A 72,089-nucleotide genomic window follows, 5' to 3' on the forward strand; every position below is an offset into this window, starting at 1 on the left:
GCAGAAAACACTGTGAGTAATTACCTTCTCTTCCTTTTCTGTTCTAAAATCCTGCATAGAGGTAATGTACATGTGAACAATTGAAACAAGTATTGGAGACTAATCTTATTAATAGGAAAGTGATTTCTCTCTCTTTAGGGGAGGAAGCAAGGTCCAGTGGCTTGTGTACTAGCCTAACACTTGGAAAATCCACATTCAATTCCCTGGTCCACCACAGACTTCCTGGGTCATCTGGGGCAAGTCATTTTGTTCCTTATTGTTCATCTGCAAAATGGAGGTGATAGCACTTCTCTATCACACAGAAATGTTGTGAGGAAAATACATTAAAGACTGAGGTGCTCAGATACTACAGTAATAGATGCCTTATAAGTACCTAAGATAGATATAATTTGTGAAGGCTAGTAAAGTTTGTAAAGCACTGAGAATTATTTAGATGAAAGACCCTTTAAGATGCAATATCATTATCAAAATTTTCAACAAGTTTCATATACCTGTAGCTAGTATATGGTTGTGTATAAAATTATGCATTAGCTGGTTGTGATATAATACATTTAGCTAAACAGTTATTAATGAGAGGAAAGAATACTTGCTAAAAGGTATTACCACAGAGGAGAGAATACATTTATGTGAACAGTTCATGGATGTGATGTTCTATGCTTTCATAATTTGGGACAAAGGGGTTGTTTCTTCCCTCAGTTGATAGATGGTTCCAGGCTCCAACATTTGGCACCTCCAAGATAGCTATTACTAACCAGGGAATTTCTCTCTCTAGTTCTTTTTCTTAGTGCATTTTAGCAGTAACCTCTGCCTTTTGTGTTCACCTGTTAATCTCCCATCAGGTCATTTGTAGGTTTTGAAAATATTCTGGATTATGGCAAAAGCATAAAAAAAACAGGATGAAGACAGAATTGTAAAGAGTTCTTCTCATCTCTGAAACCGGTTATTGCCACATTGGCTAGCATGAATTACTCTTAGGCTTCAGCTCATCCAGAAGGGTTGTGACCTGGGAAGTCAGACCCTGAGGCCTCCTTCTCTGGTTTACAGGCTTAAAGATGACAGTAGCCCAGAGGAAACTGTCACATCCAAAGGTGAAACTGCTTCCATTACAAGAACTGGGAGAAAAGGAGTTTACAAAAAAGGCTCCTTAGCCACATGTCTAGATCACACAATAAAAGTTTTCAATTAAAAATATAGGAGCAAATCCTGTAGTTGTATATGTAGTCGTGCATAACTACCTACCAGTCAGAGTAGCTAAATTTACCAGAATATACATTAATGTGCTCCCACATGTCAGAGAACAGTTTTACACCTTCAGTGTTTAATAAAAATGAAGCTAAACTTCATAAGCAATTTTATGGTATTGTAGTGCTGGCAAGTGTGCTTATCTTGAAAGTAATAATTTTCATAATAAAAATCTAGTTATAGTACTGGATTAAGTTCAATTGTCAGGAAAAAAAAACTATGCAGTAGCTATAAAATGTCTTGTACCTGTTTCTGTAAAAACACTTGTAAAGTTTCTTGTTAAATATAGTAAGTGCAGGAAATATTTGTCTGAAATATTTAGGCCTTGATTCTTTGTACTTCATGTAGTCATTTATAGTATACCAGTGCAATGTGAGTGCTGAACACTACTAGATCAGGAGGATAACATTTTATACCACTTAGCACATGTGCAAATGACTATATAACAGCAAGGCAACGAAGAATCTGGTCCAGTGAGCATTAACATGCAGAAATGTTTTGGAATGCAAGTACCCAAATGGATACTGGTTGGTTGGTTTTAAAGCTTTAATAGCCTGCCTTTAGAAAACAAATTTAAAAAAGCATTTTTTTAAATAGCTGTTTATTTAGTTGCATTGAATGTAGATAGGCATATTTTGCTTTGCTTGATCAGTTATGTTGCATTATACAAGTATATGATGGAAAATAATTAGTCTGGGAGCGATTATCAAAGTAAGAGATTTCTGCTTAATATAACAATCATGCCACATGTTGGTCTAGGAAAGGTTTATTTTGGACAAAAAAAATGAAGTTCATTGCACTGCAGCAATGCAAAGTGGCAAAAAGGATACTTTATTGCAATAAGCAGAGTGAAATCTTGTTATTGATTGAGTTAAAAGTCCACTGAGGTTGATAGGTGTGAGCTCACCCTTCAATTAACATAACTGTAAGCATAAGCCCCCACCAAAGACAAAAAGGTGTCTGACAACTTGCCCAGGAGCTGAATATTATTTTGGGTAGAGAGATGGGTATGTGTGCAGTGACAGGCAAGCAGGATCCTGTAAGCAGAAGTAGATTAAGGTCTCCTGGGGCCCTGGGCCAGAGCAAGTGGGCAGGCCCACCCCTTCTGCCTGTGATCCTTCCCCCATTCCAGCCCTTCTGCCTGCAGCCATGGCCACAGCCCCACCCAATTCCACCCCTTCCTCCATGGCTATGCCTCATTCCACCCCTTCCCCTGTGGCCCCACCCCATTCTGCCCATGGCCCCACCTCTTTCCACTTCTTCTTCTGCTGACCCATCCCTGCTCACTCCTTTTTGTCCCCATCTGCCTGCTGCAGCCCTGAGACCCAGAGAAGCTGGGGCTGCAGCAGGGAACAAGAGCTCTTTCAGCCACGGGGTAAGGACAGTGCCATGCAGTAATCCGCCACTGCCTGTAAGGACAGTTTGACACTGAGAAAGCTAGACAGTGAAAGCTTTTGGGTTTGTTGTTGGCTGAAGAGGCTTGGGTTGAAGAGGCTGTAAATTAAGAAACTGCTGCTTTTGTTCTTGATGCCATCTGCATTCAGAGACACAGGACTTTGTGCAATGCTTGTAACACAGAAGATTCCATCAGAGAAAATACAGACCCCATCAGTTTCTGCTTCCAACTGAAACATCATCAGGGCCTCAAACTTTGACCAGCTGCTTGGATGGAAGAGGGCAACAGCAATGTATCAGCAGATTGTAAAGCAAATGGAGTGATTTTGATACCTCACTTGCTAGTGGACATTTGGGGTACTGTGCTCCGTACTCATCTTATCCCAAGAAAGATATTAATTCCTTGGGCAGAGTGGAAAATAGTAGCAGGTAGCAGATGATAGCAGGACTAGTTATAAATGATTTCAAGGAGCAGGGAATTGAGGAATAAGGTGAACAATGAAGGTGGGATCCAAGCACCTCTGTCCTCTTCCTCCCACCCTTGCAACATGCACAAGGACAAAGATGGGATAAAGGCTACTAAAACAACAGCTGTTACACTGGGTTGAATTGCATTAACCCAGACTCTGTACGGATATCCGCCCTGCAGTTAGGGTGACCAGATGTCCCATTTTATAGGGACAGTCCCGATATTTGGGGCTTTTTTTTATATGGGCTCCTATTACCCCCCACCCCCATCCTGATTTTTCACACTTGCTGTCTGGTCACCCTACCTGCAGTAGGAAGGAGCTATTATCTCTCTCAAAAATCTGGATGGCCTTTTCCATTCCTGATATTTCTTACATTATCATATAACGTTATTTATCATTTATTTTATCCTCAGAGGTTTGAGGGGAGCAATAGGACGGGAAGCAGCTATACTGGGGTGCTTGCTCCTCTCCCATGCAGATCAGTCTCTACCAAACCACAGAGCCTAGTCCTGACGTGTGTCTATAAGAGTGTTTCTGGAACACTGCAGGGAAGGCACTGAGCATGCTGCAGCCCTGCTTCTCTGAATCCCAACTCTGTCTTATTCTCTTTCAACAGTAAAGCTGGAAGAGTATTGGAGCCTTACTGAACATGGTACATAGTTCACATGTAGGAGGATAATTCAGTCTAATGCTGACCTGTGCTACATAATATAGTTTAATTTGTGTTTAATGGGGTATAGTAGACATAATGGGTGAAATCCTGGCTCCACTGAAGTCAATGGCAAAACTCCAATTGGGTTTGATAGGGCTAGGATTTCATCTAATATGGAATATGTGCATTATGAGGTAGAGCTGATATTTTGGTTTGGTAGCAGGACTGAAAAATCCAAAAAAGACCTGCTCATTTTGAACTGAAGCTGAATTTAGTTTCTTGCTGAAATGGTAACACCCTGTCCCCCTCTTCTCTCAGATCAGGCCAAATGAAACACGTTGAATGTGTTCAAATGTCATTTCAAAACAAAAAAGTTAGTTTTGAAATCAAATGTTGATTAAAAAATTTCATGGTGTTTCTAAAAATGTAAAAACGATTCATTTAGAAAATGTTGCAATTAACCGCTTTGACTTTTCCAAACTTTCACCCTTTTTACCCAGCTCTAATTATGGGGCATATTAGATATAAGTGTACTTTCCTTCAAAACACAGCATCTTATTTAATGCTTGAATTTCAAGTGGTATATGTGATTATGTCAGAATGCTGCTCACTGTTGCTGTTGTCCTCTGGTTCTGAAGATTCCACTTTTGGTGCCACTGAGAAGTCACCTCCATGAAAAGATTGGAGGGGAGTGTGTACGTGTTGTGACAAAGTTCCTCCTCTACCTTGGTGGGTCCTGCGCTTCTTGGCAGATTTGCTCACCTCAGGGATCTTCCCCACAGTCTGGGTCAACTCCTCCTGTGTCTGATCAGGAGTTGGGAGGTTTGGGGGGAAACCGGGCCCGCCCTCTACTCCGGGTTCCAGCCGAGTGGCCCTGTGGATTTGTAGCTGTCTCCTGTAACAGCTGCATGACAGCTACAACTCCCTGGGCTACTTCCCCATGGCCTCCTCCAAACACCTTCTTTATCCTCACCACAGGATCTTCCTCCTGATGTCTGATATTGCTTTCTCCTAAATCCTCCAGCAGTACACTCTCTCACTCTCAGCTCCTTGCCTTCTTGCTCCAGCTCCTCACACACACTTCCTCTCCTCTGGCTCCCCCTGCCTGACTGGGGTAGCTCCTTTTTAACCCAGTCCCTGATTAGCCTGCCCTGATTGCTGCAGGTGTTCTAATTAAAGTAGCTATCTCCACTCTCCCAGAAGGGTCTAATTTGGCTCCAGGGCCTTGATATAAGCCTGGAGCAACTGCCATTTGGTTACCATCGTCCTAGGGATTTGTTTAGCCTGGGGCCAACATACCTTTTTCTCAGTACTTTACTGTAGCCATCTGGCCTGGCCCCATCACAGTGTACACTAAAGTTTACCTTTCACTGAAAGTTACATACCAGCAACGAAGTAGGGAGGTCTGTATGGAGAAAATAGTAAGAATAAATTACCCCATCTCTCTGGACCCTGGACTTCAGAAAAGCAGACTTTGACTCCCTCGGAACTGATGGGCAGGATCCCTTGGGAGACTAATATGAGGGGGGGAAAGGAGTCCTGGAGAGCTGGCTGTATTTTAAAGAAGCCTTATTGAGGGTGCAGGAACAAACCACCCCGATGTGCAGAAAAAATAGCAAATATGGCAGGCAACCAGCTTGGCTTAAGAGAGAAATTTTCGGTGAGCTTAAACACAAAAATGAAGCTTACAAGAAGTGGAAACTTGGACAGATGACTAGGGAGGAGTCTAAAAATATTGCTAGAGCATGCAGGGTTATAATCAGGAAGGCCAAAGCACACCTGGTGTTGCGGCTAGCAAGGGGTATGAAGGGTAACAAGAAGGGTTTCTACAGGTATGTTAGCAACGAGAAGAAGGTCAGGGAAAGAGTGGGACCCTTACTGAATGGGGGAGGCAATCTAGTGAAAGAAGATATGGAAAAAGCTGAAGTACTCAATGTTTTTTTTGCCTTGGTCTTCACAAACAAGGTCAGCTCCCAGACTGCTGCACTGGGCAGTCTGCACTGCACTGGGCAGTCTGCACTGAGCAGGGGGTTGGACTAGATGACCTCCTGAGGTCTCTTCATGATTCATCTTCTATGATTCTATGATTCCCCCTCCCATCACTCTCACATCAAAAAAAGGGTGCCCCCTATATTCGTTATTATGTTTCTTTTCTCCAGTGTCCCTTAACATGCTTCGGGACAGCCATAAAAGATTTAGATCTAAAGGTGTGTCTGTTATTTGATTTTCCTTTAAGGCAGAATTATCAAAGAACAGCTAGAACTGTGCAGTGTCCTTCCAAAAGAATTACTTAAATCCTCAATAGACAAAATTGTTTTGACTCATATTGACATATTAAGATACAAAATCACCTAAGAGTTAAGGGCCAAATTTTGCCCTAAAATGTGTTTCCCACTATCTTCATTCAGAGCCCTATTTTTTAAAACTCCAGGAACAGAATGTAAACATAGTAAGCGCAAAGACAATTTTGAGGCAGAAATCTTTTTTTCTCAGACATTGTGGCACATATTAATTGCTATTTACTCCTTACTTTGTTACATTTTATTTTATGCTGATTAGCAAAGCTGCTTCTAAAATAGTACAGAGAGCCATTATATCAAGATAGCTACAGGATCTAGCAATATGAATGACACATGTACCAACACAAAAGGGAGGGCATTCCAGAGACAACAATATTGCTTTATTCATTCTGCCGTGGAGCTAGATCCCCCTACCTGATGGTTTAGGATATAGAGTGACTCAGACTGTAATTACCATAGAAAATGAATGTCAATAAGACACAAGTATCTAGCCCTTTCTCCTTTCTCCTCCCCTTGCCCACACTTTATGTAGCACCTTATTCTATGAGATGCCCCATTGAAACCAATGGAATTACTCTGGGGAAAGGAACTGCTCTGTGTAACTGAATGGAAACAATCTGGCCCTCAGAACTAAGACAATGAAAAATGAATGTAATTTCACTGATGGAGCCTGCTTCTGGTGGATACACATTTCTGCTTAACAAACAGCTCTTGGGATTGTTTTCAGATAATAATGTACCTGGGCAATAAGTGTTTGTGTTGGATGTATTCTATACAGTAAAATGTAAAAGCATTATCTGATTTTGTAAAAAACACATGATTCACATCTGCATTTGTAAACTCTGGATTGAATACTTAGAACAGAGGATGAATGATTCCATAGTCTCAGTGAACATTTATTTTCCCCATTATCAGATTCAGTCTAATCAACAGGTGAGATTCAGCTCTTTGGTGGGGGCCTGGCCTGGCCTGTTTGTACCACTCCTGAGGTACAAAGAGACCATCAAGGAGTATTATTGATCCAGCTAAGGATCAGCTCAGTGTGAGGCAATCACTGGTGATATACAGCTGTTGCAGCCAGTTCTACATAACGTAAGAGTGCCCATGCTGGGTCAGACCAATGGTCTATCTAACCCAGTATCCTGTCTTCTGACATTGGCCAATGCCAGATGCTTCAGAGGGAATCAGCAGAACACGGTAATTATGGAGTGACTTGTTCCCTGTCATCAAGTCCTAGCATCTGGCAGTCAGAGGCTTAGCTATCTTGGCCAATAGCCATTAATGGGCCTATCCTCCATGAACTTAACTAATTCTTGTTTGAACTCCATTATACTTATGGCCTTCATAACATCACTTGTCAATGAGTTCCACAGGTTGACTATGCATTGTGTGAAGAAGTACTTCTTTTTGTTTGATTTTAACCTGCTGCCTATTAATTTCATTGGATGACCCTGCTTCTTGTGCTATGTGAAGGAGTAAATAACACTTCTTTATTCACTTCCTCTACACCAGTTATTATTTTGTAGACATCTATGATATTGCCCTTATGCCACCCTTTCACAGCCCTGAGCACCAGAAAAGGGCTGGTGAAAAGGGGGAAAGATCCATAGCACTACACTCTGCTGATCCCTCTTGCTACAACATGGATTGGAGCTGCTCGGTCCAAATTAGAGCAGCCCAGAATTCCATAGAGTTATACCAGTGAAACATTAGTGAGAGAAGACCCGTGCCACGGTTACAGCCCTGAGGGGATTACAAGCTAACATCACAACCATGCAGAGTGATCCCTGTGCTCACACAGTCCTGCAATGGAACTTGAAGTCTAACTTAGAACTGAATTTTGAGGAGTGATATAAAGTACCAAGGTAGTTTCTACATCACTACGAATATTCAGAGACGCCAAAATTAATCTGCCTTTGGCAGGGGCATGTGCAAGAATTTTAATTTGACCACTTTTGGAGGGGCATGTTCTGTGCCCTTGCGGTGGCCCCAGGGCCAAAGGAGCTCTCTGCCCTGGCCGATTATTGGAGGATCCATGACCCTGCTTGCCCCTCATTATGCACACCCCTGGTCCTTGGGTTAGAATGCCTCCTGAATATGAGGTCAGATGCAAACAACACAGCTAATTCCTTTTCCTGACCTTGTGCAGTTTTATTATGAACTGAGTAACCTGACAAAATTGTGCCAGTTCAAAGCTTGATGATTCACCCAGCACTATCTCAGTAATGCTTGCAAGGGGTTAGGCACTACATGCACACTCAGTGATAGATTTATTACAGAGGAAACATACATTCAATAGTATGAGCTGAATGTTTGGGGCAAGAGTTCAGGCAGAGGCAAAAGGACAGTGATCTGTCCATGGTAACTTTTTTAAAAATATGAACTTTTAGTTTTTGATAGGCTGCCTCAGATAAAGAATGTCATCTAATTTATATTATTTGAATAAAATAAACCCTAAAAACTTATATAAGAGGTGCTGATTCACCACTATATTACTCCAGTTTTACACCAGAGTAACTAAACTGAAATCAAGTAGCATAGTGGTAAATATTGTAGCTCACCAGTGAAAAAGCTTGAAAAAAAGAAAAAAAACCACTGAAAAAAGCCCCACCAACCCACAGCAAGATATTCTCCTCCCCTAGTCCATTCCATACCCAATGAGCTTCAGTGTCCTCACCCACTTATCAAGGGAAAACCTGGAAAAGGATCCTTGCAGTCTGAACCAAAAGGCAGCAAATCTGGGCTCTATATTTGCATTTCCAAACAGAGATTGATTAATTAATTGAATCATGTATATTAATTCAGCTATAAAATGGAATGTTATAGGCAAACACAGAAAGAAGAATTCATTTACACAAATGGAAATCCAGAATAATGCCACCAAAATTGATGGGGTTACTCCAGTTTAACACTGCTAAAACTGACTGCAGAATTTCTTGGCTTGAAGACACTACCCAGGTGGGATATCAGAGCACCAATTTTAAGCAAGTGTCACATCACAACACTATTCCTTAGAATTGTGTAGACTGTACAGTCATTTCCTAGGAAAAATGTACAGTGATTCTTCTAGGAGAAGAATTAACTTTGGAAAAAAATAATGATCTTTATAATAAAAGGAGGACTGTATAAATCTGAGGGGTGCAGATTAGAGAGATGAAGCAACCAGAAGAAATTAGGCCAGAATATTAATATTGTCTAGTTAAGCTTCTGCTGTTAGATCCTTGTTCATTTCATTTTAATGGGTACATATACACCTCTACCCCAATATAATGCTGTCCTCCGGAGCCAAAAATCTTACTGCATTATAGGTGAAACCGTTATATTGAACTTGCTTCGATCCGCCGGAGTGCACAGCCCCACACATTCCCCCCCCCCCCGCCCCCGAGCGCTGCTTTACTGTGTTATATCCGAATTTATGTTGTATCGGGTTACGTTATATTGGGGTAGAGGTGTATCTTTATTAGCAAACAGTATCCACTCTACTAAAAGGGCTGTGTGAAGCTTAATTAATGTTTGCCTTGAGTCTTTATATGTGCTCAGCATTGATGAGTACTTGTAAATACTGTGTACTTGGCACCTCTCAAAATTAGGACCAATGTGAATTATGCCGGAATGAGGTCTCAGTAAGAACTTCAGAATTTGGCTCATGGAATTATATTTTTAATTCTGAAGTGGTCTGATTAGAAGCCATTATATATAAGGTTGTCCTAATCATGTTTCAGAGAAACATAAGCCTATGAAAACTATTATAAGACTCTCAACTGTATTTCAGCTACTATGTTACTTTTAGTTTTGTAACTGTATCGAATTAAACACTGCAGAGACTTGGTCTGGCTCTGTACAATTTAAATTAATTGCACAAATTCTATTCAAGTCATTACAGAAATAGAAAAGGTTTAAGAGTCCAGGTGAATTCCCTCCCTCCAACCTTTCCAAAATATATGTATGTGGCATGCTATTATTTTACCAGCTAAACATGCCTCAACGGTTTATTTGCATAAAGCTCAGGTAGGTTTATTCATATGAATAAGTACTTCACAGTAGCATCAATCATTTCTACTGATCCCACTGAACATCAAAAGCAAAGCTTGCTGCTATTCACCACTAGGTTCAGTGCCATGACAACAGATGGAATTCATGGCTGGGGAGGGTGGAGTGCAAGAGGCTTCCAGCCCACTGTCACTTTTCGTAAGAATCCCTAAAGAGAAAATTATGCAAACTAGTAGAAACCAAATGCAGAATGGAAAGGGCTGTGAACCTGTGCTGTCTGCATTTACACAGAATAACTTATTTGTGAAACAATGTATGTGGTATAACTAGATATGGAAGTTATTTACATTCTTGGAGGGGAGTGGGGGAAGGAAATGGGCTCAATCTTGCTTCCACTGAAGTCAATGGGAACAGATTCGAAACTGTCATGGGGTCACACGCAGATTAAATACAACCACTATTTCTCTGTCATTCAAAAATAAAAAGATTCACTTTTCTGATGAAAATGCTTTAAGACATTTGGACTCGAGGTATTTGCATGCATTATTGTACAGTATTTTGTATTCTTTAGAGTTTCAATATTTTGGACATTTTCATACTGTTATGAAAGAAAACTGCAAATAAAAGTCTATTCTGTGGAAGAAGCTACCCATGTATTAATATCTTTCTTAGAAATAGTTACTGAAGTTGATAGGATTCACCAGTGTAAATGATAAAAGAGTTTAGCCTGATTTTGTCTGGTCAAGCACCCACGAAAGTAGGGCCATGAGTCAGATCTTACTCACCTATTAAGAACCAAAGTTACTTTGAGTAACTGGATAGCTTATCTTATATGGGCCTAGAAAAAACATGGAACGGAGATGTCTGGTGCACAAAAAAATGCCCCCAAAGCCACCTCTCCCCTAATGGCTTTCATTAGACTACATGACCTCAGCAGAATTTAGCATTAGTACAGCTACAGGGAGGAGAAAAAGAAGCATGAGATGGTGGGGAAGTAAAAGTAAAGTGATAAAGAAAAACAGGCTGCCTTTATAGGGCTGGATCCTGCGTCTTTTCAGTCAAAGGAATTTTTGCCATCCATTTTGGTGGGTGCATGATCAGGCCACATGTAAGGAATACAATATGACTTGCATCTCTATAAAGGTACCCTCCAGTGGTTTATATTGCAATGAAATGGAAGTATGATGCACCAAAAACAGATTCAGTAATGACTTAACACCCCCATTCCCATTCCTAACAGAAATAGACATAGCTCTGCAAGAGACTGACCATCAGAGGAATCTCTAGTATCGATCAAAAGCATTAACTGTTTTTTGTAGTATGGCAGTTGGACTTAACTGTGTGGTTCCTCATTAGATTTATTTTGTTAATGTTTATCTATAGCCTGGTGACATTGGACAGTACAATGGTGGGGACTGGAAAATGCCAGAACATTCCCTGGTCTGAATTACAAAGCCATCTACACTGAAATTGCAATTAACACCCTGTACATCATGAATCATGACCTTATCATAAGAGCTAGACCACTGGAAAATTCTACATCCTATTTAACTTTGAGGACATTCAGATCTGAATCTTCTGGATTTGTGGAGCAGATTCAATGCTACTTAATATAGAGTAAAAGTCTGCCCATTTTCTATTCCCTGGTTTCACATATTGTGAAAAGAAGGAAGCCATCTTTTACCATAAAGCTACAAAGCTATTATTTTGTGTATTTTTCCACATATTGTCCTGTTTATTCTCACTAGAAAGGAATTGAATGACACCATTAACACCTATATTGAGCCCTCTCAGCATTTGGGACTGATCAGGTCTAGGGTTTTGGTTTGACCCATTACATAATGGGACAACAGATGAGAAATATATATTCACACAAACTGGGCAATTGGAAGCTTAATTATTGCATGCATAAGTTGTACACTCAGATGTTGTGGACACAAAATGAGAGACTTTTTTTGGAAATTTGGCCCACCTGTCTGCTGTTGCTCACATTCCTGGTTTATATATTAAATGCACATATTTAGCCATTATGCTGCATGACATGTGTAACGAGGTGGTGTGGCTCCCCTCTTCACCAGGGAGGGTCGAGCCCCGTCAATCACCTATAGGGGCAGGGCCACTGAGCGGAAGTCCCGCCCCTCAGAGGGTCAAGCGGTGACTCGGAAGGATAAAAGTCAGCCCTCAGCCCTCAGTTGGAGCCCAGCCGCCGTCAGGAGGAGACCTGCCAGCAGGTGCTCATGACTGGGAAGCTGCTGAAGTCGGGGCCGGTGCCTGGACTGGCCGAAGCTTCCCCGCGCTCGCTATGATGAGGAGCTGCCAGAGCTTCCCCGCGCCCGCTACGACGAGGAGCTGCCAGAGCCTCCCCGTCCCTGCTATGGCCCCGAGGAAACCCCAGAGCAGGCCTGGCCGGACATCCTGGAGGAGCTGCCGGACCTGCTGCCCAGCCCTAGCTGCGAGGAACCTATGTTGTGGGACTTCCCAGAAGCTGACACCACGGAGCAGATAGGCAGGGAGGGGGATAGTGGAAGTAGCCTGGGGGCAGCCAACCTTAGTCAGGCTGCAGACTTACCGTTACCAATGGCAGTGTGTTGCGGTCAGGATCCCCACTGACCACCTTCAGCGGTGATAACCGCTACTAGGGCCCCGGGCTGGAATGCAATGGAGTGGGTGGGCCTGCGTTCTCCCTGCCACCCGTCCCCGGGTGGCAGAGTCCCCCTCTCCCCAGCCTAAGGAGGCCATTTAAACGGAGCTGCTATAGCTGTGTGTTTGGTGCCCCGCCCGAACCAAGGGCTGGGTCCCCTTTGACTGTGCCACTGCTCAGTCCTGTCCCAAAGGGCCCGAGCGACCTGAACTATTGACAGCTCCCCCCTGAATCAAGAGGGCCGGAGCTGAGATAACTGTGTGTTTGGTGCCCCGCCCGAACCAAGGGTTGGGCCCCCTTTAACTGTGCCACTGCTCGGTCCTGTCCCAAAGGGCCCGAGTGACCTGAACTATTGACAGCCCCCCCCGAATCAAGAGGGCTGGAGCTGAGATAACTGGGTGTTTGGTGCCCCGCCCGAACCAAGGGCTGGGCCCCCTTTGACTGTGCTGTTGCTCAGTCCTATCCACAGAGACCGAGCTATCCGGATGGTGGACTACAATTCCGAGGACCGAGGCCCTCAGACGACAGGTTGAGGCCGGTGTGGCTCCCCTCCTCACCAGGGAGGGTCAAGCCCCGGCGACACCCTCGTTTACACACTTTACATTAAAGTCTACCACATGTTTTCTTTTAGTAATTCCAATATTACTTCAGAATCAATGAAGGAGTGCCTAGAATTAATCACTTCAGCAGAACAGACCAAGTGAAGTAAATTTAAGTATAACACAGAATGTAATGTGCTTATCAATTAAAATGTTCACTCACAAGTTTAACATTCTCATACAATAGACAAATTCATAGTGCCAGTGAACACAAGGAGGCCTCTAATTTAGAAGGGGTCACTGAACTTCACAGGGCACTTTCCTCCATCCTAGAGTGACTACGCTCTTAGGGAAATCTCATCTTTTGACTAAAGGGGGTGGGAGGTGGTAGCAAGACCTATTGAGATGCCTATGAGATCAAAAAAGCAAGAGTGATTATTCAAATCACGCAGTGAAATTAAAGCAGAGAGTAAGATGTATTGACCCTAAAAAGTAGCAGACAGGGTGAGGAACGGCCAAAGGGGAATGAGAAGCAGAAACTGAATGGAGAGGCCAAGGCCTGAATGAGAAGCAGAGAAAGACTGGTAAGAGAAGATGAAAAGGGAGGGAGGAGGGGAAAGCCTAGGGCTTGAATGAGGGAGAAGAGAGCAGTGAGAGGCACAGTGGAGTAAATGAAGCAGAGATGGAAAGTTGATCTCTGTCAAACTATAATGGTTCTCTGGGGTATTTTATGATGAATTTTCTGATGCTAAAACTCAGCTAAATAATTCTCTTTCATAGGGCTCTAATTTAATAAAAGTAACCATTTCTGCATCTGCTATAAGGAGTTCGCCATACTGTTGAATGGCAGGCAAAGTTTCAGAAGGCCATGACACACCACATCTAGTTCTAGTACAATTCATTCAAGCAACAAATCATAGGAGCTCCTCACTTCACATTTTGCACTCCCCAGTGTTCTGTGTGCCATGTTATGGGCAATAACACAAAAAGAGTCCAGTCTTGTAAAACTAAACTGGCTCCTTATTGACACAGCTATTTATGGAGATGCTGCAACTGCAGCCAGCATTCAAGCCATGTGCACACAGACTAACTTCCTGGTGCTTCCGCTAAATGTTATTCATCCTTTCTGCGACTTGTACTCCTCTGTAAAAGGGCATGCCTGGCCTGTAGCACTTTCTGCTGGCCAAGCATGGCTCTGCAGCAACTTGCCTCTGTTTACTTTCCTGCTGGGTGTCAGAGGACCAGGTCATATGTGGTCATGCCTAGTGGCCAGAATCCAAATCCCACAGCCCAAGGTCAAAGAAGAGTCAGAACCAGAAACTAGAGCCAAGGGTCAGAACTGGATTACTTGGAGTCACTGAAGGCAGGAACAAGGTTAGTAAAGGACTAGAATAAGCTTGGGTGCAGAGCATGGCATAGGCTGGAGTGAGGCTGGATGCAGGGCAGGATCTCGGCTGGAGTACCTGGGGAGCAAAGCAGGAGCAGGGGCTGGGGTGAGGCAAGCTCAAGGAGACAGAGAATCCACAGAACAGTGCACTGAATAGCCACTGAGCTATTGCTGCTGCTGGGCTTAAGAACTGGCCTACTAGCTTCCTCAGCCAATCAGGCAGCCTCATTGACTCATTAAGCTATCAGGAGACTGGACAGGGACAACTGCAAGGCCTTACTTTTGACACAGGGCCCCTTAAGAAATCCACATAGTCATAGAGTTGAAGGCCAGAAGGAACCATCAAGTCTGACCTCCAGCATATCACAGGCCACCAAGCCCACCCAGCACCCACACCCTAAACATAAATGAGACCAAAGTAAATGTGACTCACAGAAGACTAGACTATTTGCCACAGGCAGAGAATAGGAAGGAATAGGAGGTGCATCAGTGCTCAAGGCCCCTATAATGGCAGGGAAATGATTAGATGGGCTATACACCGAGAATCCTGGCAAATGACCTGCATCCACACATAGCTGAGGAAGGCAAAAAAATACCTAAGGTCACTGCTAATATGACCCGGGCAAAAATTCCTTTCCAGCCCCACAGATAGTGATCAGTTAGACCCTGAGCGTGTGAGCAAGAACCAGCCAGCCAAGCACCTGAGAGAGGTAAAGATAAAGACAAAATTCCTCGGCTGGAGCTCTACTTTATTAAGTCAAAATAAACTTGAAATAAAGGCTCTCTGACCTGTAGTTAATCCCTTTGGATTCAAGGGGTTGCCTGTGCAGCAGTGCAAGTAGGGTGGTATGGTCAGATACCCTGTACCAGCAAGATATTTATAGCTGGTAGGCATACCGGAAAGACATAGGAGGAGCAGAACATGAGGCCAGTGGGTGGCCCCATGCCAGCAACTCCTCTGGCGCAGCTGTACTGCCCCCAGCCCTTCCACACAAGGTCTTCTCCAGCTATACAGCATCCCTGCCAGAGGTCAGGGATGGGGATGGTACAGCCACGCCAGAGGAGCTGCTGGTGTGGGGCTCCCTGGTGGCCCCATGTTCTGCTCCTTTCCCTGCTGCAGTTTCTGGGTGAGCCTTGCAGTTTAGGACTCTCCTAGGAACCACAGCAGGGAAAGGAGCAGAACCCCCTGTTCTGTCCCCTGCCCTTCCATGGAACTGCGTCTCCTACAGCTCCATCTGTACAGCAGCTGCCCCAGCTGAGGGAGTGGGACTGGTACAGCCACCGGAGGAGCTGTTGGCATTCTGTTCCTTTCCCCGCTGTGGTTCCCGGGATGACCCTGAACTACAGGTCTTTCCTAGGAACCTCAGCAGGGAAAGGAGCAGAAGATGGGGCCACCAGGCAGCCCCATGCAGGCAGCTCCTCTGATGCAGTTGTACCACCTCCAGCCCTGACTCCACTCCTGTCCTCTGATGGGGCTGCTATACAGACGGAGGAGACACTGCATGGAAGGGCTGGGGTGGTACAGCCACACCAAAGCAGCTCTCTATGTAATTCTTTCCCTTTCCATCATGGACTGAGAGAGCCACACTCAGCGATCCTTACCCTGCAACTGTCCCTCCTGCTCTGAGGGAAGAGAAAGAATATATACAGCCTTATTCCCGGAGCTTGTGCCATTTGGTTGGTAGAATGGTAGAGCTCTTTCTAGGGCCCCTGATCCCAGGCCTTTAGAGCAACAGAAGCTTGGATTTTCTCCAAGCCTTGACTGTTCCTCTGGGACTATCTTCCTATCTCCCAGTACCTAGATCTGCCTCTGCTAGGACTTCATCTGCTCTCAACCTACAGGGACATACCATGGAACAGGTGCTGGCTGACCACTAGTCCTTTCTATCCTGAAGGGGACAGTCTTTCTATTACATCCTCCCTCCAAGTTTTGTGCAGGTTACTACATCCTGATCTGCATGCTCTGCTGGTCTTTCATCATAAATTAGAGCAGACTTCAAATTGCTGTAATACATGCCAGGTGTTAACTGATCCTAAAAGCCAAAATGGCAGCTGGGGCTTGGCATGGCATAGGGAAGCCATTCCTTCTATGTCCTGGCCATGACCTGTGTGCTGCTACCAGGGAGGAGGGGTGGTGCCGGAACATGGAATTTATATAATTGCAGAAACGTCTTACACTGAGATGAGATTTGATGAGATGAGATCCCAGGCCAGATTATGCAATCAGATTCCAATGGAAGAGTTGCACAAAGAGACAAACAGCATTGTAAGAATCTAGTCCAGAGACTGCATGTGTGCAGTAATGTAGTTAGAGGGAAGGAAGCACGAATAAGATGTGAATTACTCAGAAAGTATTTCACCTCAGCTCCAAGAAAAGATGCCATGGAATCTAAAAAAGTAGGATTGATAGATGGATATTAAATAAATTTATTATTATTTTTAATTGGTCACTGAAAGGGCCATAAATTTATAGGATGGAAAAATAAGGCCCAGTGCCCCATTAAGCAGTGGTGAAATTATTTGCTGAATTGCCCTATAAGCAGTTCCTCATTCACGCAAAGCATTTCGGTATGTACTTAAAAAGATGAGAGTGTGTTTCAATGGAGTCCAAACAAGTCAAGTATGGCAAGATGAAGGATTGTATGGCCATGAGTAACTGTTTGGTTTACTTAACTCTTCATTTCCAGACATGTTATTGGTTAGGTTTTATCACCTCCTGTTGTTTAAAAAAAAATTACAAAAAGGAAAGTTACTATAATTTACTTTTATTTATTTTTTTAAAAATTACCTGTTATATGAAACTAGGCACTAGGAAGGTTAAAGAAGCATGAAAATTACATGGAGTAATCTAAGTTTTGGAAATAATAAGATAAAATGAAATCTATGGTTAAATGTGGAGTGTATGATATCTGTTACCACCCAGTAACCTCGGAAAATTACACACCACTCCTGGGCACCTCTAAGAGGCAATACTTCTCCTCTCACAAGCACTGAGTCTGTGTATGGAAAAGAAATCTTCTAATAAAAGGTGAAAGGAACCTGAAATTATATTGGGAAAACACCACAAGCATGATTCAAAAACATATGACCACGAGCAAAATATCCACTCCAGAGTACGTTGGGCAGGGTCCTTTTGCTCAGTCTCTCACCTTGTGGTGTGAAAGTCTGACAAACAATTGTCCCTTTAACACACCACTCCCAACTCCCTCCACAACACCTCGCTCACAGTTGTTGCTCTTGGTCAGTGCCAGCCCAGAGCTGCATTCACATGAGTTTACCTTCCACCTCGGGGGGAGGAAGATGTTGAGCAATGCCTCAGCTGCTGCCGCTGCATCATTTACTCTGCATCGTGGTCCATCCGCTGTCATTCACTCCACCGTGGGCTGCTCTCTCTTCATTCACTCCACCACTGCCCTATCTACTGTAGCCTCTGGGATGTCTTGAGGTCCTGCCACTTGACACAGCTCTAAGTGATTTCAGCTGTTAGTGGGGGCATAGGCACCAACTCTGTGGATACTCTGGCGCTGAGACCCATGGGGAAAAAAATGGTGGGTGCTGAGCACCCACTGGCAGCCCCCTATAAGCTCCTCCCATCCCCCCAGCACCTCCTGCCCACCAGCAGGCCCCATGGATCAGCACCTCCCCCTCTGTCCCCACACCTCCCGCCTGCAATGAACTGCTGTTTTGTGGCATGCAGGAGGCTGGGAGGGAGCGGGGAGGAGTGAGGACACAGCATGCTCTGGGGAGGGGGCAGAATTGGGTGGGAAGAAGTGGGCTGGGGGTGGAGCTGGGCCATGAAAAGGCGGAGTGAGGCCTTGGGGGAATGGGTGGAGTGGGGACGGAGGCTGGGGTGGAGCCAGAAGTCGAGCACCCCCTGGCACAATTAAAAGTCAGTGCCTGTGAGTGGAGGAGCCTCACTGCTAATGCAGGCTGGGCAGTTTCTTTCCCCAGAGACACTGTCCCATCACAGGTCTAATGCTTAGATCTGGTTATCAGTGATATCTACTCTAGCAAGCCACAATAAAAGACTCTCATCTGAGTCTTTCTCTGCTCTTTCATTACACAGAGGAGAGGGTCAAATGTGTCTAGGACCCTTAAGCAAAGCCCACACCACCAGGCACAAATATCTCCTCCATCTCTCCCACCTCCACAATCTCCACTGGGCCTTGGCAACCCTACCCCCTGCTTAGCAAGTGCAGTTCAGTTGAGGGTGAACCTCTGAATCAGGGCATGCCTCTGCCTTAGGGAACAACCTGCTTTGTCTCTCTGTGTTTTTGAGTTCTTGTGTGTTATCATTCTGATTTCTAGGACCTACAGCAGTGTGATGTTTCAACATTCCAGCAAGAGTATTTATGTTTTCACCTAACTTCTCTGTGTGTAAGCTGTGAACATAACAGGAACCTTATTTCCCAGCTCAGTTAAATAGGACAATAGTACAGTTTTACTCTCAGAGGCTTCCCATATTTCAAGCCCTCAGCAGTGGGCTACCACACATTTGAATTTGAACTACACAGTTGCAAAAACCTGAGCACCTACTAACACTTGTGTGAATCATTTTAAGAGTCTTCTGTGAACACTGTTAGACTATTCAGAAGACGCACATCAGTTGTAACATGGAGACAGATGTTTTCAAAATATAGATAAGTTTGTGTATGCCCTTGTCAGGACCAGAGAGAGGCCTAGCTGAAAAGTATATGCAAAGATCAGGAAAGTATGAACGTATTGACATATAACAGCATGGAAGTTTGAGACACCAAAGGGGAAAAAATCATGAATGAAAGAGTTGGGGGTGTGGAGGGGGAAGGGGGAAGAGAAAATTAGACAGAAGAAGAAAAAGACAGAAGTATTTGAAGAAAAAGGAGGAACGTACCTCATGAATAAAGAGATGTTTTACTCCTTTTTATAAAATATGCAAGTGCACTGACCTAGGATTAAAAAATATATATTAAGGGCCTTGTTGAAGCATTGTTCCCTTGGTAATATTCCGTTGGATACAGAATACATAGAAATTTTGCTGTTGGTCTCTCTTGTGCAACTTCCATGAAATCCATATTCAGCAACTCTAGTTTCTAGCAACAATGAAACATTCAGCTTATATGTGAGGAGTGAGGGCATGCAAGTGAAAAGAGAGAGCACAGAATGGGAAAGAGTATCAATACTGGCACAAAAGAGGCAAAGAATGCCAATTCAGAAGGCGGGTGTGAAAGTGAAATCTGCTTCCATGCCTGCTACAATATATATTACACAACTGGCACTTACTTGGCAAATCACCCATTACAGGCACTGACCTTGGCAGCATTACAGGGACAACCACTATGTGTGTGTGGTAGGGGGTTGTTCTTTAACAATGTCTCCAATATGTATGGCACCAAAATACTTTTTAAAAATCAAGCATTTCCCCCCATCTTTAGCCCAGTTGAAAAACAGAATTTTCTTTCAACTGCAAGGGAAAATGATTGGGTTTCCTTATAGTCTTCATATTGTGCTCCAGATTATTATAGATTGCATGTAACTAAGGCTATGAGTTAGTCATGTTAGTCACAGATTCTGTGGTTTTACGAGACCTCCGCGACTTCAGCCCCACGTGGCGGGGCTCAGGCTGTCAGTCCGGGGTGGCAAGCTCCAGCTTCACTCCCGGGTGGCAGGGCTCCTGTTTTAACCCCATGCAGTGGGGCTTAGGCTCCCACGATTTATTGTTTATTGCCCACATCCCGTCCATGAGTTTTACTAAAAATGCCCACGACAAAATCTTAGCCTTACATGTAATATAAATACTATTCCACAACCATGCCATTTTTGTATCACTTTACTTCAAAATTCCAGTGTCAGAGAGCAATAGTTGTGTTCAGAGACCTTCTGTGCCAGAAATGCTATCTGATGTTATTATTCTATAAGTGGTGACATAATACGTGGTGTTGTAGGAAGGTCTATCAAAGTAAACAACTTGATTGTTCCAAATAGCAGAATATAGAAATTGAGATGTGTCTCTTTCTCTGTCATCTTTTCCTGTGCTCGAATATCAGTTAGAGCTATGGAGGCTGCAGATGTTGTGGCTTTAGCATCAGGAATATGAGATGATTAGATTGAGGTAGGTTTTTTTTTTACCACTAGTAAACTTGCTACCAGCATTTATGAACTGCCAAAGATTATATTTCTACATTGCATATTGTACTTTCTAAGGTCTTGATCCTACAAACATTTATGCCTATGAATGAGTGAATTTAATGGGAATATTTATGTGAGTAAAGTAAAGTTACACATGTAAAGTTTTGCAGAATCAAGTCTTTAGGCTGTTCCTTTTTTTTTTTACTATTTGTTTAGGAAGTATTAAGGCGTTTATAAATCCTTGCTGTGTATCACTACAAGAGTGAGCTTTTGTTTAGAGAGACATTATATTGTAGTATAGTTAATCAGATCTCTCTAGTTAACAGAGTGTTACCATGTTACAGAGTGAACCTCATTCTAATGCCTATGACCTATCGTTTCTAGTGATTTTTATTGAACTGAGTGAAATCTCTGATATTTAACGGACCAGGTATGTCTCTTAAATGTTAATATTCAAGCAAATTGGACAGGTGTGCTTTTTTGTTGTTGTTGTTGTTGTTGTTGTTATGATTTTTTGTTTTGTTTTTGCAGGTGAATGTACTTGTCTGAATATTGAATAAAAGGTAATTAGTCAGTTACTTGTCACATATAATGATTCCGAATTACTTGATGCATGCCTGGAGGGGGAAAGTCTCGTACAATGGGGGACCGGATAAGGCCGCCTTGCCCCGAAATCTACTGAAAAGGCTTTTTGAGTACCTCCAATATCGATTCATGGAGATTTCTTGGGAGGATTTTCATCATCCCCAGACATGTTGAACGACTTTTCCTGTAACTTTACAGCTGCGAATGAATGGACAACCCCTGATTGACACCCGCTTGCAAATTATGCATTAAAACCGCTTGTTTTAACACTTGTTTTAAATTTAGACAATGTACCACTCACAGAGAGGTCCTTCCATGGCTTCACTGTCCTGGGATGGTGGCTTGGGTGGGCTGGGAGGTTAATTCATGGGTCACAAAAAAGCTCCTGGCTCTGCTGTGGTATTGAGAGCTGTGGTGATAGTCAGTCAATACCATTCCTCGTTTTCTCTTGAACCTTCTCCAATCTCGCCAAATCAGCAGAATCCTAGCCACGGTTGATATCGGCAACCATACGGCATCTGAATCAACGGCAACGGTTGGGGTACTGGTTGCACACCCCCCAAATGCATCAGCTCAGCATAAAGCGGCATGTTTTTGGACCGTGCTTCCAGAACCTTACGTTGCCTCTCTGGTTTCTGATATGGCCTGCTCAGCTTTCACTTATATATCTTGCATGTTACTGAGTCTCTCCTGTGTCCTTTTGCAATGCGATAGACCTTTGAAATTCTTCAAATATTTTCTCATTTCGTTTTGGACAAATGGAGTTCTGGTGAGCACTGTGAAGTCTTCCCCAGATAGCGATGAGAGTCCAGTACCTCTTGTGTGGTCGAGGCTGGTGCTCTTTTCCTATTCTCAGGAGACTGCATTGTTTACTGTTCTGAATGAGCCCTGCGATGGTCCACTGTCGTGTCAGACTCCACGCGGCCAAACAGGAAATTGAATTCAAAAGTCCGCGGGGCTTTTTCCTGTTTGAGCTGGGCTGATGAGTTCTGACTGCTGTGTCCAGAGCGGTCAGTAGTCTACTGTGGGATAACTCCGCGAGGCCAGTAAACTTCGATTTCCTCCACAGTACCAAATCAATTAGTGATCGATTTCAGGGTTACTCCTGTGGTTTTGATGGAGTACAGAAATCGATTTAAAGAGCCCTTTAAATCGATTTACAGGGCGGTGTAGTGTGGACGGGTGCAGCGTTAAATCGATTTAAAGCTGTTTAAATCGATTTAACGGCGTAGTGTAGACCAGGCCTTACATTCACAAGCACATAAGACTGGCCAGAGCACACGTGTAAGGAATGCAATCCCAGCAGTCTGGGAAATATAGATCTCAGGTCCTGGTTGCATTTGTATATAAAATCCTGAAATCACTGGCATTATAATTGCTGATCCTGGATTTTAAGGGAAGATATTTTGCCAAAAGTATTAGCCTGTAAATTTGTAACAAATGCAAAAGCAGACAGAGCAAGGTATGGCTCTTGAGAGCGAGATAAGACCAAGTGCCATTGCTTGTACTTGGTCTCTGGAGAATGATTGAAAGCCTTTCAGTATAATTAGAAACTCAGATGTGTCTCTTGCTCTAAACAGTGAACTATGAAAGCAAAAAAAATTTTTTACCAGGAAGAGGAATGGCAGCCACAAGTAAATATATGGTGTATAGGCCAACTCCCGTTGACTTTAAATGGATTTCCATGAGCAGTAGAGCAGCTATAGCAACAGCTCCTATGAAATAACATTATTTTATTTGGAAATAATTTTTAAAGAGAAAATTGCAGCCAGTCTGTACACTGTATTTTTAATATCTAAAGATGCTGGGAGACGGACTCTGGCATCCTTGGCAAATAGGTTGAGCAGCCCCCAAAATAATACTCTTGTGTATGTGACATATATAATGCCTGATGATGTGGTATAATGTTCTTATTTGCAAGACACTGGGATGGCTGCATTAATCCTGCATCTCACTTCTCTCTCTGGCGCCTGACACCTTCACTCACTTTCTTTGACCTGTGGAGTGGCCAGGCCTGGCGAATCATCAAATTCATCCTCAGACCTGGAGTGGGTGTGAGGGGGTGGGGTGGGTGAGGGAGACTCCTCATGCCCAGTTCGGGCAGGGGCATCATAGGAGACTTTTCACCAACTCATACACCTTAAGCAGGAAGGAGGGCACCATCCGAGGTTTGGCTGGACAGGATGCTATAGCCAACTCTTCACTGCCCTGCCAACTTAGAAGTAGGTGGGAAGAGTGTCCAGCCTGAGGTAGGAGCTCTGGTCTCATTTCCACTGATTCTCCCTGTCCTGAGACTGAAGTGCCAGAGTGATTGGAGATCATCTCAAAGCTCCACTTTTCACCACCAGTCCTGCTCTGTAAGCCTTTAAGGAGGCAGCTAACTGGGCAAACATCCGATTCCCCAATCACCCAGCCAGAACCTGGCTGCAGGTCTCCTAGAGGACTTCACAAATATGAAAGCCAAACAGTGTTCATTTTAAGACATTTTTCACAGAATGAATAAATATCATCAACTTTTCAAGAATCATAAGTCCAAAGGTTTTTTAAAAGGATGGGAAAAGGGGTGAGAAGGGCAGAGGATTACAGACTACAGAAGAGAGAAGGTAATCTAATGGGCTATATAAAAGAAATCCTACTTTGTAATTCTGTGTCTGATGCTGACTCCCTTTTTGGCTTTGGGAAAGGCATCCGACATTACTGCCTCTGTTTCCTATCTGTGAACTGAGAATAATCATACTTATTTACTTACCTCACAAGAATGAGGATCAAACACACCTCTATCTTGATATAATGCTGTCCTCAGGAGCCAAAAAATCTTACCGCGTTATAGATGAAACTGCATTATATCGAACTTGCTTTGATCCACCAGAGTGCGCAGCCCCCCCCCCCCAGCGCTGCTTTACCGCATTATATCCAAATTCGTGTTATATCGGGTCGCGTTATGTAGGGGTAGAGGTGTAGATATAAACTACGTATATATGTCTGTGTTCTTATATGGTCCACTCCATCCCCATAGCATCAGGCAATGGGCCTAATTCAGTAACAATGGTTCAGGGAGAATTGGTTCAGTAACATTGGTGCAAATTACACTTTACTATCTGACAGAGTGTAAGCATGCTTGAATCTACTCCAATGTATGTATCCCACTATGTAGATGCAGAGTAATATTGTCTGCAAAAGTAGTATTACCATTTTCTGAATAAATGAGAGATCACTCACTGACAGCTACTCCATCATGGGTTGCACATCTCCTGATTTACATAAAGCTGTTGGAGCAGGATCTTTCCCCGCCATACCCAGAATAACTACACTCAATTCCTTGGATTACATATGAAAAGATTGTTGCTTCATAATCTAACATCTATAGCAAACAAAACATGAAAATCAGTGGTCTTCTGATGAACTGACATCAGTAAGGAGCTGGTGATCCATGAACATTAATGCTTATAATTTTGATCTGCTATTTTAAGCATTGAGGCTACTTTATTTATAGGCATTTCCATGGCACTCATCACCATAGCATCTGAGTGTTTCACAACATCCCTGCAAATTAGGGAAAGTACCATCCCCATTTTACAGAGGGGAAACTGAAACACAGAGAAGGTAGTGTATTGTGTATGTGTGACCGCTGAGCCCTCTGTTCCACCCACCTGAGCTCCCTCTTACACTGTGATGCTGTTGCTAAGCCACAAACCTCTGTCAGGTCCTGCGCTTACACAGACATCCACAGGCAGGGACACACCCAGCTGAGTCACATGAATGTTCTCCCAGCCACTCATGAACCAACAATAGAGAGGTTGCAGCCAATTCCCCCCCAACTCCCCAGCCTTCCACCTAGGGTGACCAGGCGTCCCGATTTTATAGGGACAGTCCCAATATTTGGGGCTTTTTCTTATGTAGGTGCCTATTACCCCCCACCCTCTGTCCTCATTTTTCACACTTTCTATCCAGTCATCCTACTTGCACCCCAGAACTGTATCATCTTGCACTAGACAGAAGCCTGGCCAGTGTCAGGTCATTAAGACCTTATTTACAATAGAGAGTAAGTCAATGTAAGTTACGTAACTTACGTAACTTAAGTCAACGCAGTTTACATCGACTTAACACAGTGTCTACATCATGCTATGTCGGTAGAAGACACTGTCCTGTTGACATAGCTTCCGCCTCTCATTGAGGTCGAGTACTGAAGTTGATGGGTGAGCTCTCTGCCATCAACTTATCATGTCTTCACCAGACCCACTAAATCAACACTACCGCATCGGTTGCAGCAGCACTGATTTAGCCAACAGTGAAGACAAGCTCTAAGTTCGTCACTTCTACAAAGGAAAGTGGATGTGCCCCAGTCTTTGTCACGTAAGCGGATTTCCCAAGCACTTCAACCAGAGCTCACTGTTTTAGGTAAAATATAAAACAGATTTATTAACTATAGAAAGAGATTTTAAGTGATTATAAGTAGTAAACATAGAGATCAAAGTTGGTTACCTACGAAATAAAATAAATTCTCAGTCTAAGTTCTATAAACTAAACAGATTTTGAATGCAGCAGTATTCTCACCCTGATAGATAGTATAAGCAGGTTACAGATCTTCAATACACAGCTGGAACTCTCCTTCAGCCCAGGACCACCCTCCCCAGTTCAAAATCTTTGTTCTCCAGATGTGTTTCCAGGTGAGGAGTTGTGGAATGGGGCCAAGTGATGATATCAGTTCCCCTCTTTTATAGTTTCTTGCTGGAAAGATCTTTGCTTGTGAGATTGGGATCCACCGCCATTGGTCAAGCATTCTCCATTGCTCCATGCTATCTCTGAGAAGTCTTCATTGTATACTGAGACAGTGAATTCTATTTAATGGGCCATCAGCACATCTGGATGCTTCATTGTTGTACCTGAAAGGCTGGTTCTGAGTATTCCCAACCTCATATCGTATTTCAGTAACACACAGATAGCAAAACTTTGCATACAAGGATAGCATATACAATCCATCACGATATTAACGTTCAACAGATCAATACTTTTTAAATGATACCTCACAAGGCATACTTTGTCCAAAATATATCATAATTATATGTCAGTGGTGAATATGGGAGTTCAAGGTGCTGTTTCGAGGCACAGAGTGCCACAGTATGGTCACACATTACATTTGTGGAAGAGGATCTTCTGACTCCCTGGCTTGTGTTTTAACCACAGATCCATCCCTCCTCCCCTTTATTAGCTCCGTATCATTCCTTCCCTTTATTAGATCTAGACCAAATAAATATGTGACTTATATCCCAAGGTCTTACTTCAGTTTTTTTCATTACAAAGTATTTGGCGCAAGATGACAAATCCATGAGCCTCAGTTAGTGTACATGGCACAGTGCCAGCTGAAACTACTATTAAGCTGATGTTGGAAAGTGAGCAAATCATAGCCTATCACTGAATAAAAAGCTTTATTACAATTACTAGTGTGGAAGCAGAAAGGGATTTTTCTGCAGCTTGCACCTTGTCTACCATGCTGTGCTCAAGAATAAGTGCTGAATGACTTCACTGTTTATATTTCCTATGTGCATTTTATGGCAGTTCACTGGGCACCATGAGCCTGACTAATGATTATGTGCAGTGTGTAAAAGCAATGAGAAATGAGAAATTAAGAGAAATGAATGACGATTAAAGAATAAGCTATAATTACCATCTCCCTTTTCACGTGTTTTGTTGGCAACTTCACAAATCATGCTCGTTAACTGATTCAGGTTCAAATTCCCTGTTTTATAACAGATATGATTATCTAATAATTAACATACCAACGCAAAATAAAGCCTTAATACTAAACATTAAGTTCTAAAATTAATTTGCTCCATTGAAATCAGGTACCTGGCACCTCTCAGTATTTTTTTCCATTAAGGGCCCATGGTTACCCAAAAGACAACATCAAGATCAATGCTGCCACATGGAAGCCTTTCCCCATAGACACTATGTACAAAATAAAATGGGGATATTAGCTTTTTCAGTGTGAATGAGGTACATATAGATATGGAAGAGAAACAGCTACATTACAGCCTCCTTCCCCTTCCCTTAATGGCCAGCAAAGCTGGCTCTCTTCCTTGCTTACAGGTTGATCTCCTATAAATGCTCCCGTTCCCAGAAACTATTTCTCTTAAGGATAGTCCCAGAGACTATTCATTTTGGCTAAAGAGCTAAACTGGCCTAAATGCCTGTCTATTAGAAGGGATAGGACAGGACAGAGCTACTAGGATGGGACAAACAAATCAATAAGGAGGTTTACTGAGTATTAATGTTACTGAAGTGTGTACTACTTTAAGGTTGGTGACTTACTGGAAATCAATGGATAATTAAAAGCTGTGTAGAGTGATTGCTGTTAAAAGGCAATTATTTACCAATGGTTACCACATCATGGTGAATGTCATTGGCAACTAGAACAATTTACCCAGTATTGTGGTGAATCACTGGCAATTTTGAAATCAAGATTGGATGTTTTTTTTCTAAAAGACATACTCTAATTCAAACAGGACTAAATTCAGGAATGTGCCCTGGATTATACTATGCAGGTGGTCAGCCTAGAGGATCACAATTTTCCCTTCTGGCCTTATAATCTATGATATTGGAGATACTGCAGCTTTTTCTATATTTATAATACAGAAACCCAGAATCTGTGGGGCAGTAGGTGCTGGTAAAAGATTACTCTTAAATCTGTAGGCATGTCTCATTTTCTCTTACACAAATTCATATTGCATGGAAACTGAGTGCACTTTCAGGCTTGGAAGTCAAATTTATAGTTGCTCTATGGCTCCTTTGTGCCAACTTGGCTGTATGCTAAGTCTAACCCCCTTCTCTCCAGTCAGGAATACACCCAGGGCATGTTGTTCATTTCATTTATTAATCATGAATCCAAATATTGGTATTTTTATACAGAAACTAAAGACTTACCTAATGTGATGACAGGATGGTCTGGGATTGAATTCTCTAATTTGCACTATTTTTCTGCACTATTTGGGAAATTTTTGTCTCTTCTCTTTCCACATCCATCCTTATTTGCTCTACTAAAGGTATGGCTACATTTGGAATTTCAAAGCGCTGCCACGGCAGCGCTTTGAAGTGTGAGTGTGGTCGGAGCGGCAGCGCTGGGAGAGAGCTCTCCCACCGCTGCACGTAAACCACATCCTTTACTGGTGTAGCGTGCAGCGCTGGGAGCTGCCGCCCTGATTACGCTGACGCTTTACAGCGCTGTATCTTGCAGTGCTCAGGGGGGTGTTTTTTCACACCCCTGAGCGCGAAAGTTGCAGCGCTGTAAAGTGTGAGTGTAGCCAAGGCCTAAGTTCAGCTCGGCTGACACAATGAAATGGCCTTTTGCAGAGATGACATCTCCCAACACATACTTTAAAAAAAAACATGCACCAGAGAAATATCAGAACTGATTTATTCAGAATTGGGGAAACAAGACAGCTGGTGTTTATTTCTCTTCCTATACAACAAGATAACATTTCATCATTAAAGTACAGCATGGTACTAGGTTGGTTTTTCAAAATCCATTGGTACATGTTTTCCTCTTGTTTGAAATTTGAGATGTCTAGACTTCAGGGGCAGATGGACTGGTCTACCTGTATCTAAATCATTGAAATTTTCATTCAGCTCTACAGCCACCATCAGAGAACTGAGCCAAAATAAGTAAATAAAAAGGAATGGAAGTTTGTCGAGTGGAGCAGATTGGGAATTTTTTGACAAATGGTTTTTTCATCAGAAACTGCTGATTCATCTAAACAAATGTTTCATAGGAAAGGGTTGGTTTCAATGAATTTCTTGACTCAGTCTTTTTTGAAAACATTTCGTAATTGTCTGTTTTATTTCAACATTTTTTAAATGAAAAATCCGAGTTTTCTGATTGGATACAACTTTTTGTTTATAAATTTAAACTAATTATAGTAAAAATAAAATAACATAAAATAAAATAAAATAAAATAAAATAAAAATGGCCTAAATTGAAGTAAAACATTTTGATTAACCCAAACTGCTCTCTCTCTCTCTCGTTTTTATTTTTGGGTTGTAAAACAGTTTGAGATTTTGACTTTTTTGTCCAATTTGGGATGAGAAGTTTTTTTGCAATCTCATGTGACAGGAAAACTGTTTACTATCCAGTTATATTCTCTAGGCTTTTCTCTCATTCTCTTACCACTTTTTATGCAGCATCCCCCAACAATGCTTTATGAATGTGTTAAAATATTTAGAAACTGAAGTGCTGTAATGACCAATATTTTCTCTCAAGCAAGAGGGAAAAACTTGTAGGGAAGGATTGCAGACCAAATGGATGAATATGTATCTGAAATAGGTTATTAGGAGAAAGCAGAAGGCTTATAAGGAATGGAAGAAGGCATGGATCAGCAAGGAAAGCAACTTGTTGAGGCAGAATGTGTAGAGGAAAAGTGAGAACTGCCAAAAGACAAGCAGAGCTGGATCTTGCAAAGGAAATTGAAACCAATAATAAAAGGCTCTTTAGTCATATAAATAAAAATAAAATAAGGAATGAAGAAGTGGGATTATTTAGCACTGTTGATGGGGTAGAGATTAAAGATAATCTTGGTATGGCCCAACACCTAAATGAATATTGTGATGGGTTACCCCCCACTCTGGGGTGCCACCTGATGTACTGGGATACCACTGAGCCAATATGGGTCAGGAGAGGCTTGCTTTCCTTCAGTTTGGAGGAGTTATATCTCAGATGCTCCATAGAATTACAATGGAAGCACCTTCTAGTGTCTCCTGTTTCTAAGGGTGGTAGGGTTCTGGGAGGGTGAGTGCCCCATCTCCCAGCCACCCTCCCACTTCCCAGGGGTAAAGCAGTGACCTTGCTTCCCTCCAAACTTAAACCCCTCTGCCTGTGATTTATTTCTAGTAGCTGTTTGGGACTGTTCAATTTCATCCACAAAAGTAGCAAGCTCTTTGCTGTTTTTACCCTCTTATCCCATAAACACTGTTTTACATCGTTACAACACATATTCAGGAAATGCTCCTGAGCAACAAGATCGCACATTTCTTCAAAGCTTGAAATATCTTTCCTCCTTACCCATTTATCCATCAAATCTCTCATTTGGTTTACGTATGCCGCATTACTCATTCCAGCCCCTCTTTTAAGGCCTCTAAATTTTACTCTATAAATTTCAGAGGTAATCTGAAACTGCTTTAAAATTGTTTCCTTTAATTTACCATAATTTGAAGCATCACCCATTGGCATTTTATTGAATATATCCAGAGTTCTCCCAGACCATTTTGCAACCAAGTGGTCATCTTTTCATCACCAGGAATCTCATGGAACACACACAGACTCTCAAAGGTGACGAAATATTCAGCAATGTCCCCAGTCTCGCTGTATGCAGGACACAACTGTTCCCATTTGTGGATTTTTGGAGAGGTGGGACCTCATGGTGTGGGGTTCTGTTTTTGCCACTCCATCAAGACCATGCTTTCTCTCTTTTCCCCTCTCCTCCATTTCTTTGTCTCTCAGTTCCAGGGCAGCATTTTGCCTGGCTGCTTCTGCCTCTATTTCTTTGGCTTGCAGCTCTGTGGTTTGTTTCTGGGCTTCCGTGGCCCTCTGGTGTGTTGCTTTTTGTCTGGCTTCTTCCACTTCCTGTTCTTTTATCTGTAATTGTCTTAATTCCACCTGTCTCTTGTGTTCTTTTTTGTTTTCTGCTGCCTGAAACCTGCAGAGCTCCAGCTTTTTGCTAGCTTCACTTTGACTCATTTTCCTATGTTCCTGCCCTACTTCCCTTGCCTAAAATAAGCAAACAGAAAATAACAAACTGGTAACCACTTTGGCTGTTCTCTAGCCAATGCACTTAAAATTCACTATCAGTGTCTCAGATCAACAAGCTGTGCACATTATCCTGTTTGCTGCACCACTGTGACTGGTAACCCCCCACTCCGGGTGCCACCTAATGTACTGAGGTCCCACTGAGCCTGCCCATTCCACCAGTCTGGGCTCCCTCACCCCGTCCTACTGAGCCAGATCCTCAAGCCTCCTCTAGCACATGCACAGGTAGGGACATGCCCAGCTGCATCAAGACACAGACACTGAAATCAGCTCTGCCTGGGAAGAATCAGCTTGGAGATTGCCCAATACTCAAGTGCACACTCCCTCTGGCATGCAAACCCAAAATTGTATTGTCTTGCACTGCACAGAAAACTGTACAGTGTAAGCTCATGAAATTCGCTCCCTTGCTCAATGTGGAGGAAGATATGCACAGCTTTTTGCCCCTAATTATGAATTTCACAGACTGGTTTAGTGAAACAAAAACAAGTTTATTAACTACAAAGGATAGTTTTTAAGTGATTATAAGGTATAGCAAACAGATCAAACTAGATTACCTTAGTAAATAAAGACAAAGCATAAACTGAGCGTAGCACACTAGATAGATATGATACAAATTAGCAAATTCTCACCCTGAGTGATAAACTGGGTGGCAGATTCTAAAGGCACAAGTTGATTTGGCTTTCCCAGGTTTTCATACACAGGCTAAAGATCCTTCTAGCCTGGGACCATCACTTCCCACAGTTCAGTCCTTGCTCCTCAGGTGTTTCTAGGTGTGTTGTTTCAGGGAAAGTGAGATTTCCCCATGATGTTATTGTCCCCCTTTTATATCTTCTTCCCAGTTGCTGGAAAGCTCTTTTGCTGTGACCTGGGTCAAACAGTTCCTATTGTGTAGTGCTATCTCCAAGAGGTTTCTGTTGTACATAGTGCCTGGGATAATCCTTGTGCTTGTGTGCATTTCCTCAATAAGCCATTAACATTGTTTGGCTTTTTTACTGTTGTATGTGAAAAGCTGCTTGTGGGTGCTTTCAGCCTCACAACATGTTTCAGTAACACATACATAGCCAAACTGCATAACTTCACATAGATGATAACACATACAATCCAATGAGATATTAATGTCTAGATCAAGACTTTTAGAAGGATACCTCACAAGAGGTACTTTGTACAAAACATATCCTAATTACATGACAGTGGTGAATATGGGGGTGTCACGGTGTCATAAACACTTTTGTCTAAATTTTGAATGAGAGTAATGAAGAACTTGGGAGTAGAAGCATGGTGGCTAATGGGAACAAGGATATGGAAGTAGAGGTTACCACATCCAAACTTAAACAGCTTAATTGGACCAAATCAGCAGGCCTGGATAATCTCCATCCAAGAATATTAAAGGAAGCAGCAGATGAATTGAAATCCTAATAGCAAGAATTTTTAATGACTCCATAAACTTAGGGGCTGTACCTTGTGACTGGAAGATTTCAAATATGGTACCTATATTTAAGAAAGGGTGGGGGGAAGTGATGTGGGAAACTACAGGCCTGTTAGTTTGACCTCAATTGCATATCAGGTCTTAGAACAAATTTTGAAAGAGAGAATAATTAGACATAGAGGTAAACGTTATTTGGGATAAAATACAACATGGTTTTACAAAAGGTAGATCATGCCAAACCAACCTGATTGCTTTCTTTGGGAAGATAACCAACTTTCTAGTCAAAGGAAATGCAGTAGATGTAATCTACTTGAATTTCAGTAAAGCATTTTATATAGTTCCACATGGGAAATTATTAGTTAAATTGGAAAAGATAGGGATTAATATGAGGATTGAAAGGTGGGTAAGGAACTGGATAAGGGGGAAGACTACAATGGGTCATGCTGAAAGGTGAATTGCCAAGCCAGAGGGAGGTTACTAGTGAAGTTCCTCAGGGATCAGTCTTGGGACCAATCTTATTTAACATTTTCTTTAATAACCTTGGCAAAAAAAAAATGGAAATGTTCCAATAAAACTTGTGGATGACGCAAAGTTGGGAGGTATTTCCAATACAGAAGAGGACTGAAATATTATACAAGATGATTTTGACAACTATGAGAACTGGAATAATACACATGGTATGAAATTTAATAGTACAAGATCATGCACTTAGGGACTAACAACAAGAGTTTTGCTATAAGCTGGTGATTTACCAGTTGGAAGTGACAGAAGAGGAGAAAGACCTGGCTGTATTGGTTGCTCACAGGATGACTATGAGCCGCCAATGTAATGCAACTGTGGAAAAGGCTAATAAAATCCTAGGATGCATCAGGCAAGATATTTCCAGTAGAGATAGGGAAGTATTATTACCATTGTACAAGGCACTGGTGAGACCTCATTTGAAATACTGTGGGCAATTCTGGTCTCCCATGTTTAAGAAAGATAAATTCAAACTAGAACAGGTGCAGAGAAAGGCTACTAGTATGATCAGAGGAATGGAAAACCTACCTTGTAAGAGGAGACTCAAGGAGCTTGGTTTGTTTATCTCAAGAAAAAGAAAGCTGAGGGGATATAGGCTTGCTTGCTAGAAATATATTAGAGGGATAAATGTATTCTGTATCCTAAGGAAGGAGAGAACTTATTTAAGTTAAGGGCCACTGTTGGTACAATAACAAATGGATACAAACCATCTATCAACATGTTTAGGCTTGAAATTAGACAAAGGTTTACATCATCAGAGGAGTGAAGTCCTGGAACAGTCTTCCAAAGGAAGTAGTGGGGGCAAGAAAAACAACTTGTTTCAAAATTAAGCTTGTTAAGTATATAAAGGGGATGGTATGATGTGGTTGCTTATAATGGCATATGGCTCATCCATATCTGCTATTAGCAAGTATCACCAGTGACTGTAAATTGGGAAAGTGTGACTGAAAGCACCATGTATTCACACCCTATACACTATTGTAATTATCTTTGTGCAAAATATGCGTTGTGGGATGTCATTTAAAAATGAATGAAACATTGATCATCAACACTCTTGTGTAATGTACATACGACGTGTACTAAGAGCTATGAACATAAACTGAAATTATGACTCAAATGTGTTTACCAGACAAGTCTGGGGAGGAGGGTGAACCTGTTGCTCAAAGACAAAGGACCAGCTGACACCTCTAGCCAGGTGGCATCAAAGTTGATTGGCAATCATCGGTCAAGTGACCATTCTTTGGCAATGAACAGGTGAGGGGGGCTAGGCACAGACTGATCTGCATTTTAGCAAACAACAACATGGAACCTCTCTCACCAGGAGACTCCATGGCTCCATCCTCATAATGGGAAGGAACTTTATCTATGGGTAACTCAGGAAAATACATTTCAAAGTGTTACTGGACTATAAAAGTCAGGAGCAAAACTCCTCCGGTTATCCTCTCTCACTCCTTTCAGCTAAGACAACAAAGGAACCAACCCTTTGGCTTTGCGAGGGAGGAGATCCTTCCTTGAGATTTTGGTCAGCAATGTTGCTGGGAACATGTGGTAAGGATTATATCTTGAACCAAATCTAGTTTGTTAAGTCTTAGCTACTAGAAAGTGTTTTATCTTTATTTCTCTTGTAACCATTTCTGACTTTAATGCCTTATACTTGTACTCACTTAAAATCTACCTCTTTTTAGTTAAATAAACTTCTTTTATTTTTAATTAAAACTAATCCAGTGTTATGTTTAAACTGAACTGTTTGGGTAACTCCAGTTAAAGTAGCAAACTGTTAACTATTGACCCATTACAGGGGCAACAGACTTTTAATATCTGAACTGTGCAAGAGAGGGCTGGACTATGCAGAACACAGATTTTGGGGGAAATTCAGAACTGGAAGTGTGTTGGGGTCACACTTCAATTAGTAACCAAGACTGCTGGAAGCCAGAAGGTGGCTGGCGTGTTTCTGACAAGCTGCTGTGGTCAGAGTTGATGGACCAGGGCTGCAGCACTACACAGACGCCCAGGATGTGACTTGCATGCTGTTTGACTGTTTGTAAACGGCCCAGATCTGGAGCTACAACAGCAAAGCATTGTGAGGCACCCAAGTGGCAGAGCAGATGGCAACACAGAATCCCACTGTTCTGGATTGCACCCCAGAATGTGACAGAGGACTCTGATTTAGTACAGAGAATTCTTTCCCAGTTATCTGGCTGGTGGGTCTCACCTACATGCTAAGGGTCTAACTGATCACCATATTTGGGGTCAAGAAGGAATTTCCCCTCAGGTCAGATTGGCAGAGACCCTCTGGAATTTTCACTTTCTTCTGCCACATAGGGTAGGGGTAACTTACTGGTTTGAACTAGAGTAAATGGTAGATTCTCTGTAACTTTAAGTTTTTAAATCAAGATTTGAGGACTTCAGTAACTCAGCCAGAGATTATGGACCTATTGCAGGAGTGAGTGTGTGAGGTTCTGTGGCCGGTGATTTGCAGGGGGTCAGACTAGATGATCATAATGGTCCCTTCTGGCCTTAAAGTATATGAGTCTACAAGGACACAACTGTTTCAGTTACTAATTTAAGCAAACTCTTGTGCTCTGAAATTTGTATCTGAAATTACAAATATAACAAAGACTATGGTGAGCAATTTTGTTCCCAGCATTCCAGCTCCTTATGCCCTTACTCTCTTTGCCAGGGGCAGACACTATCTTAACCTGAAACCTCTTTGATACAAATGTTGGCAATTGAATTAAAAATGTGTAAATGTCAATCAGATCAGGAAAATGACATACACATGTGTTCTATAGAACTTCTGGGCTCATTTGGATTCTTTTTTAGGAGCTAAGCCTGCAGTCTGTAGGCTGGGAAACTCCTTCTAAAGCTGAGAATTCCTTGCCTGAGGGCAGTAGGAACAAACTATTGAATATTTATATTTTGTAAAGATGGCCAGTCTCACAAGAGTTCAATTCACAGCCAGGAACTGTCAACCGTTATCTCCCTTGTTTTCTCCCTTGCTTATGGAGTGCTTACAGAAAACAGGGCTGTTATATGAATAATGAATAATGTTGCATAACAATTGCAGTGTCTCAGGGTGCCCATATTTTCTTCAGGATAACTGCTTCTCTATAGAATTTATTAAGTATCTCTCAATAAAGAAGAGATAGTATATAAAATTGCAGTTTACAAAATAACACGTCTGAATAATAAAGGTCACTGAGCTGCTTAGCAGTTAGTCAGTCTAACATTAAGCACATAAGCCCATTGTCACAGACTTATGCTAATTGGCGCAATTTGCAATCAGGACAAGCTACAGCACAAATAGTTGTTTGTTAGTGAGAGACATAACCCCTGAACAGAGATTCTGCTGGACATCAACCTCACTGGCCATAGCTCTTGGACTCAAATACCGGTATATTCTTCCCTAAGGTTCAAATGAACAATACACTTGAAACCCTCTCACAAATGAGACTGCTGTGGTGCTGGAATAGAGTCTAACTTTTATTGTGGGAATCAAGGGATCTACTACTGTGCAGCTGATCCCATAAAATAATACTCACAGTGAAATTACTACCTCATGATCCTCTTTGGAATGTGATTTTCTTAAACAGATGCACATCAGAGGCGTGGGCATCAGAGCAAGTGGAAGAGGTTTAGCTTGGAGGGTTATTTGTGGTTGGGGTGATATTGTGAATATACTGTGATATGTTCGTTTCTTCACTTAAATGGTGTGTGAATATTGTGCACTTTTTTCTTATGATATTATATGGAGGGAAAATTAGTTTTGAGATCTGATGAACCTATTACTAGGGAACATTTCATCCAGTCGCACCTCCTAAAAAAAATTTCATGTTTGCAAGATCAAGAATTTGTATGTAATTATTTCTAGAGTGGCAATCTTCTCCTTGTGGATTTAATTAGAAAATGAATAAAAACAAAGTTCCAGAACACAGGTTCCAGAAAACAAATTTAATAAATATTGTTGCTTAAATACATTTCATGCATTAACCAAAACAGAGGTAGATTTCTAATGTTGCCCACTCGGAACTGCTTCTCTTATCTTTCCTGCAGCGAAACTGCTGCTTTCACCCATACAGGCAGAAGTTTGACCATTAGCTTCCACCTCCTTCACAGTGCACTTCTTGCTTGTTTCATTCTCCCATGGAGACTTGCCTTCATTGCACAGCACATCATGACAAAGTAGGGCTATTTCTCTGTTGCTATTCTGGATGTGACAAATGCCTGATATTCTATCTTTGTGACATGCAGTTGTTTTTATACAACTGATAACGATAAGAATTGGGGACATCAATGGAGAGGCTTCTAGTATGGAGGCATTTTTCCCTGTGTTTTTGGGCACCTCTTCAGTTCCTATTGATCCTAGGAAAGGCATGCAGCTAATAATGGGTGGGACTGTTGCCCTGGATTTGAGGAGTGTGTATACCCCAGAATGTGATTAAGCTAATTGCAACCATAGTATGTGCATTCAGCACAGGACCTAACCAGATCAGCCACACTGTCACCGGTTCATTCACCTGCACGTCCACCAATGTAATATACGCCATCGTATGCCAGCAATGCCTCTCTGCTATGTACATTTGCCAAACTGGACAGTCTCTATGGAAAAGGATAAATGGACACAAATCAGATATTAGGAATGACAATATACAAAAACCTGTAGGAGAGCACTTCAACCTCCCTGGCCACACTATAGCAGACCTCAAGGTGGGCATCTGCAGCAAAAAAACGCTTTCAAGACCAGACTTCAAAAGAAAACTGCTGAGCTTCAGTTCATCTGCAAATTTGACACCATCAGCTCAGGATTAACAAAGACTGTGAATGGCTTGCCAACTACTGAACCAGTTTCTCTCCCTGTCTTACATCTCAACTGCTAAACAGGGCCTCATCCTCCCTGATTGAACTAACCTCATTATCTCTAGCTTGCTTGCATATATATACCTGCCCCTGGAAATTTCCACTACATGCATCTGACGAAGTGGGTATTCACCCACGAAAGCTCATGCTCCAAAATGTCTGTTAGTCTATAAGGTGCCACAGGATTCTTTGCTGCTTTTACAGATCCAGACTAAGATGGCTACCCCTCTGAAATTTGAAGATAGACTTTCAGAAGCAAAGTCAAAACTAGCTACAGTTTCTGCTGATCAGAATGGGAGGAGGGGACAGACAAGTAAACCACTGAGACAGAAAACCTTGGTGGTTGGGAAACCTTGAATCTAGACTCCTCTGATATTAAAAGTTTATTGAAAGTTAAAAAAGTGATGAACTAGTAGGGGTCATTATGACCTATGTGTTTTGTAGAAGTTAGTTATAAAAGACTAGCTAATATAGCGTACTCTGGAGCAGTCCTCTGAAGCCCTCTTGAGGGGAATTTTTCCTGACACCCTTTCTCCCAGATGGGTGAGCAACTGGCTACTGTGAACCTGCTGTTAATTACTCAATACCGTTCCAGATGTTAGGTAAATATCTGTGATGTTCGAAACCTATTGCTTACGTCTTAAGCAGTGTTAGAAAAGAACACATGTACTTGCATTTAATTGTTGATTAGACATAATTGCTGTGTTCCTATTGATTTATTCCTGAATGTCTGATGAGTCATTGGTATGGCTATTTTGCTGCTTTTCACTGTCCTTTAAAGAACATAAGGAAGCAAGGTGCTAGCAAGTGTGGTTCTAGCATGTGCTAACCCGTGAGGTAATGTTTATGTTGTCAAGGGAAGTGTTACTTGTGGAAAGAGTGAGTACGCTAATGGATAAAGTGTCTTCTTCAAATGTCTTAGGTCATTAGTTCAAATTATTCAAGGCTGCACTTGAACAGAAGTGAGAGGTAAAAACAACAGAATGATTAAATTGAAAAGAGGCAAATGGATGTGTTTCAGAGTGAATTGCTTTTGAGGTTTTACAGAAGCAAGTAGAGATTCTGCACAGTGTTTGTTTTATGTGTTGAGTGTCTTGTACATAGTTGAAAGCTCTGATGTTAGGAGTTGAAAAGATGTATTTCTATTGACAATGTGAAGTCAATCAAAGTATATCAGCAATACTTCAGCGAACATTGTGGAAAGGAAGAAAGCAAAGAGGAATGCTGAATAAGTTCAAAGAGGAAGAGATATTATAGTGCCTATGCAGACAGAGTCCAACAAGAGTAGAGGATATCACTAGAAGTAAGACACAAGTGGAACATGCAGTGGCTGCCATTCAAGGTCAACAGTCCATTAGCAAAAACAAAGAGGAGCCCTTGTGGCACCTTAGAGACTAACAAATTTATTTGGGCATAAGCTTTTGTGGGCTATAACCCACTTAATTAGACGCATGGAGTGAAAAATACAGTAGTCAGGTATAAATATACAGCACATGAAAAGATGGGAGTTGCCTTACCAAGTGGGGAGTGGGGGTCAGTGCTAATGAGGCCAATTCAATCAGGTTGGATGTATTTTTCTCTCCATGTCTCTGATGAAGTGGGTTATACAGGAGCGGTGCCAGGGTTTTTGGCACCCTAGGTGGGGGTCCTTCCGCGCTCCCGGTCATTGGTGGCAATTCTGCAGCGGGGGGGTCCTTCCGTGCTCCAGGTCTTCGGGGCACTTCGGCGGCAGGTCCCAGAGCGAGTGAAGGACCCGCCGCAGAATTGCCAATGACGACCCAGAGCGTGGAAGGACCCCCCCGCCGACAAATTGCTGCCCTCCCAAATCTTGATTCACTAGGCAACCGCCTTGGTTGCCTAAATGGAAGCGCCAGCCCTGGGGTTATAGCCCACAAACGCTTATGCCCAAATAAATTTGTTAGTCTCTAAGGTGCCACAAGGACTCCTCATTGTTTTTGCTGATACAGACTAACATGGCTACCCCTCTGAAGTCCATTAGCAGTTATCATATCACCATATTGCCATAGTCATTTCTCATTTTAAGTACTAGGGAAAAATTCTGGTATGTTGGATCTCAGACCAAAAATTTCATTAAGGTTAAATTAAGGTTGCTGGACCAAAGGAGTGATTTGAGTATATATTACATTTCACGAACTTTAGAATTAAAAATAAATAAAACAACATTAGAAATTCAGGGAATTTAGAGTGAAGGTAGTACTTCATAAACCAGGCATTGAAATAAGCACAATCTTAACACTGCCACAGAATAGACAAAACAGTGAAAGTAAAGCAAATAATTAAACAAAACAGCTGATTCATTGATCTGATGATACAGTAAATGAAAGTAAAGTGGTTGTAATGCTACTGTAGAAATGTGACTCTGATAAAATCATTTCACAATTGTATTGTATTATAAATTCAGTTTCCATCACAAACCTAAAATACTAGGTTTACAGTATTGTCACTGTAGATATTGGGAAACTATTTTTTAAAAAAGATGCGTTCAGTTGCTCCTTCAACACTTTGCAATTAAAAAGCAGATAGCCTTAAAATTAAACAAACAAAAGCACAATTTTATAGCCATCTTTCATTTTTAAGCCATTTTCCCACAAGATTTGTGCCTATAAACTCATGGATAAATTATGCAGCAAAGAAATGGATGAAGGCAGCATTCCTTTTCTCATGATATTTTAAAAATAAAGATGTCCACAGTACAGCTATGTATTAAAAAAAGAAGTCAAAACTAGACATTCAAGGAGAGTTATTTAGTTGATACATTAATCAAGTTGATAATGGCAGATTGTATCTTCCCTCTATGAACACACTATTCTAATTTACAGATACTTAATGAAAAAAATAGACTTCCTTAAGCCCATCTATGACAAAAGACAATTGTGCAATAGTTTTTGCTCCCTTAGGAGAATATCACAGTGTTGCAACTATGGTTGTTATGTACATATAAGTCAGTGCCAAGGCTGAGAGTTGCAACTGTAATTCTGAATTTTATAGCTTAGGCCTGGTCTACACTAGAAAACTAGGTTAGTTTAAATACATTGGTCAGGGGTATAAAAAATTAGCACCCCTGAGAGGCGTTGTTAAGACAGCCTAAGTCCCTGTGTAGACAGTGCTAGGTTAATGGAAGAATTCTTCTATTGACCTAACTACCACATCTCAGGGAGGTGGATTACCTATACCAATGGAAGAACCCCTCCTGTGTAGGTAGCGTATCGTGCAGTGCATAGTGTTTAGCAGTTCCAAAATTATCACACCACTGCACATAAGCCTTGTTACACAGCTACATCATAAGTTTGGGTCTCTCAATCTGGCATACTACACCTTCACGGATTCTGCATCAATTACAATGAGCTGAGGCCATTCATCACTAGTGCTGCAAAAAGTGAAGTGTAGACTTTAGGACTTTAAGGTCAGAAGGGACCATTATGATCATCTAGTCTGACCTCCTGCACAATTCAGGCCACAGAATCTCACTCACCCACTCCTGTAACAAACCTGTGTCTGAGCCATTGAAGTCCTCAAATCATGGTTTAAAGACTTCAAGATGCAGAGAATCTTCCAGAAAGTGACCCGTAAGACTCCGGGGGGCGGGAAAGGGATATGTTAATTCTAAATGGAATTGTACCACTTCATGCTGGTGGAAATCTCATCCATGAAATAGAAAATAATACAGAAATCAACGTACAAACAATGATAGAAAGAATACCGTCTATTCAATGGCTAATGCGGTATTTCAACAGTCTGAAGATAGTCCAGCATCACAAGAAATATCACTCAAGTGTGAGAAAAAGCCCCTTACCCTCCCTGGGCAATCAGTCTTTTATGCAGTGTACAGCATTTGAAAAACCTAGAATATGTCCAGAACTGACTCACCAAGAAAAAGTACTTGAGAAAAGAAACTTTTATCACTTCAAATGAATGCTGTTTGAAATTTTTCCTGGTATCTTTGAAGACTACTACCTCATGATGTCCTATCAATACCAAATGACACTGATATTGTTCACTCTCAGTTGATTCCATTTTGGACCGGTTTCAACCATAAACTTTCAAGAAAGAATAGCACTTACACCGTGGTTGCATATGCACCTGTCATAAACAGATAGTTAAGGATTAATGTCTCTTTTACCTGTAAGGGGTTAACAAACAGTGAACCTGGAACACCTGACGAGAGGACCAATCGGGAGACAAGATACTTTCAAATCTCGGTGGAGGGAAGTCTTTGTTTTGTGTCTGCACCACCCAAACAGTATTAGTGTTTCTGGACACTTTCTGCGACTCCCCAATCCTTCTTGGGACCATGAGACCCAACCTGCCGAGTCTCACCAAAAGGGAAGATACCATCCCCCCCCTTTTCTTTCCTCCCAGATCTTTCCCTCCCTGTAACTAAGATCACTGTGATTTCGACTCCTTGAATCTTAACAGAGAGGAAAGTTTCTATCTCCCTTTCCCTCCCCTGGAGCAATCGATTCAAGCTCTGATGATCTAAACAAGAGGAAGGGAAATTCCCCTTTCCCACCTCCCTTTCTCACAAATTCCCTGGTGGATACAGACATCAGTTCCTCTGAGCCTTAACAAGGGGAAAAATCAACAGGTCTTTAAAAGAAAAGCTTTAACAGAAAAATAAAAGTAAAATTATCTCTGTAAACCGAAGTGTAATTACAGGGTCTTTTAGCTTATAGGCACCAGGAGAGCCTCCCCCCCCCCCCAGCAATACAAAAATAAATTTTATAGCAAATACACATTAAATCTCTACCAGCCAGATACACATGTAAATAAGAAACAATCAAACTAACGCCTTTCGACTTGTTATACTACTATAACAGTTACGGTCTGTGTACACGTCTTCCGTTACGATCCCACGATAGAGAACAATCGCAAAACACAGGGTCCCCAGGGAAGGTTTGGGGGGACCAGAAGTGTCCCAAACACTATACTTTTGGGTGGTGGCAGCCTATCAGATCTAAGCTGGTAATTAAGCTTAGGGGAATTCATGCTGGTACCCCATCTTTTGGACTCTAAGGTTCAGAGTGGGGTTTTCAGCACCGATTATGGATGCCATACTGGTCATACAGCATAAGTCCAATTCTTGAACCTTAGCGTCCAAAATGTGGGTGCCTGCATAGAAAACTCTCCAAGCTTAATTACCAGCTTAGATCTGATAGCGCTGCCACCAGCCAGGAATTCCAGTGCCTGCTCACTCTGGTCTCCCCAAAACCCTTCCCTGGGGACAGACCCCAAGACTCAGATGCCCTGAGTCTCACAACAAAGGGAAATAACCGGACCCCCTCCCTGGATGACCCTGGAAGATCACCCTGTTTCAATCCTTGAAACGCAAAACCAGAGAGATCAAGTTTCTCCTCACCCTCACTCAGAGTCCTGCCAAATGCAAAGCTTTGTAACTCTAACACAAGGAGATTTTCTCTTCCCCCGCCGTCTCCTTCCTCCCATCCAATTCCCTGGTGAGACTGCAGACTCAGTCCCTTGAGCCCAACTAAAAAAAAATCCAACAGGTTTTAAAAAGAAAGCTTTATATAAAAAAAGAAAGAAAAAGACATAAAAATGGTCTCTGTATCAGGTGACAATAAACAGCCTTTATTGAAATACAATTAAAACATTCCAGCAAACTACACACATGTAAATACAAAAAAAAATATAAGCCTTTGTACTCACAACTTGGAAACTTTCTACTTTTGTACTCACAACTTGGAAAACAGAAGATTCAGAAAGCCTGGAGATAGAGAGATCACTCTCAGAGCCGAGAGAGCAACAGAGACGAGACAAAGAACACACACCAAAACTTCCCTCCCTTGAGATTTGAAAAATCTTGTTTCCTGATTGGTCCTCTGGTCAGGTGTTTGGTTCCCTTTGTTAACCCTTTACAGGTAAAAGAAACATTAACCCTTAGCTATCTGTTTATGACACATACCAGCTGACATAGTCTATATACGGTGCTTTTATTTTCTTTATAACATTTAGTGCATTGGTCCTCTGGTCAGGTGTTTGGTTCCCTTTGTTAACCCTTTACAGGTAAAAGAAACATTAACCCTTAGCTATCTGTTTATGACACATACCAGCTGACATAGTCTATATCACAGGGCTGAATTGTAAGGAAATGTCTAGGATAGCAGCATACCATTCAAACCACAGATCGGCAGCTCTATGCTGCTGCTCAGCAAGAGAAATGGAGTCTCCCAAATGAACTCTGTACCAGTATGATTTGCCTGGGTGTTTTTCATACCCTGTGCTGTTTTACTGCATGTATTGGGAAATTTTGGGGAGAGGCAGGATTGCTAGACTTTCTTGTTGATTCTGTTGTGTATGTCACTTGTAGTGCAGATAAAATGCTTGCCAGTAAGCAATTCAACCATGCCCTATGTGGCTTGACTAACATTTGAGGCCCTGAGAGCTATGAAACTACCCATTTATTAAATAGTGTAAGCAGGGAGGGGGTTCTCATGTAGTTCCAGCATTTGTCTAGCAAATGATGGCTAATATTTAAAAGGTGTTTGAATCTCAAGACACTGAATCCTTACAACACATCATTAAAAGAGCTTGATGATGCTGTAATTCAGCATATACTACCACTACTGGAGGATTTTAAGACCTGGGGGTATGCCTAGTCTCCTACTTTTAAGTTCTGGGGTAATTTTCTCCAGGTTATGCAGATACTAACTTCTAAATGTCTATGCAGTGCAGGAGGCTGATTGGAAACTTCATCTACGCATACAGCATGCCATGCTTCCCTACTTCTTTACTGCAAACTGATCCAATTATGCCAGCTGGATACCAATCTACATTCCTGATATGTTAAATGTCCTCAAAGAAGTACACAATGGCTTTGAATCTGGGCAATTTGCTGTACATTAGATTTTTGGTACTTTCAATGGAATTTGGAGTGGCATGGGAACACAGAAAACTGACATCAAAGACTCAGAGGACAGCAGGGATTGTAGGACTGACCATAAAGAAGCCAACCCTCTTCAAATGTATCCTCATAAGACAAAGCAATGAAGACTGTGTAACTCACACATTTTAAACAGAGATCATGATAAACAAGATGATAATGATGTTGACTAGAAATGTCACCAGCACTATTACATTGCAATAATACCTGTACACATTTATTATTCACTGTTGTTGTGATGCTTTGCGGTCACAAATAAATCCAATCTTATGGATTGAAATAATACATAGAACCATGAAGCTAACAGAAACAAATGCAAATATTTCAAAGTGGTCGCTTTAATGTGTTGATGGTGTCATTGATTATTCCTGTTTCTATGGTAATAGCACCACTTGATAGTGCCACCTCATGCCTCATCTTAAAGTCGACGTAATAAGCTTTCAAATGATGTATGGTGGGTGGCTGTGTAGAGAGAGGGTACATTAAGATAACCAAATTAGTGGTGTTTGCCACTTGCCTTTTACAGTCACTGCATAATACGTAGATATAGCAATTGTTGGTGACTTTACTCCTTAAGAGTAATCACTGTAGACTGAATATGCTGAGTCTATTTTGAGACTTAGATCTAGGATTGACTAATGCAGAACTCTGACCAGGGGCGGCTCTAGACATTTCACCGCCCCAAGCACGGCGTCATGCCGCGGGGGGTGCTCTGCTGGTCACCGGTCCCACGGCTTCGGTGGACCTTATGCAGGCGTGCCTGCGGAGGGTCTGCTGGTCCCGCGGCTTCAGTGGAGCCGCGGGACCAGTGGACCCTTCGCAGGCACGCCTGCGGGAGGTCCACCAAAGTCGCAGTACCAGCGGACCCTCTGCAGGCATGCCGCCGAAGGCACCCTGCCTGCCGCCCTCCCGGCGACCAGCAGAGCGCCCCCTGCTGCATGCCGCCCCAAGCATTTGCTTGGCGTGCTGGGGCCTGGAGCCGCCCCTGACTCTGACTTCTGGACAACAGTCTGCACACTCCTAGTAAACACAGATCTTTTCAAACTTGAAGCTGCTGATGCTATAGATGTCGACATACAGCCTCCAACAACGATGGTAGTAGCTGGAGTATAATGTCAGCTCAGCTTGAGAGGCTACAACAGTGAAAAAGAATCCTATGAACATGAACCCCCTTACATCACAGCAGGCAACACTTAGCAATTCTATCTGGCAGATGACTGACTAGAAGGCCAAGTACATCATTAAGTAAATTATGGCCAAGCTGTTTTTTAAAAAAACAGTTCATTAGTTTGCATTTTGCCCCATCTGATTTTTTGAAAACAAAAAATCATTCTGGGAAAACTGTGGGAATTCAGTGGGACACCATAACACTTGGGAGAGAAGTGGTATATTTGGGTTTATATTTGTAGGGGTAAATTCTGCTCTCACTTACACTAGTGCTTTTTTTCAAACCACTAACATTCTTCATCTTCTTTGAATTAAACCTCAGCTAGCTAGTTCTCATCCAAGCCCAATGGCATTACAAAACTGAGAGAGTAGAATTTGAGCCCAAAATGACTGTTCTGCTACGTAAAAGCATTTATGGCCTCCTAGATACCTAGCTGTAGTTCCCTCAAGTGAGAACATTGATGTCCTTTATGTATCTGTCATGGGGTGCATCCCTCACCGCCTGACTGGCACCTCCTCATATGGCTTTGGGGATTAGCTTGAGGCTGACACCCCTGTCCACACTCTGCACACCATCACTCTGTCTCTGCTTCTGCCTACAGCCTTTCTCTTGGCTTTTGGAACTGCAGCATCCTCTTTGCGGTTCAGCCCTCCAGTCATGTCACTGTCTGTGTTTTCCACCTTCTGTGGTGGGGGGTGGGACAGGAGGTATCACAGTCCTATTGTCCATCCACTTCTCCAATGGCAAGTGACAGGGACCCAGGTCCACCCGCTACTCCAGGTTCCAACTCAGAGACCATGTAAATAACAGCCTCCTGCTTTGGCTCTTTGATTTCCATCAATGCTGCTATATTTCCTTGTGCCACTTCCCCACGGCCCCAGCACCTTCTTTTCCCTCACATCAGGGCCCTCAGCTGCTCAGCCCCACTGCCAGCCAGGAGCTCCCCATTCCGCTTCTGGTCCTTGCTAGCAGCTGCTCTGTCCAAGATGCTTACAGTTCTCTCAGCCCTCCAGGGACACAGTACTTACTCCCTAAGCTCCCAGCATCCAGTTACCCACTCTGGCCCTGCAGCTCCTTTTATGTGAGCCCACTGGACTCTAACTGGTTGCTCCTTGTATCCTCTCCCTAACTGGTTGTGCCTTACGCAGTTTCTCTGGGCAACTCGGAGGACTTGCCTCCCCTGCTCCTTTTGGGACAGGGCATGGTTAACCCTTTCTATGTTTGTGTGGGGTACAAAGGAGAACCAATATCACGTACCACTGGCTTCAACAGAGAGTGTTTTATTTCTTGCTGATCTATTTCCATCTTAGTTTTAAATCTTCTCTTCCCCCTCCCTCTGGCTCATTGGATGAGTTTTCTCAAGACTCTTTCACTCATGCCTGTGAGTGATGATTCTTGTATTGGCAAAAGTGAATGGACGGATGCTCTAATCCAGTTACTTTTCCTAAATCAAACACAAGGCAGCTAATTTCTTCTGCAAGATTTCACACCTAAGAAAATCTATACTAATAGCAAAGGGACTGATAAGGCAAATCACTAAGTATTCCCCTGTGTTTGACAAAAATTCTTTATAAAATGTTGCACTGGCCATTGAAAAAGGCCAATATCAGACATAAATGAAAATTCTTGAGGTCCAATCACTTTTAGTGTAGCTTTTCTTCAGATCTTTGTTACATTTTGCATGGCCCTACATAGGATGTAATGAACATGGTAATTTTTTAAAAGTTTATATTAGATACCTAAACAGGATAGGTACAAAACCCCTGCTGTGGGTGCACTAAAAACGTCTATTGTTGTGAATGATTCTGTTGCTTCCAGAACTATTCCCTGTCTTTTCATTGTGGCACTCCAATAGAAAAGACAAAATCTGTATATAAGCAAAACTGAATAAAGTAATATTTCCATATGTAAGAGGATTCTCCTTCACCTCTCAGAATGTTATTTGTGCAGACTTGGGATATTGTATATGACTGAAGCCCAATATTGTTTACTTTTGGCTGCATCGCTGAAGTGGAACTTCTATCTTTGTACAATGAGATTATGCTTTCTCCTTTTAACTGTGGCTGAAATATATAAAAATGCATTAGTGGTGTGCTGAGGTAGTTTCAGCAATTTTAGATAAGTTTTAGAATACTAGCCCTCATTCAAGGAAAAAGCTTTCATGGTTGTGGGCCCACAGAAAAGTATGGGCTGTGCCACCATGAGGGCATTTCTCTGCTCAGAAAAGAACATTCCCACCCCAGCAACTGCAGAATGGTAACCAGGATGAACATTGTGACATTACCAACTTGAACATCACATATGGCCAGCCCTTTGGAATGTCACCAGGGAATCTGACATCAGGGTAGGTCTTTTGCTGTCTAACTAAGGCAAGGGAGAAGTGGTCCTAAGTTACTGTTCCTTGTAAGGGAAGCCTTAGCTGACAGCTCCATTTCAGAAGTTAGCCAGGGAAGGGAGGAAATAACCATTGAGGCCTGAATGTCCATTTCTGCTCATTCCTTCAGAACAAAATCTAATGCTTTAGGGAAGTCAGCAAAATGCTCTCTTGCTCTTGTCTCCTCATGCAGACACACTTACCATGGAAACAGCTCATAGACATGAAAATGGAGCTTTTTTATTTAATTTCTACAGCAGGTCAGCCTTCTCCTGGATAGGTTTGGCTAGTATAAATGTGCAGTCTTCCAAATGAGCACCAGCAAGATGGCCACAGATGTTTTCAGTGAAATCAGGTCTTAATTGTGGTTTTTTCACTTCTTCTCAACACTGAAAAAATTCAAACTGAACCTGACCCAGGCAATGGTAATAAAGACAGCATTCCTATACTCGTTTCACAGGTGATAACAGTGGATCATTATTTTCTGTCAAAGTAGAGTTTTTTAAAAATACTGTTCAATGTTTTACAATTGAAATAGCAATGTGATTTGTTAATCATTCTGATTTTTTAACCAGAATTAATCAGTTAAGTGTGCAGTTCATTATTATAACCTAATTAAAGAACTACAGCTGCAGCTGAAGATCTCAGAAAAAAGTGAACAGACTAAATTAAAATATATGAATTAAACAAAATTAGGTGTAAATTTCTTTAACTGACTTATATCCTGTGAGTTTTTCAAAAAGTTGAACATTATTTATGACTATTTCAGGATTCTCTTTAATACATATTTGATAGGCTTTGAGTACATTCAGACTCAGAAATTCTCTTTTATTTGGACCTCTTTTAAATACTAAAGTGAAATCAACCTTGGATTTAAAGGAATATTAGCTCTCTCCTCACATATTCTGTCTGATCTTGTGAGAGCTGCCCATTGTACCCAAATACAAGAGTTTCTTTAGCAGTGCTGAAACTTAGACACTAAAGACAGCCTCTCCTCAATGGGGGCTACTACAGGGGGAAAAAGAAATTTTCAGTGCTTCAGAGAAGGGACAATCTAATCCTCTTTGCTGGTTCATCTGCTCTGGCAGTTTTGCTCTACAAATCAAAAGACATCCCATTAATTAAAGTTCCTTTTTCTTTCATTTTTATTCAGCTTGTGAAATGTGACCAGTATTCACAAAAGTTTCAGCCCACTTTAGACACAAATATCCACCAGAAGGGTATGCACTTTGATTTGTTGTCTGGTTTCCGCTTACTTTTCTTTCTTTCTTTCTTCCTTTCTTTCTTTCTCTTTTTCTTTTTCTTTTTCTTTTTCTTTCTTTCTAGATGAGGACCTTCTCCTTTGGCAAAGTGTGATACATTCAGAGAGACTTACAAAACAAAGCTCTCAGTTCTTGGTCAGCAACAAACTCATCTTTGTTCATGCAGCTCTATTAAGGAAAGAAGGCCAATTTTATGCAGGTTTCTATGGTCTGTCGCACAAAGGCATCTGACTGCATGCAAGCTATCTGGCAGGCACACTGCAGACTATGAGATCATCTATTTCAGCAATTGCCAACTGCAATGAGGAACTGTAAAAATTATAAACTGGTTTATATAGTGCTTTTATTTTTCCAAACAGGCTGCACTACAGATTGTTTTGTGGACAGTTAAGAAGTGCAGCTAATAGGGTCCCTTTACATCTAGATCTCAGGACCTGGTCTACATTTTCCCACCCTGTGATTCCAAACTATTTTGATTGGATACTAATGTTTTTTATCTTAAGCAGGAAATGATGCTCGACTGCCTCATCCCTGGGATTTCTACTGTTGCCTAAGGAATCTGGTCCTTTATTTGATGGACTTTTACTGCACTTTTGCTACCATCCACCATTATCACACAGTGGGTGATCATCTATTTAACACTTGCCAGTTGCATCATATGCTCATTATAAAAAGAGCATATTATAATTCCACAGGATGAGAAAAATGAGAACATTTCACAAAGTCAGACTTTCTCTTTATAGAAGAACAAGAAGGGAGGGAGCTTGGATGGGGTTGGGAGGGTTTTTAGAGTTTTAAAAAATATTCAGTTCGTAACTAATCATGAAGCTATCAAAAGAGTTTGAGAGAGAGAGAGAGAGCATAAGCTCTCAATTATCATAAGCTTTTCATTTGAACTGCATTGTGCAATATTTACAGTGAATGCAACTGTGTAATTTTACCTATTATAATGGGTCACAGTGCTTCGCATTTATATCAATGCAACTTCATTTACCAAAATGGGCTTTTACCAAAGCAACTCAGGAGCAAATCCAGCCCTTATCTACGGATATGTCTACATGGGGACAACTAACCCACAGATGGCACATGGGTCAGCTGACTTGGGCTCCTGGGGTTCAGACTATGGGGCTAAAGTAGACATTTGGGTTCATGCTGGAGCTCTGGGACACTGTGAGGGTGGTGGGTCCCAGAGCTCAGGCTCTAGCCTGAGCCTGAATGTCTACACAGTAATTTTTAGGCCCGCACTCCAGGCCCCAAAAGCCCAAGTCAGCTGTCCTGGGCTGGCCATAGTTGTGCCATGGGCTTTTATCCCCATGTAGACATACCCTCCGTGGTGATAGAGTTGCCTCCAAAGCTCTGTAAAGTCAATGGAAAGACTCCCAGTGAATTCTGTGGTGCAGCTCACTGCACAAAGGAGGGTGCTGGATTTAGGTGGCACTCACTGTATGGTGTGGAGTTCAGTTTCACAGGAACTCCCTGCACATTAGCCACATGGAGGCAAGAGTGACGTAGGAGCATGGACAGATTGGGGGATGGGCAGGGCCAGTGGGCCCACTGCTGCACAGACAGTACAGCCTCTACACACTGTAGCCATCTTAAGCATGGCCAGGTTCTTTTAGCCAATGGGCCAACATACCACTGCGAAGCCATCTCTTGGATTTGGGATGAGAGTATGCCTTCCCTAGCTCTCCCTGCACATTTTTCTACATCCAGCCCAGCGCTGAAGACTAGACACTAGGGTTAGGATTTGCTTCCAAGAGCAGAATGTTGGCCTAACATATTGAATTTCATTTTTCTTAATTGAAAAAAAATTGTTAACAACAGCTACTTGTTACATTAAAATGAAGTGCAAGCAGTGTGGGATGGAAATGTTTGAGGGAGTGAGAAAATGGGATTCTACAGACCCTTATTTTTCATAGAATGTATGATGTTTATTTACCTGAACAATAACAACTCACAATGTCTTTAAAGCATATTTGACTGAGAACTTTAATACGTGTGTCTATAAAGAATTCATAAGCTTTTGTTATCCAAGACCCATGGTTTGAAAACAATTAAGTATTGTAATGAGAGTAGTGCATACTCTTTATTAATGGAGAGTATCCTCTTGCAGTTAGTGCCATAGGAAAGTTCACTCTGTATGTGAAAACTTTGTCTTTATGTCCACTATACCCTGACCAATATAGTATTCCTACAATAATAAGTAATAATTCTGCTGTATTTTCTCTTTGTCAACAACCACCATATCATGCACTCCTAAGTTAACAGTTAAATATTTCGAACAAACATGTAATGCTGTAGAATATCAAGATAAGTCACTACACATGATGCCAAAGGGTGCTTTAAATAGGTTACTGTGCGCTCTGTGCCTTTCCAGAACACTTTGAGCCAAATTTTTCCCTAAGATACTTAGCTCCCCTGGACGTCACTGGGATCGTTATTATTTATTTGTATTACCATAGAACCTAGGATGCCTTGTCATGGACTAGGATCTCATTGTGCTAGGTGCTGTACAAACACGGTGTGAGTTTTGAGCATGTGTTTGTGGACAGAATTTCTCTCATTATGTTTATAATACCTCGTAAATGGATAAAAATAGTCTTCTGTTTTGTTTCCAAACATGAAAGCAACTCTGTGTATTCAGTAATACCTCAGCATGTGGGTGAGAAGTGATCTGTATCCCAAATGAATTATTTAACAGCCCATGTGTTGATTTGTAAAGATGATCATCCAGCTAATGTGTCTTTCCCTAAGATGTTGGCTATAATTTGTAGATTTAACTTGGGTGTATATTCTGATGACAGCTTGGTTTGGGAAGAAATGTTTGTTCAGGGTAGATGGATCTATTTTATGAACTGAATCTTTCTTTACTTCAATTTATTTATGAATGGTACAACTGTTTCCCTCAGGGACTAATGGTGATTCACTGCTAAGGTTTGTGTCATACATTCATGATTGGTGTACTTGTCAAGAAAGCTCTAGAATATGAGCCAGTCAAAAGACATTGAGATAAATTGTAACTATTTCTTTATCTTTCTATCCTATATTTTAAGCCTATATTACTGTTACTGCTATCTTACATTTACAATTAAAATCAGAAAGGATTCCAAAGCACTTTACAACTATTTAGATAGAGCACCATTGAATTGTCGCTGCCTCTTAGCTATAGAGGTAGAAACCAGACAGGATGCAGTACATTGTACAAGAATGTGGGGTGGGGCTGACGATGAGAGAACAAACTACCACCATCATCTTTAATGACCATACTGAACCCTCGATTTTCAAAAGTTTTGTTGAAAAGAATAAAATGCATGATCTTCAGTCTACCAGTCCTAGACAATGAAGGGCTGAGTTGCTTTTTCTGGGATTTAAGCCTGGAGTTCTAAGGAATCCCAGCATTTCAAAACTGAAATTTTTAAAATTTATTTCTTTGGATTTATCAGCACAGACACAAAAAGAGGGCATCAACCTATCCAAGCACCTAGGCACCTTGACATAATTTGAAAAGAAAATAAAAGAAATAACCATGAGAATAGCAGAGAAATTTTCTAGACGTGGGAAGATAGACACTTTTGGGTTTGTGTGTATAGAAGGTCCATCCATCCATCCATCTATCCATCCAATGAAAAGTTCTGGCCTTGATGCAGGAATTACTGTATCAAATTCACTGGACTACCTTATGCAGGAGATTGGACAGCGCTAACATTTTTTAAAGTGTCTAAGTGACTTAGGGGCCCAAATGATGTAGGTATTTAGGAGCCTTAGGAGCCATAAACTCTCAATGTGACTTATGTTTATAAGTTCCTAAGTCACTTCTGAAAATGGGACTTAGGAGCCTAAGTCATCAAGATAAGAATAATGTTCCCTTCTGGCTTTACATCTATTAATCTGTCCTAGGTTCTTATATTGTGCCAATGACTGTGGTAGTGGAGGTCTATGACTGCATTTTTTGTGGAAGAGCTATATGCTGTAAATAAATTGTGGCAACCATTCTGAACTCTTTAATAGGTGATGCAATCAACATAAAAGCTAGAAAATTGAAGGAAACCAAAATGCTTCATACAGGAGGGAGCTGGAAACCAGTGGGTTCCACTGGCATAATGTGCAAGTCACTTCTGCAGGAGGCCCTAAGGAAAAAATAACTGGAATGAACAAATTCCATGTAATCCGATAGCCAGAATCTCTTTGGCTCGGGGCACAGAAGCCAGTTCTGCTCATTATTTAACTTGCTCTGGTCAATGGCCAGATTTTGGCAGAAGGGCTTTTTCAATCTGAAACCAACCCAGGGATGATCACAGTACTCAACTAATCACTTGTTTTTCACCTATGAGAAACACAGATAAAATCGGGATGTCTCTGTGCACCCCATACTGATTGCTCATTTTCTAAGTTCAAATAAATACAAGCTCTGAAATTTGCAAGCACAAGGAATACTCAGTAAACAATCTGCAAGGACAAAGCTGGATGAGTTAACAAGAATAGGCGAGGCACTTGATGCCTGGTATAGGTTTCTGTTGAAATGTGTGTAACTATGTGGTATTTTCTGTAATGAAAAGCTTAAATAACAGATATAAATGCACTACAGAATCTTGTGGAAAGAAGGGGGAACAACAAAATAAGGAGCAGCAAAAGAAGGACAACAATATACATTGATCTGTTCTCTTATACATAAGAAGGATGCTCAACTAATTCAAACTTGACATATGACATAATTTACCTTTGTTTTTTTCATACCAAGGGATGGGGCAGAAATTCTGAATTCTAGGAAAAAGCATGGAAGGCAGCAGAAATATCCACATTCCTTCAAACTCCATAATAACTGAAACAGTCTGACAAAGTGCACATTACTATTTGGTTGTTTCTGAGGAATAAAATCTCCATTTTTTTTCTTCCTAAGTGGTTGTACAAATCTACAGATCCCATAAGGAAGCCCATTTGAACTGACATACATAGATCCCATCTAGTGGTTGGCAAACACAGGACTAACTAACACTCTCTCAGAAACCTGCACACCTGCTTGTCCATAGTGCTGGGATAATCCAGGAGCCTACCCTCATAAGGGAATGTTGTTGGATTCAAGCAGGGTACATGACATGACAGCCTCCCAATAGAAGAGAGTTTCTCACTCTGGACAGGTCTGAAATAGGTCCAGGCTCACCTCCAAGAAATAAGGCTGCAAAAAAGCATTTTGCACAGCATTTAATAGAACTTTGGTTGTAAGATTTGTTTTCATTTACAGATCCCATGGCTATGAGAAACCCTTTGGTTATCTGTATTTCAAATGCTGGCTGGTTATTTTTTCTCTAGCCTTGTCTGTTGCTATGGTGTTTCTGCATTCACACTATGTCCATGGTGTACATTGCACTGGTAGTTTGTTGCTGAAATGTTTTTACTGAAAATTAAACGGAGTACTGGATTTTAGTCCTCACCCTGTAACTAACAGCATCTGATCGCTTCATTTACCAAGGCAAATAGCATTTGTCGTCCATGTATCAGAAAATTCCCTAGAAGGCAACAGACATTCTTATATGTTCATACTTCACATTGCGAGACTTAACCAGTTCAACCTATATTGCTTATCCAAAAGAAGATCAAGAGATGATATGATTATAAGTACCTCTACAAAGAGAAAATACTGGGTTAAAGGGCTCTTTTGCAGAAAAAGGCAGAACAAGAACCAATGGAAGCTAAATCCAGACACAAAATTCGAAATAAGGTACACATTCTGAACAGAGACGGTGATTAACCACTTGAACTAACTAGCAAGGGAAGTTGTGGATTCTCCATCTCATGAGGTCTTTAAATCAAGATTGGATGCTTTTCTGAGTGATATGGTTTAATCAAACTCAAATTATTGGGCTTACTGCAGGAGTAACTGGATAGAATTCTATGGCTTATATTATACAGGAACTCAGCCTAGACTATCTAATAGTCTCCTCTGGCTTCAGGTGACATGGCTGTCCTGCCCTGACAAATTACCTGTATCATCTACCGAGACTAGTTATGAGCTATGCATCAAGCTCATAACCTGTGTTATGCAGGAGGTCAGACTAGCTGATCATAATAGTCCCCTCTAGCCTTAAAATGTATGAATCTATGAGGAACAAAGGGTCCTGTGCAGCCATTCCATAGATCCCACTTGTCAATGAATAAAAATATCAAAAAGCAGCATAGAGTCCTGTGGCACGTTATAAACTAACAGATGTATTGGAGCATGAGCTTTCATGGGTGAATACCCACTTCATCAAATCCACCCACGAAAGTGCATGCTCCAATATATCTGTTAGTCTATAAGGTGCCACAGGACTCTTTGCTGCTTGTACAGATCCAGACTAACACGGCTACCCCTCTGATACTTAAAATATCAAGTGTATCTATAAACCACATTTAGTTTGGTTTTGAAAGTGTGGGTCCTTTAATGGAAAGAAACAGGGAGTGTTGCCTAAAATTCCTACAAAAGACTCATTGAGCAACCACAATTAGTAAACCAAAGATGCTATAACATGTTTGTTTTCTTGACGAGGGAATAATGTGATTAATAAATGGAGCTCTTATTGGTAAAGTTCCAAACACTGTCATTTCTTTTATCTGTAACTTCAAACAGCTTTACATTCACGAACTGGAAACTATAAAGGTCACCCATAAAGGTTTTGATCCTGGTCCATAGAAGTCAATAGGAGTTTTTGCCATTAACATCAATGGGAGCCTGAACAAGCCAATAGGGTCTGATTTTCAAAGGTGCTTAGCACTCCCAGCTGCTATTGATTTAAATATGGGTGATGAGCACCTCTGAATATCTGGTTGTTACTTTAGGATGCAGTTAGCTCTCTGATATAGAATCCTCTATATAAATGAATAGAAAAATATTGTTCTTTCTTTGCCACCTCCTCTTGCTTTATAGGGAACTCCTATGATACGTCAAGATCTGCAGTGAAAGAACAAACAGTTCCTGATTCAAGCTTCCCATTGTGATGAAACTTTAATGGTGAGTCATGGTTCATGGCATTAAATATTTAAGATCAAATATGTAGTGTGACTTCTGCCTTTTGACATGTTAAATGATGACTAGCCCTTCAGATCTGTCTAGGCAAGTGCACATATTGCCCATCCTTGAAATGCAGAGGATACATAAATTCAACACACTAGCCCTATTCTCCTTATTATACCAGCTCAACCTTTTTTTAAAAAAATGAGTCTGCACTGGTGTAACAGTGGAGAATCTGACCTAAGGCATGCCTTGAATAAAATAGCCCCATTGAAAAGGTGGGGTTACTTTGACATGGACGGCAGTAGTAGATTCAGAAGTTGTCTGCTGTACTAGCAATGGTGAGTGAAAAGCTTACAGAGCAGAACATAGAGAACTCCTAGAGCAGAAGGTGGAGCTATTCTAGGTATGGAGAAGCAGCTGTAGGGGAAGAAGACTGGCTGACAAGAGCTGGGGAAGATGGTGTAGCAGGAGCTTGTAGAGGAGAAGCAGCAGTGGGGGAGGGGGAGGCAGTAATACTTTGTGAAGGCATAGAGGAATAGAGAAACCTGGGAGTTGATGGAGGGGAGGGAGGCAGGAGACCTCCCAAGGAGCTTGATGGGAGAGGAGCTATGGAAACTCTCTGTGGAGGCTGGGAGACAGGCAGATGGTGCAGAACATGGATCCAAGCTCAGATCCATGCATTGTATGAAACGTTTAAAATAAACCTATTTTGAATTATGGTGCTATAATTCCATTTAGGAGCTCAGGTAACTGCACAAACCACTTGAGCTTTGGTTTCCTGGCTTCTGACATTATTGAGACTCCTTGATAGGATTAGAGCCCTGTAATTCACAGTGGCTGGTTGTTTATTATAGATGTAATTAGCCTGAGCATGCATAAATGCACAGTAGTTTCTATTGTGTTACAGCATAATCCAATCATCATTGCAGCGGTTATTTTATTGTCAGGTAAAGAACATGGAATTTGAGCTGTGGAGATCTGAATAAATATGTGAATGCTGGAAGAAGTATTTATTCTAAATGGCATACTACAGCCCAGCTTGAGGTGAGTAGCTATAATACTGAAACTGCCTATGAAAGTATATTCAGAGCCTAATAGATTGATGGTAACTGACCTAATTTTTTTTTCTAAATCAGTACCTGTCATTGGTGCATTATGGTACAGCAGAGTTCTCTCATAAGTGTTATGACAGCAAGAGGTTCAAAGCAAAGATGCTCAAATAAGATGTCACCCATTTATACTATACCAGTAGAGGTGATCTTGAAGGTCTGGAAAGTGTCTTCACACTCCACTATCCAGCATACTCGACAGGGGCTGCCCTTGATGAGAAGCTCGGTCAGGGTTAGGGTTAGGGTTTGAAGCAAACAGGGGCATGAATCACTGGTAATACCCATCCAGCCACAGGAACTGCCACACCTGCCTCTTTGTGGTCGGGGCAGGACAGACCTGCAGCACTAGTACCTTCCCCACAAGAGGGTGTACTTGCCTCCACACCTCTGCAGGGTGTATCCCAGATAGGTGGTTTCTTGCCACCTGCTTTGGCATTTTTTGGGGTTCGCTGTTAGCCCGGCGGCTCGCAGGGCCCAAAGAATGGCTGCCACCTGGTTTAAATGGTCCTCCCAATGCTGGCTGTACACTACTACATCATCCAAGTAGGCTACAGTGTATGCCATAGGAGGCGGTTCATCATCAGCTGGAAGGATGCTGGGGCTCAATGAAGGTTGAAGGGCATTCGAGTGAAATGACAGAGTCCTGTCCAAGTGGCAAACACTGTCTTCTCCCTGGAGCTCAGGTCCAGGTGATTTGCCAGTAGCCCTTCATGAGATCAAGGGTTGTGATGTATTAAGATTTCCTGAGATGGTCAAGGAGTTTGTCAATCCAGGTCATTCGGTAGGCATTGAACATTGAGATCACATTCACCATCCAGAAGTTGATGCAGAACCAGAGGGTCCCAGGCTTCAGGATCAGCACAATGGGGCTGCACCACTTTCTCTGTGACCATTCTACACCCCTAGATCTACAATTGCCTGGAGTTCGTTCTCCATGACTTCCCACATCCACCGGGGGAGAGGCCGGATGGCTTATTGGATCACCTCCTCTGTGTTTGCCAGGATGGCATGCTGGACCAGGGATGTCTGGCTGGGCGCCGCAGGGAAGGTCTTGGAGAAGGCTTTTAACAGGCTGTGGATTTGTTTCCACTGCTTTGTCATTAGGGTGTCACCCAACTGTGGCTCCTCAGAGTTGGTGGCCTCAGGGACCTGTGGACCTAGAGCTGGTTTGGGGGGATACGGGATGATCAGCAGCCCCTTGCATTCGTGCCAGGGCTTCAGGAGATTCACAAGGTAGATTTGTTTCTTCTTCTGCCGATTACTTTGTAGGGGCCCTGCCAGCAGGCTAGGAGCTTCGATTCCTCTGAGCGGAGTAGAAGGAGTACCCAGTTGCTGGGCTCAAGGGTGCAAACCCGGGCTCCCCGGTAGTACGTATGTTCTTGTACCTCTTGGGCCGCCTGCAGATTCTCCTTTGGACCATGCCTGGACCACTCACTCCTGTAACTGCATGACATACTGTAAGAGTCCCTGAGTCATTGATGGGGTGTGCTCCCAGGTCACACTCATTAGGTCCAACAGCCCGTGGGAATTTCAGCCATACAATAATTTGAAGGGCAAGAACTTTGTGGATGCCTGGAGCACTTCCATAACAGCTAACAGCAAGGGTTGGATCAGTTGGTCCTATTGGTGGAGCTCCTGCAGGGGAAACTTATGGAGCATCTCTTTTAAGGTCCAGTTGAAACGCTTGACCAACCCATCCATCTGGGGGTAATACACCGAGGTCTGTAGCTTGATCCCCAACAATGTACACACCTGGCAGAGCAGCCTAGAGGTGAAGTTGGTGATCGGTGAGGAGGGGAGTACCACCCAGGTGAAAAACTTCATGAGCTCTGCTGCAATGGTGTGGGCATTTGTGTTTTGTAAGGGGATGGCCTCGGGGAAATGGATGGCATAATCCATCAAGATGAGAATGTATCGGTAGCTGGCAACTACTCTTCAGGAGGGGTCCCACCAGGTCCATAGTGAACTGCTCGAAGGGGGCCCTGACCCTGGGTAAGGGCACCAAAGGGGCCTTCTGCACTCTCAGGGGATCCATGAGCTGACACTTGGGACCCAAGTTACAGTAATTCTTCACCTTGTGGTGGACTCCAGCCAGAACAAATGACCAGGACCCGAGCCAGAATCTTCTTATGCCCCAGATGACTGACTTCTGGGATGTCACTGGCAAGTCTCAGAACAGCTCACCAGTGGCTGGGTATGGACCTCATGGGTCCATGGATCTTGATCAGTGTGCTACAGCGATTGCCTCTCAGCTCAAAGCAGGGCCACTGGCCCAGCCAACTGGCTAAGTCACCTCTTTGTTGACACGGGCCAACTTTTCATAGGCTCAACTGAAGTGTTCTGCCTCCTGGGTTACTCATTGTCTTCCTCAGGCAGATCCCCCTTGAGGCCTTCCTGAGTAAGGGAAGCTCTAAGGTTTGTGCCCTGAAGCAGTTCTGCAAACCCCATCCAGTTGTGGCTGAGGATGATGGGGTAGGCAAGCGTGGAGGCCAACTTCACCGTCATCACCCAAGTCCCTTCATTTATGGTCAGGGTTCCCAGGCACTGGGGTAAAGTCTCACATCCCAATGAGTACACTGGTGTCTTATTTCTCCAAGCACCTGCTCATGGCCAGGGGTGAGCTCCTGGCAGACGAGGATCTGTCCAGAGCCCAAATGTATGAGGTCGGTGATCTGTATCCATCCTACTTTCATGGGGGTCATGACTTTTGCAGCAGGCTGCTAGCAGGCATGGTATTCTGCCATGTAGTCCTGGCCAAGACTACAATCCATGTCTGGGCATTCTCGTTGCAGGTGTACAAACTGGCCACATGCAAAGCAGGGCCTCACTTCTGGACATGCCAAGTAGGTGGCTGCTTCAGCCAGGGGGTTGGGTGGACTCGGATTAGACAACCTGCTCCCCCTAGTTGGGGCAGCCTGGGGCTCCCCATAAAGTGGGATAGGGTCAGCAAGAAGTGTCGCTCATCCGACCATCATGTCTCTAGGGTGCAGGTAGTACATCAGTCTTGGGCTTGGACTTCTTCTCTGGGCCCAGGATGGTTGGTCCTGGTGCCAGGGTCCAGACTCCCAGCTCAACAGGAACTTCCGTAGCCAGGAAGTCCTCCATCAAACTGACAGCTACACCCAACATAGCAGGCTGGTGTCAAAGGACCCAGGCCCTCCCTCGAGGTGGGAGGATATATACGAACTGTTCCAGGGTGATCTGTTTGGTGATGTGCCTTCCGGAATGCCGCTTAGGTTGCAGCCATCACCAGCAGGTGTCCTTCAGTTTCTGGGCCACGACCCAGGGTCAGGCACCTGTTGAGTAGATCTTTCCTCGGAACCGTTGTCGGAAGATCTCCAGATTAATGTCCAAAGTATTGAGGATGGTGGCCTACACCTGTCCATAGTCCCAGGCCTTGTCATTTGGAAGCCCCCTGTAGGCAGTGTGAGCCACCCTCATCAGGTCCAGGGCTTGGAGGGTGGTCCACTCTTCAGGTGGTCTCCTGGCAACTGAGGGCACCATAATGAAATTGCTGTTTGATTCTTCCAGATTTGGCATCTTTTGTTTTTTGCTTCATTTTCCCCTTGCTAATTAGACTTATTGAGAGGAGTCTTTGGAAAACGTGAAACAGGCTGCTCTGAAAATGTTCGGGTTTGGGCACTGTCATGGGGTTGCTGGGGAGTCCAGGCGCAGGCTACCTATGAGAGCTAATTTAAGGAAAATTAGTCTATCTAGGCAGCAAATTGAATAATGAGCATCTGACCCTGATCACAGGACACTGGAGCTCAGTTGCAGGGAGATACTCATATAGAAGCTCTTGTTGGGGAAAGAAGTTCCCAGAGAACCACATGCCCCAAGAAGGAGGGGTTTGCAACCCAAGCCTAAAAGGAGAGCTTTTATTTCAAGCTTATTCCAGTGGCATAGCTCAAAGTAGAAATTTGCCCATCCACCAAAAGTTGGGGCCTACCCAATGACCTGTCACCAGGGCAAGTCCAGAGGCTTGGAAACCAAACTTCCTTATTCCTGCAGGGTGGGGGAGGAGGGGAATCTTTGTCCAAATTTCCCAGGGAGGTATCCACAGGTGGTCCTGAGGAGGCGAGGGCAGAGAGGGGATGATGTCAGGGAAGGGAAGAGTTCTGGGCTGTGTTGCTGTCTCTGGACGTGGTTGGGAAGTACCTGCTCTGCAATGAATCCCTGCCCTGTACCCAGGGCAAGTCTCAGAATGGGGCAGGGGTTAGAGAGTGAAGCCCTGGGCAGGCTGTGCCCGTCACTTTACTGATATCAAAGTGCTGCACCTGTCCTCCCCTGTGCTCATGGGCAGGACTCACCAGTGAGCTGATTGAAGGAACTGTCCAGGACCATGAAGTCAGACACACTCTCCTTCCTGTCCTTCCTCTGCATCTTCCTACCAGCCACACTCTGGAGGTGTCCCAAGCCTGGCCAGGTGTGTCTGTCAAGGAGAGAGCCTGGTGCTGCGTTGGGACAGGAGGGGACCAGGTGCATCTCCCCCAACTCTGACTGACAGCAGATACTTTGAGCAGATGGGGGATGTGGAGCAAGAGTGGGTGAACTTTGGGTGGGCCTGAGTGCTAATGGGGAGGGCCCACCAAGACCCACCCATGGCTATGCCCCTGGTTTATTTGTAGTTAATAAAGCAGAACCCAACAGGGGAATTTTATCTGACACCCTTTTGGGCTGTGTGCGTTTCTTAAGGGTCCCTGAGAGAAGGGAATCCAAGACAGCGCATTCCTGCAGTGCCACGCTAGGTCAAGAGGACGCACTAGAGGGCAGGCATGCCCTACAACAGGCATGTTTTACTCTCCCTGGTTCCATGGTTTCGTGCCTGGGGCCCTGCACCAAGGATGTTCCTTTTCAGAGCTCCTCCTTTGGCACTGTTGGATAAACTGTCGCAGACGAATGCAACTAAATGATCATTCATGGAGAGGCAGCTGGTCACAATATAATGAGGATGTTTGGCATCCTAGAGCTGTAGATTGACGATGAAATGAACATGGAGCCAATTGTGGGTGCAGAGCACTGGTATGATGAGTTTTCTGCATTATTCCTGTTAAGGAAATTGGATATGCATACTATGCAAGCTGGAGATTTTGTGTTGCTTCCACCTGCAGCCCCAGATAAACTTAGCTGCACATGGATCATTGTGACCAGGTCTTCATCTGAGAGTCAGAAGTTGGAAGAAGATGTCTCTCATTACAGTTGCTATCTGGATATGCTCAAGCAGTCCAGTTGGCAAACAGCTGTTTTGACTGCAACATCCTTAATGTGTTACCTCTAATCTTTTTCTGAAAGCTAAGAAGAGTCAAGTGTGATGTCTACTTGTATAGGAGACAATCTGAAAGATCATGTTGCTTAAATTGTTTCATCAGAAGAAGAAATTTCCTGGAACCCAACTAGCAAGGAAGATAAAAAGTTTTAACACCCATCTCCAAGTAAGATCTGTTCAAGAAAGCAAGGACAGATTCCTTACATACATCATATTACCCAAGAAAGAGATAATCCAAGTGTTTGTTGTTTTATATCACAAAGTCAGGGCTGGTACCGACTAGGCATGGGTGAGTGGGGCAGCTTGGTTTTTATCCCCCTCTGTTCTCAATTGGCTGGCATTTTGTTTTTATTTTCACCTCAACTATTGGGAGTGGGGGCAGGCTGCCAAAAAAAATTCTTCCCCAGCCAGCAAAATGACTAGGGACCCTCTTGCACAAGGTTTTAATCCCTATACTCTCAGGTGAATAAACTGATCCTCTGTGCAAACAAGGCCTGCTTTCAAGTCCCTGCTCCTTTGCATGTCCCTGCAAAGAGTTTGTGAACACTCCAGCTGCCAGGCTATTGTTACTAAGTCCTTTTGAGTGTTAAGAGTGTACAAGATTAAATTCCTTGTGTAAAAAATGACTTCCCTGGTTTCATAAATGTGAGTGCCCAGTACTAGAGCTGGCCAGAGGACTGGCAAGTATGTTTCACAGCAACTTCCAAGGTTTTGAAATTTTCCAAATGGGCATGAAACCAAAAGGGTTTGGAATGATTTCATGAAAATGAAATTGTGTTTGTGGATAAAAACCTGAGTTCAGGAAGTGGACTGGGGGCAGTTTATAGCACTGGCCTGAGATGTGAGTATCCCGTGTTCAAGTCCTGACTCTGCCTGATTCAGAGCTGAGTGTTTTTTTCAATCCTGATACTCCAAATCAGGCAGTGCAGGGACCTGAATTGGGATCTGCCATGCCAGTACCTGAACCAAGAGGCTACAGAGTCTCTTTCCCTCCCTCCTACCCCCCAAAAATGTCATCAGAACTGACACATCTACATGCAACATTTCAGCTTTGGCTAAATAGCATCTTTTGAAGAAATTGCATTTAGTCAAAAATGCTCTGCCCAGCTCTATCCACTATTTATTACTGCATGCCTTTCACCATGAGCTGCATAGCCTCCTCCAATGTGTTGTAATGTTTTTTCTCTTCATGCTACACATCCCTTTGCCACAATGTGAGCTCGCCTACGACTGAGGAAAACTACAAAAGTCTGAAAATAAAAAGCATGAGTAACTAGCAAGATTTGTGGGTTTGCTTTATAACATGTTCTGCAGCTGTCTGCTGTCCTTTTCATTGAGAATGGAAGTAGCACCCTGCAGGGAGACTCTGTGGCTGAGACTGATACTAGAATAAGACTAAAACTGTGTTGAGACAAGTCAGGAGGGGCACTAAGGAACATCAGTGAGAGCAGTTCTAAAGGAATTATTAAATTCCTTTTAATCTTTCTTAAAATTGTTTTTCCTGTTTATACCTCAGTTCTTTTACACTGCTGAGAACTCTTGGAAAGAAGCTGTCTTCTGTAGCAAGGGGTTTAGGTGCATATCCTGCTTTCAAATGATCTTGGTGAAAGGGTATCTGCTTTGCTAATCATTGTGGGAACGGAATGCTCTTCTATCTATTGTAAATGGTTAAGACCTTTGTCCCTGGTCCTTTAGTGCTTCAGTTTAATTCATTTTTTGTTACATTTGCTAAAAGTAATAGAAATACCAGTAAGGGGCCTGATCCTTAAGGGGTGCTGATTTAGTAACTTCCCCCGTATCACACAGACAGATCAATAGCAAGGTTAAATATAAAATCCGCAACTCTTGACTTACATGGCTGTGCATGAACCACAAAATGTTTAATTTGATCTCAGTAATAATCATTAAAAGTTTGACTGTTGTGTAATTTTTTCATGGAATGCTGCAATCATGCCAGAACAAAAATAACTAACATTTTAGCATAAATAGCTCTTAATGAGTATAAATGGCTATCACTAAATCTGGGAATTGGCACTTTTCAGTTAGAATAGCATAACATTACTTTCTTCTTCAAACTTCCCATAATTTATTTGTTGAGACTAGAGCTGGATGGAAAATGGAATTTTCATTCCCCTTGAAATTCCAAGATTTTGAAATATAGTTTTGTCCGGAGGCAAGATGAAAAGTCAGTCTCAGAATCTTTTGCAACACAAAATATTCTGAATTATTTCACTCTGACCTTATCAAAGTATTTCAGTGTCAAAATGTTTCATTTCAACTTTTGTTATGTTACTTCATAATTTGTAATATAATACAAAAGTCAAAACACTTCTAATTTTATATCATATTATAAAATGCAACGTAAGTTGAAAGGATAAAGTTGAAATGAAATATTTCAACCTTATTGAAATTAAACATTTCAATTATTTTAAAGAAACTGATACATTCTGCAAAATGTTTCAACTTCATCAAATTAGCATTTTCTGATGGAAACTGTTCTGTTGGGAACTTGTCTCAACTAGAGCTTGTAAAGCAGGGTCTTGAACCTCTCAAAGGACTACATAAAATCATTGCTGAATGAAGGCGGCACACAATTGTAGTCAGTAAGTCAGCAAAGATGTTGGGGGAAATTTTTGAAATAGGTTTCCAAATAAGAGTGGTTCTAGGAGGTGGAACAGATTTCTGCAGCAGATTCTGACCTAACAAAACTGCATGCATACAACTGAAAAACAGCTGAAACCACCATTGAGGCAGAACTATTACTGTTATAACAGTGAGCAAAATTTTGCTAGGAATTTGAAAGGACAAATGAAAATGCTAGGTCTCTGTCCCAAAAGGCTCACAAACTCATTTTAACTGTGACTGGATTAGTAGGATAACAAACGGTAGTGAGTGTATGGGAAAGGAAGGGCAAGTGTTAAAGTAATGAGATTCCATGGTTCCTTTATTCAAGCATATGTACTCCTAGATAGTTTGATTAAAAGTAGCCTTGTACATGTATATTATTGGCGGACTCAGTTGTGTTTGTAGTGGAAGAAGTGAATCTGAAGGAGGGATTTGAATGAAGAGAGAGTAATGGCTCAGGTGACCAGAACTGACATGGTTGTGTGTGGGGTGGGGAGGGGTGATTGCCAAGATACTGTTTTGAGGGGAATCAATATGCCAGAGGAGTATCACTTTTGCCCTGACTTGAAACACAAAACTCACAGATGTATAGTTATTAAAATAATTTCACAGTATTTTTATTTTCCTGTGAAAGAAAGTACTATCCTCAGTTAAGGCTGCTGTGAGTTTTCTAGCACTTTGTATTATCCCCTCATTTTTTTTATAAGCATTAGGCAGTAGTTTAACCTTAGTCAACAATGTCAAACTGTTGCCTAATATTGGGTATCAATTTTCAGTCACATTCAGTCAACGAACACTGTCAGTGCTCACCCTCCACCCTCTTGCATTTATATGCATAATAATATTGCAACAGATTGCTAGAGACTGTCTCAAGCCTTCCTCGTGGAAACTTCGTCTATTCAAATCTCTGTTACCTGTCCTGAGCTAAATGGCAACACCAAAGATAAAGACATGGAATCACCCCATGTCACAAGGGTGACCATCCTATAATAGACAAGGGCAAGAGGGGGTTAATGCCCTGTCCTAGAGACAGAAGCTACAGCTACCCCACAGCCACTGTCAACAATATCAAACCTGGGGGCCGGCCCTGCAGGAAGGACGTAGGCTTCACAGCTGGGCTGCCCTGAAAGAGAAATAATGGATCACTCTTTAGTCAGTGTGAGTGTAATCTATTGAAATCCACGGAGTTGTATTGATTTACACCGCTGCCAATGTGGCTTATTGATTCTTAGGCAGACAGGACCTGGTGGGTGGGTGGAAAAGCTGGGAGCAGTCAAGGTTGGGAGGAGGGTTGGATTGGACTATGATTTCTCATTGTTCATTCATCTGTTAATAATGTCAAACCTCAGGCAGAAGGTGAGTTTTGACACTATATAGGGTGTATGGATTGTTTTACAGAATATGGGAATGTCTCCTGCTCACACTCCATCTCCCTTTAAATTCGCACAAATATTAGAGGAAGAACTCAGCAAACTGATCAGACTAACTTCCTTTACAAACATGGATTAATTCCAATGACAGAACAGAGAGAGATGTATAAAATATATTACCCCATGTAATATTTTACACAAAACTAGCAACATCAGATTCAGACCCAACCTGTACTGGCAGGAGAGCTGGGTTTGAGAAAGCTCCCTAGAACAGGCAATAGCTGGAACTGAAGTGGACTACAGATGGGTTTTCAGCTTCGGCCCTGGGCAATGGGGCTCGGGCTTCAGCCCTGGGCCCCAGAAAGTCTAAGCCAGCCTTGGTGACCCCATTAAAATGAGGTCCCAACCCACTTTGGAGACCCGAACCACAGTTTGAGAACTGCTGGCTTAGGCACTTTGCTAAATAGTGATGGACTTAGGCATCTGGTTAAATACTTTGCTGAACTGGAGCTTCTGAGAGAGCGGGGGCACAGCAGCAATTACTTCATATGTTTCCAATTATTTCCTACTGTTATAAAATGAAGAGGCTCTTACTATTACACAACGTGTTTTGAACAAGAATATCGCCTCTTTTCCCCAGACCTAACTAGTCAGTATGAGGAAGGTTGCTGTCCTTTTAAAAACATCTTTCTCCTCCAGTTCTTCCCCTGAGAAATTTATCTTTGAGCACTTCCCAGGTAAGTTGTCTGTTCTTTTTCTTGCCTTTTTCATTATTAATGCTCCTGATAACTCTCTTACTTCACTGTATCCTTGTCTCAGATTTGTACTGACATCAAAAGATTCCCCCCCCCCCCCGAAGATTTTAGTATCTTTTTATCAATTTCCTCCTAGTCCCCTAGGGTGCTTGACCTTCTGTTTCTTCCTGTTGCTGCATCAAAGCACTGAATAACCCCCCAGCAGGTGATATTGAAGGCACTAGAGGCCCTTGGCAGGAGCCATGGAGGCAGCTTTCAGATATTCTGCAGAGCCTAGGGAGGGGTGGGCATGAGCCATCACTATTGCAAGGGCCCACAAGCCAGTGTAGCAGATGTGCAAGTTGAGCAGTAGGTGCAGAACCTGCCCACAGTGTCCCCTCAACAACAATTAAGCACAGAAATTAATCTGACCCCCACTGGCCTCCTGAAAATCCCAAGCAAACATCTATCCAATCCGGGCCTAAAGTCATTGCTGACTCCAACAAAAATATCAGAGCTTCAAGAACAATATACTATGACTCACAGATTTTATTTATTGTTTTAGTCCTTGTCCCTCTCTTCTCTACCACTTTCTTTGAGGGCTACCTGCATTTTGATGTTTGTCTCCTTTTAAGACCTGAAAACAAGATCAGTTCTTAGTTTACAAAGCCCTCATTGCAAGGACAATGTCTTCTTATTTCTGAAAAGCACCATGCAAACTAATGGGGCTTCCCACCCTTTCTCCTCCCTCCCAGCCCCCTGGAATGTCAACATTTCTGGGTACATTTCCCAGACCTGAGGAGCTCTGTGTAAGCTTGAAAGCTTGTCTTCCTCACCAACAAAAGTTGGTCCAATAAAAGATGTTACCTCACCACCTTGTTTCCCCAACATTTCCTGGCAGCAAGCCACAGCTTTTCATGGTAAGCCCCACAATTTTCACCAGCAAAACCTGCCTTCTATTTTTGTAGAAAAATTCAAGGTGGAACTGCAAAGTGTCTCCTTGAGTCTCTGTCCCTTGTTGCATAAGCCTGATCCTTGGGTTCCATATGCAAGTGTCCTTCCAGACACCACACGTTTTTGACAGAAATGATCCATCATTTCTCCTTGAGTCTCTTGACGCTGTTATCTCTTGGTATAGCTCCTATTCATTTACTGAGTTTTATGTGAATTGATAGTTGGTGAATAGTACCAGACTGACAACCCTTAAAAACGTCTGTTAGTCTATAAGGTGCCGCAGGATCCTCTGCTGCTTTTACAGATCCAGACTAACACGGCTACCCCTCTGATACTTAACCCTTAAGATTGAAGGCATATATTTATCTACTGAGAAGATACAGTGTGGCAGTGTCTATGGACACTTCTCCATGTTGCACAGTCAATGTGCTTCACGTGTGGCCCACAATCCACCTGCCAGCATGAGCAACTAGTTTAGTGACCAGTCTCTATACTCATTCATTTCTTGGCATCTCCTCCAAGACTACAAACAAGGGAGCTAACTAGTGTCCATTGTGATATTGGGTTTTGCTGGAATTTACTTATGTACAGGCAACTGGACAGAGACCATGAATCACAAAGGCCATCAGTCATCAGATGGCAATATTTTTTATTTTTATGATGACCTGGATTTGAATAAATGGCTTTGAGGTTAAAGTGTATCTCTTGACCTATCCAGTTGCAAGGAATTTGTTTTCAGCGAGGTGCCAATTTTTGCACTCAATCCACTGTTGCAAGTATCCCAGAAGGCTTTGTCCTCAAGCCTCTTGTTTTTAGTATAGATCTGCTTTGTCCTAGATATATTCTACCGTCTTCACTGTTAATGTAATAAATTGTTGTAGACCTTTGCATAAATAAAGAATATATCATTTTCTTCCTCCTCTGATACCCCAGCCTCGTATCCTATATATGCAGTGAATGATGTGTGTGAGAACTGGTGGTTATATGGTTATAACCTCTTGCTTTCAGGTTTACTCTGTGATTATTTGGCCTGATGATCTGTTGGCCAAGAGCCTTGTCTTGACTTCCTGGTGCCATATGAATGTGTTTAGAATTAAATTCTTGAAGCAATGCCATAAATGTTTACTTTAGAGGGCAACAATGTCCATGTCCCCAGTGGGGTGTGTGGACCAACAATAAACCCAGATTTCTCAAATGAGATGCAGCAGTCACCAACATATTCCTATCTTGTCTGTAGAATTGGGCATAAAGCAAAGTATAGATTCCAACATCTCACACTTTGGGAAGTCCAGGTGCAATCACGGTAGCTGGCCCTTGTAAAAGTAACTATTGAAGTTAATGAAAACTGACTTCTGTCACATAACGTAGACAAAAGCCTTTTAAACCTGACTCATGTCATGTGACAGAGCAATTAAAGTACACTTTAACAATATATCCGTGTGACTCAGCCAAGTTACATCTCATCTTTCTAAGTATGAATGTCTACACTGCTGGCACCAGACAGTGGACTTGGGTTCACAGAGCTTGAGCTACACCACAATTCAACAGCCTCTTAGCCCGAATCAGTTGGCACAGACCAGCCATGGGTGTCTAATTGCAGTATAGATGTACCCTATGAGGGCAAACCAACTTGCATCTCATCTGAACACCTTCAAACTTTGGGAAAGTTCAAATAGAGACAAACTTTGTAGCTCTGTTTGTTTTACTGCCACACCATTGTACACAAAAACATCAATCAACTTTCATATTTGAATTAATTGAATTTGAATGATTTATAATCCTGGGGATTTTAATGCCTGTGGACCTATTATGCCCAACAAATTTTGGGCTAACAATACACTGTTGGTGATCGATAAATAACTGGGTAAGGAGCAAAGTCTAAATTTCACTTAGGTTTGAAAACCAGGCATTATATGTACCCTAGACTCTGGCTACAGAGCATGAGTAACTGCAATAAGAAAATCAATTTAAACAAGTTTAAATTGAAAAAGATATATATATTTGATTAAAGTGATACAGACATAAGTGAATCCTAAACTGATTGTATGTCCCATCATTTCAAGTATTACCTAAGATTATCGTAACGGAAATTTTTTAAAGAACTCAGACTTTTCGCTGTTTTTCAGTTTATTTACTTGTGCAGTTGATGGTACTTTGTGCATAGTCATTTTCACTGTATTCCCATCTAATCAGTTAGGGCCTGATTGTGACTCTCTTTCACTGGTGAGCAGTTATTCCCCAGCAAACAGTGGGACTACTTGGATGAGTAACTGCTTGTCACTGTGAATAAGAGGTTCTCAATCTGGCCCTCAGTCAGTCTTTTTCTCTGTGGTTGGAATGTCTTCTCTCCCAGCAACAGAATAGAAGAACAGATTTTGAAAAATAAATAAATAACTAAATGTGGCTTTAAAAGCAAAAATATTGGCATAGGGACTCAGGTGCAGGGGTAAGTATTTGAAACTACATTAACTCAGTTAAAAAATAGACAAGGTTTCTAGAAATAAAATACAAATTCTGCCCGTATTTAGGCCCTGATTCAGCAAGGCACTTAAAATGTACTTAATTTAAGCACATGCTTAAGTGGTTCGCTGAATCAGGGGCTTATGAAAGCTTATTGCTCTGTTTAAGGAAGGACAGAATTCGGCCTTGTAATTTTGCATTAGTAGAGCAATCCTGTCATCGTGGTCACTGCAGCTATACTTGCATCAGGATACCAAGAACCAGGCATTTAGAAAGAGAACTTTGAACTATTTTTCACAGTTCATTGTTCTCATTTGTTGTTGTCAGTTGCTTGCAGGCATCTGTGTGACCCCTTCTGCTACAGTTAGTTATGCAAGCTTCAATGCACCTTTTTCAGTTATTAGCAATACACAGTATCCAAACTCTTTCCTTTGGGCCACATTTTTAAATAGAAGGGGCCTAACTAGCTCCTATGCAATATACAGATACAAAGAGGTGATTTTTTTTTTTTGTATTCACAATTACCTAGTTTCAGTGAGCACACACTTATTCTGTGTGTATAATATACTGGCATGCACGTATATTGTGAATGCAATTTAGATTCTGTTTGCAAAAAACATCCTTTAAGTTTATGAACTAACCTGACTCACTACTGGTTTGACAACATATTGATTTAACGTTTTATCAATTGCATTGTCATTATCCAGGTTGTTTGAGTAATTTGCTAAGAATGTTTGTCCTTGAGAAATCTCTTTTGCCTAAACAAGATCTTTAAAAGTACCTTACACTTGGTTTCTTACTTCATGCTGAGTCTTTTCACTTGCTGTATTTCCCATCTATGGAATTACCTACTCTTGGATCTTAGAAGTGTCCTTGAACTCTCTTAAAAACAAGACTGTGGTTTCACTCATTAATTTCCTTTTTACTCACTTTTATCTGTTCAAAATCTAGTTTTT

The sequence above is a fragment of the Chelonoidis abingdonii genome, chromosome 1 (assembly GCF_003597395.2).
Source record: "Chelonoidis abingdonii isolate Lonesome George chromosome 1, CheloAbing_2.0, whole genome shotgun sequence".
Lineage (NCBI taxonomy): Eukaryota > Metazoa > Chordata > Testudines > Testudinidae > Chelonoidis > Chelonoidis abingdonii.